Raw genomic sequence first — 72,089 nt, 5'->3', positions numbered from 1 at the left:
GGATGAAAATGGAGACCACTACGCTGGAAAGATGCAAAAGAAAGAGGGTTATGATTTATTTTATTTTATTTCCCAAAACTGAACATATTTATGATATAATGTTATCACTTCGATTTATTCCCTGTAAAAAGAACAAACTCCATGATATAGTCAGATTATTCCTTTTATTTTTTTTTTTGTTGCAATAACGACGTAATCACAAATTCTTCTCTTCCAGCAACATCGTAATATACATGGATATGGACTGAAACATATTCATACATTTTGGAAGTGAAGGGTCATGTCTGACAGTGCACACTTCTCGACTTCAGCAGTAGGCCTATAGATATACCACGCAAGAAAGGTAGAGAACACAAGTCAGTGGTTTACTGTCAAAGTGTTTTTAAATGTCTTAAGAATTTAGTATCATAACGGTAAAGAAACGCACAAAATAAAAATTTGCAGGATTTTTTTTCATGGCAAAAGTGTTAGTTCGGCATATTAAATCTGGGCAATTCCGCGGTAACGGAATTACAAATCAGAGAATTTTGGCTCATATTCTTTCATGCTGTATACTGGATTGATTACTTTGCCTTCTCTTGATACATTTAAAAGATGCAGAGGCACTCACACTGTCACCCCAAATACAAATTTGTTAAATGTTCTCACTTGGTTGGTTACAAAGGAGGTCTATATGCGATGGTAACGGAATTACCAGAAAATTGAGTCACAACTTCAACTCTGACTTTGGGAGTTGTTTCTCTGAAATCTACAACACATACACTGTAGGTTGTTGTCTGATTTCATCTTTGATTGTGTCAACTTCAATGTAGTTGTATTGTTTTTCAAATATTTCATCACATTTTCCCAGCAGCAGGCTTTTTCCCTGTAAAATCAGTGGTAACGGAATTACACAAATAGTAACGGAATTACGCCTTCTGAAATACACTGGAAAAAAATACACATTCTTGGTACTCATGTATTAGTACAGTCTGCTATGTCGAAATATTGGGTCCCGTGAGATTTTCGTGCCAAAATTGATTTTTTTAGCTAACTTGGTCAATTTGGGGGTGCTGATTCCAAAAAACTTTGGTTCCATTTTTTCTGACCATGCCTTCAGCTGCCATTTTGAATTTCAAAATGGCCACCATAGCAAACTGTATTTTGACCCAATTCTCATAATGTGAGCATCATAGAGGGTTCAAATTTGATGCAAAAAGTATGTTTATGATGTCAGACATTCTGATGCACCATTTTCTGATATCGTAGATAGGTTTGATACAGTTTTTAGGCAGCCATCTTCAAATTCAAAATGGCCGCCATTGCTAAATATATTTTACCCATATCTAAGGTTGTAAACATTATGGAAAGTATAAATTTGGGGCAAAAAGCATGCTTGTGACGTCAGACATGCTAATATATACATTTCTTTTTAAATGATGGATCATTTTCATTGGCGGCCATCTTGAAATTCAGAATGGCCACAATAACAAATGTAATTGGGCCTGTATCTCATATCGTATACATTGTGTAAGGTTGTAATTTGGGGCAAAGAGCATGCGTATGCTATCAGACATTCTGAAATATCTTTTTCTGAAACGATGGTTCATTTTGATATTGAAGGTGGCCATCTTGAAATTCAAAATGGCCGCCATACCAGAACGTATTTTTTGACCCATATCTCATGATGTAAGCAATAAAGAAAGTTCACATTTCGGGCATAAACCGGGCTCATGATGTTGAACATTCAGATGCACTTTTCCCCTCCCTTAAATTGCAGATCACTTTCGAGGCGGCCATCTTAACATTCAAAATGGCTGCTTTTCAGCTAATATCTCTGGTTACAAGCAACTTTTAGGCATATGAATGTTTATGGTGGCGTACAGTATACATTCTTTTAAAAAACACATATAGGGCCGATACATTCTGTAATTATAATGGATTATTCGCATTGGCTGCCACTCTTGAAATTCAAGATCTTTAAACTGCAAACCCAAGCATGCTGGAACACTCATGTGTAAGTCAATCACTTCAGTGAATTGCGTAGGCGGGACTGCTTCCTGTCCTGTAGGTACACTGCCATGTTGAAATGCAAAATGGCTGCCATGGGAAACATTCCTTTAAAAGCATTGCGTTTGGGTAAAAATTGTGAATGGGAAATCATGTGATTCTGACGTTAAAACAAATGAATTTCAAAAGAACCTCTTAGTAACTGTGTCTGAGTGACTAAATGCCCCATTTAGACGATTTGGGTGTAGAGTTTACAACATTAGCCCTACATTCTAAAAATTCATGGGATAGTCACTTTAATAGATAATGTCTTCCAGGCTCATTCCCTGCATATGTTTCTGAAGTCACAGCACTTTTAAGGCTGTACACAAGGGAGAATTGGTTCTATAAAGTTCTTCCAGAAACAGTGACTTTTGCATTTCTTGCTATATGAGCATGATAGTGAATTCTGCGGCCACCGTTGGTGTAGGAAGCTCAAAGCATTTAATTGAACATTTTATGCATAACCTCTGGAAATAACTACAATGTAATATATCATATTTCCCTGTAGTAGAGGCACATATCAAGTTGTGAGAGTTTACGAGCTTTGCTCTCTGGATTTGTTGTATCAAGACTCTTCGAGGGTAAAGCGGGAGATTGTCCTGGTTGAAGTCATCCACGCCAAACTTCTGGGAGGCATGGACTGTGTCATTGCACATTCTGCATGATTCCAGGTTTAGATACTTCTTGGTCCATCTGCTCTTTGAGACATCCTCAAATTTTCAACTTCAGCTAGCACCATAAAAGGCATGAAAAAACAGCAACGAACTGCAGAAGATAAACTCTCAATAATGTCTATTGTACTTTTATCATTTCCTTTTCCAGTGATGGAGCAAATATCATGCAATGCAGTAAGTAAAGCAAACTTACAAGATCCATCAGGAGAATTGAGATGTCAGTGTCTACGTAATAATCATCAATATCTCTGATTTTCCCGTTGCTCTTGAAGTAGCATCTATTAAATACAATGGAATGAGGCTATCTGTTTCCTTGTTGTGAGTGACGGGTGACAGCTCCCATGGCATCTTTGATGAACCCTTTGTTTCTTTTCTTTCCGTGATGTGGTCTCTGTGTCAGATGGAAATGACAGCCCAGTATTTCAACTTTCAGGCTGATTATATGGCTCAATTTTTGTGGGTTTCCAAGGCATGGGTATGAAAAATGAACCTTTGATAGTGAGAATGAGGAGAAGGCCATGAAATTATGAGACGAAGAGTGATTGTGGAATTACTTTAGAACTTATACCTTCCGATAATTGTATCATTCAGCAATGACTGGATAATGACAGGTCTATCAGATTGTAGAGCCAGTAGAAATGTTATGAGAAGTTGGTGATCCTCTAAAAGCTTAATGACTTTGATCCAATCTTACATGGTGTATTTTAATCTCACGAGTTGAATGTCTGCCCTTTTTCATACCATCCCAGAGATTAACATATTTTACTTCTCCTATACAAATTCTTAGTACAGAACATGAAAACTTCCCTTTTCATCTCTTTCGAGAAATATCCCCCTTGAATGTTTCCGATAGCTGATTGCCAAACACCACATTCATCAGCTTCAAGGCAGTGACAATTTTTGAGATTACCCTCATGTGATGGTCTTCTAAATTGTGGAGGAATTCTGACGCATGCAAAGCGCCACAGAACTGAGCTATTATTGCTCCTTTGTTGTTTTAGAATCATTGGCTGTACAGTAGTAAGCATTTTGGAAGTCTTTATAACTGAAGATGACCCACGCAAGGGCAATCAGGAAAAAGCCTACTCATTTCTTATAAATTCATTCTGTATTATTCCAGAAATACAGCAAATCTTGTTTCAGTTTGTGGCCAACAAACAAGCTTGTGAATGGGATGCCTGGTATAGGGTGACCATGGCCTTTCTTGCCATTGGCCATTGCGAGACTTTTCCTTGTTTGTCTTCATTCTCTCGAGGCAGCATCAAGTTTTTGAAGATCACCTTCAGTTGTATCAGTGCTGGCTTTTGTACAAATGTTTTACTGACTGGGCTTACATATAATCATTAACGAGGTTCCACGATGCAAAATAATGTGTTCCCTGAGAGGCAAAAACAAACCGCTTTAGCGTTCAGTTCGCGAACCGCATATACCCGCCTGGCTATAACTGGATGTAACGCTTATACGCTTGCCCACATGTATGGGACAGTGGTATGCCCCCTCCCCCCATACGCAGTTTTTGCCCCTCAGCATGGCTTTGATGACGTCATTGAAACCTCGTCCTTACATTTTGAATTTACGGCGACCATTTTGAATTGAGAGATGGCTGTCATTCTGCTTGATTGGAAATGAATTCAGTCTATGTAGAACAATTTTGGCAAATTCATCTAAGGCGCTTTCAACAGTATAATGTTTTCTATGGCAGCCATCTTGAATTTCAATATGGTGGCCTGTCTAATGATCCACAATTAGGAAACAGCTGTACTGGAATGTTGGACACCACAAGCATGTGCATTCTTGAAAATTTGATGCTTCTACAATAATTGCAACCTGAGATATGGGTAAAAACGTTGTGGCGGCCATTTTGAATTTCAAGATGGCAGCCTACAAACTGTACAAAACAATCCACAATATCAGAAAAAGATATATCAGAGTGTCTGATATCACAACGATGCATTTTGCACCAAATTTGAAGCTTCTACAATGCTCACTTTATGAGATATGGGTCAAATTACAGTTTGCTATGGCGGCCATTTTGAAATTCAAGATGGCAGACTACAAATTGTATCAAAACAATCCACAATATCAGAAAAAGATATATCAGAGTGTCTGACATCACACTCATACATTTTGCACCAAATTTGAAGCTTCTACAATGCTCACTTTATGAGATATGGGTCAAAATACAGTTTGCTCTGGCGGCCATTTTGAAATTCAAAATGGCGGCTGAAGACGTGGTTGGAAAAAATGGAACCAAAGTTTTTTGGATTCAGCACCCCCAAATTGACAAAGTTAGCTAATAAAATCAATTTTGGCACAAAAATCTCACGGGATTACATAGTAGCCTCTACTATATTCTGAAATGTCTTGATAAAGATCATTTATGCCTTTAGCTATTATATAACCACTAAATAAGTACTCTCTAGCCTTTGACCTTGAACTGCTACAAGTGTATAGGTGCCAAATGAGTTTTTGTTGTCAAAAAACATAAAATTTTCATGCTAACGACTGTGATTTGAAGTTGTAACTATGTCAGTCAAGATCTCGTAACTTGCAAGTACCACATCCATCAAAATTTGTCTACTTTCAAGTTGAGAATTTCACACTCTGCAGGTAAATGACATGTAAGGCACACGGTAACGGAATTACGCTAGAATAGCCCTACACAAGTACAATTCTATAAATCCAGTCAACAATACTCAAATTTTCTTGTATTTCTTTTGTTGATATCATGCAAGACAGATTTCTCTGTTTTCTCCTTCCTAAATATGCCAATAATTGATAATATGTGTGAATTACTTACAAGTATTGTACATAAATATTATGTGCACATGCACAAGAAAATAATAAAAAACTGTCCAGATTGACACTGAATTTAAATCTGAATCATAAAGTGCCAATTTACAGTGCAAGAGCACAGTGTGCAGCCCCATAATTGAACACAATGTTTAATATCAAGGATGAACACAAAGGATGCTTGAAACTTTTAATTTGTTAAGTGAAAAGATGCAGTTGTGGTTCAATGACAAATATAACAAATTATAATTCAATCATAAATTGAAAAGAAAATTTTCTTATGATTATGGTACTGCACCAGTGCTCAATCGCTATTATTTATATGTTGTGGCTTATATTAATCACTAAAAAATTTTGTGACATTTTACTAAAACTGAAGTTGCCCCCTAGTATATAATGTAGTGCATAATTTGATAATTCCCTTAGTGTAAGTCCTACCTAAGCCCACCAAAATAAAATGAACTAAACTAAAATGAAATAGGATACAGCAAAATAACTTTAACAAACTACAACTTTTTGAACCATTAGAGTGAGTCCAACAAAATTCTCTTAATTCATAGAAAGGTAAGAGGGCCTCTTTTATCCATCTGCAGCTCACTGTATTAGAGTCAGATTAATCAACCTGTGAATAATGTTAGTATTTACTTCTGACCACACATAATTTCCAAATGACGTCTTCAGAAACACGACAGTGATTTGATCATTGACGGTAATCACGACTTGGCCTATAAATTTCCTACAAGTTTCCTGTCTCTGTCTTTCTTCTTTGACTGTGTCTATTTTCTCATTCTGAGTGTTGCCACACGAAGTGTGCATCTTCTCTTTTGCAGTAAGTTGTATTTTGACTGCCTGAAAGCAAATAATAAAATACACTGTAATCGCACTTGTATGAAAGGAAACTGGCTTGTACAGCAAATGGTAACATGAAGAGTAAAGGTAGAAGCAGAAGCTCACTGACTTTAATATTTAAAACCTTCTTAGAACGGGAAAGTATAGGCCTAAATGTTATATTCTAGAGCTGTATCACAATTACTGACTGGGTAAATGTTCATCACAAATGGTGTTTTTGTCTTTATTCCTTTTAAAAAGAAAGGATTAAAGAACAAATTTCAAAGGATAGCAGATGCTCTGTATCAAATGGGCATGAAAATCAAAATACATGTCTCTGTGGAGGAAAGATCTAAGAAACAGATGAAAGAAGTTCATAGTCATACACTTACCATTAAAGATAAAGGACTTGAGGATGAAAGGTCAGACTACTGAGTTGGTGATAATAAAGCCTTTAGCATGTACAGACAGATCAAAGGTGTCACATTCAGTGGGCATCCCGTGTCAAATAATGACTTCTATCACGTTGTGTATGATCCTTCTCTTAAATTCTTGATCTTTCCTCACAAAAATTATCATGTTCATTTCTCTTAGTGGGGTGGCTTAGTGACAAATATACTGATAATCGTGACACGCCGGACAAAAGTGTCATTTTTTCCTCAGACATTTGTATATATGTGAGGATCAAAATTAGGGGGTGCTCCAAGAAATCCGCTAACAGAAAAAATGAGAAAATGCCCTTAATTTGTACATAATAATAATGTCTGAATTCAAAGACTATACACAGGGCATTCGCCAGGTTTCTGTACAATGCAATGCAATGTACATGGTTGCTAGTCTTAAAATTCAGACCCATAACACGACATATTATGTGCATGTTTACAGTAATACACCATTTTTACTGGTTTTCCTATAGTAACAGGTGGTTAGTCTGTGTTGCAGACCTGAGGGAGGTGTGTTAGAATAGTCCAGTTTTCTTAAGCACCTTTTCATTAAATAATTTGATATAATTTCTGGTAAAGGATTTTTTTAGGACTGTCTACCTCCTGTAGAGAAATGGCAAAGAGTGACATGTGACTCTGGCTCAGATACTTTAAATCTTGGGCAATGACTGAGCCAGGTGTAGGACTCTGTCACAGCTCATTTTTTTTCTCCCAGAACTACTAGTTTACCAGTAGAAGAGCTGCATATTCCATTGAGAACTTAAGGTTTTGGGTATTGCCCTACATATTTCCTAACAAATTTAACCCGTTTCCTCCAAGATTGTGTGAATTCCATAGGTTTAGCGCAGGGATTACCTGGTTCCCGTAAGCAATTTTTATAGTCCGCACTTCCCCTCTCTATATGTTTCTTATTTCTTATGGGGGTTATTCAAATGTTTAAAAAGGTTAAAAGTTTGTTTTCATAGATGAAGTTGAATTTAGACAATTTGAATATTTCTAAAAATATATCGATATTTGTCATTTCACTCATAAAGACTTAAAGTGGTTTGAATATTTTTGGCCTGATAGCTATGTATAGACATGTTATTAAAAAGTAAAAGCAATGTTTGATTGGTTCACATTATCCAAAGAGGGTGGAATGTAGTTGGCTGGTGAACAAAGTCTATGGGGAAGTTTAAAAAGTTGATAGAAATAAAACAAAATCAGCATAGAGCAGAATCTAAATCACAATATAATATGACAAAATTCCCGACCCCAAAGGCGGTTGATTCTATGATGCTTGATGTAAAATTACATTCCACCCAAAATACATGTGATTGATAGGAGGAAAAAGTATAGTACATTAAAAACAATATAGTTCAACTAACCCCATTAGTCCAGCACCATAATGAAATGATTGTTAAGTTTTATCGCCTTGTCAATTGAAGATGATGTTACATAATGACAATTATCAAAGTCAGCTAGATCTACTAGTATATCAAGAAACCAAAAAGAAGGGGTGGGTGGGGTGGGGAGAGAAGAATGAAGTAAGTTATTTGTATCCATAGGCGTACCCAGGATTTTTTGGAGGGGGGTGTTCAGTGGCGTACCGTGGGTCAAGACATTGGGGGGGGGGGGGGGGCGCACCTTATGGAAGCAACATCAGAATTGCATAACTGTACAATTAAACGCGAGCGAGCTTGAAAATTTTGACATTTTACAGTCCCCAAACTGCCGTTTGTAGCCATATATGATAATATATGTATATATATTTGCTTTGGAAATTAAGGGGGTTGCACCGGGTGCAACTGCTGGCAGTTGCTGGCAGTAACATCAATCCTGAGAATGGCATAACGATTAAATGCGAGCGAGCTTGAAAATTTTGACATTTTAAGTCCCCAAACTGCCGTTATGGCTGCTATATTTTTTCGCTTTAGAAATTAAGGGGAGGGGGCGCACCGGGCGCAACTGCTGGTAATTACTGACAGCAACATCAGGAGAATTGCATAACGATTGAATGCGAGCGAGCGAAGCGAGCGAGCTTGAAAATTTTGACATTTTACAATCCCAAAACTGCCATTTGTAGCTATATTTTTTCGCCTTAGAAATTAAGGGGAGGGGGTGCACCTGGCGCAACTGCTGGCAATTACTGACAGCAACATAAGGAGAATTGCAGAACGAAATGCGAGCGAGCGAAGCGAGCGAGCTTGAAAATTTTGACATTTTACAGTCCTCAAACTGCCGTTTGTAGCTATATTTTTTCGCTTTAGAAATTAATGGGAGGGGGCGCACCGGGCGCAACTGCTGGCAATTACTGACAGCAACATCAGGAGAATTGCATAACGATTAAATGGGAACGAGCGAAGCAAGCGAGCCTGAAAATTTTGACATTTTACAGTCCCCCAACTGCCGTTTGTAGCTATATTTTTTCGCTTTGGAAATTAAGGGGAGGGGGCGCACCGGGCGCAACTGCTGGCAATTACTGACAGCAACATCAGGAGAATTGCATAACGATTAAATGCGAGCGAGCGAAGCAAGCGAGCTTGAAAATTTTGACATTTTACAGTCCCCCAACTGCCGTTTGTAGCTATATTTTTTCGCTTTGGAAATTAAGGGGAGGGGGCGCACCGGGCGCCACTGCTGGCAATTACTGACAGCAACATCAGGAGAATTGCATAACGATTAAATGCGAGCGAGCGAAGCGAGCGAGCTTGAAAATTGTGACATTTTACAGTCCCCAAACTGCCGTTTGTAGCTATATTTTTTCGCTTTGGAAATTCGGGGGGGGGGGGGGGCGCACCGGGCGCAACTGCTGGCAATTACTGGCAGTAACATCAGGAGAATGGCATATAACGGTTAAATGCGAGCGAGCGAAGCGAGCGAGCTTGAAAATTTTGACATTTTACCGTCCAAAAACTGTCGTTTGTAGCTACATGTATATTTTTTTCGCATTGGAGGGAGGGGGCGCCCGGTGCGCCCCCTGGATCCGCCACTGGTAGTCCAGGGTGTCGGTTTATGTTCATGATTGGGGGAGGTATGACCAGCGAGGGGGCGTCGAAGTGACCAAGCGGGAGAAGGATGTCCAAAATCTGCACTTTATATAGAGCATCCCCTAATTTGTTTGTGTTTGTGAGTGTGTGTGTTTCATATAGATGGAAAAGTTAGGAAATAGCCAAGGTCAAGTCATATTATTGGCAATGCAAGGCATTTTAATATAGACTAGTATGTAAAGCAACACTGCAAAATCAATGATCAAGCTTTGATAGCAAATGTGTACAACCTATCAAACATTGCGCAACATTGCAGCGACTCTTTTTGCCATTCCGATATTCTGAGTACATGCGCACATCCTGCTTGTAGTCAAAATGCCAACCAGGAATCACGCAGAATCACAATCTTTTGTCGTCTCCGGGCTTTTTGAACAATGTTATACCTCTTTAATAATATGGTTAAAAGAAATCTTAGAAAAATATTTTTTTTCTTGATCATCCTTTCATGTCGATTTCAAAAGCAGTTTACTAACCCTTGAATTACCATTTTCGTAGGTTTTTTTCTTTCTTTTTTCTTCTTTTTTTTTTAATCAGCGGATGGGGGGGGGGGGGGGGGGCACGTGCCCCCCCCCCCATGCCCCCGTAGTTACGCCACTGTTCCTAGACCTAGATATCTAATGAATTTTAGGCGCAATAAAGTCATCCAACCACAATTTGTAGACTCACACTCAGTTATCTTTCAGTTTTAACATTCAGACATTGAAAAAATTCATATCTACTATTACTAAAGATTACCAAGTCCATGTGCTATTACTAATTACATTGAGTAACAAGTAACTTGCTACTCCCAGAGCTTCCAGAGCTTGCTGCTTCCAGTAGGCTACTATACTGACTGTACTTGGTAGTCAGTGGCGTATCTAGGGAAAACGGCGCCCGTGGCAAGCGCGAAAATTGCGCCCCTAATTTCTGAAAAAGTGTTCAACCCCAACCCAATCCCGGTAGGGACTTTAAAAAAGTCCTCATGATATGCTTTTTGAAGCACTTAGAGGGGTCTTTTGAGGGTGATTTAAATGTATAAATAGGCAACCCTAAATTTTGATATATTTTGGCGAGCGAGCGCAGCAAGCGAGCCGAAAATTTTTATATTTCAGCTTTATACATAACATGGAATTCTTGCCATTTTTGGTTATTAAATCTTCGAATTACAATTCTAATCATAGTGGCGGCCTTATAGATAACGATTTATACCAACAGTGTCCAACCCCATCCCGGTAGGGACTTTAAAAAGTCCACATGATGTGCTTTTTCAAGCACTTATAGAAGGGATCTTTTGAAGGTGTTTTAAATGTAATATAGATATTGAAGAATTTTGGCGAGCGAGTGCAGCGAGCGAGCCGAAATTTTTTGTATTTCAGCTTACAAAACATGGAATTCTTGTCATTTTTGGTTATTAAATCTTCGAATGACAATTCTAATCAAGATATAGTGACGGTCTTATAGATAACAATTATATACCAACAGTGTTCAACCCCAATCCCATCCCGGTAGGGACTTAAAAAAGGTCCACTTGATATGCTTTTTCGAGCACTTAAAAGGTTTTTTTTTTTAGGGTGATATAAAATCTGATAAATTTTGATAAATTTTGGCGAGCGAGCGCAGCGAGCGAGCCGACAATTTTTGTATTTCACCTTACAAAACATGGAATTCTTGTCATTTTTTGGTTATTAAATCTTACAATTCTAATCAAGATATAGTGACGGCTTCATAGATAACGATTTATGCCAACAAACTAAGGACTTGGAAAAATACTCTGAATTACTATCCGAGTGAGTGAGCCGAAATTTTTATATTTCCACGTCATCATTACGTTTTGTTCTTCTTATTCTTTTTTTTTGATAAATTTTGGCGAGCGGGCGCAGCGAGCGAGCCGAAAATTTTTATATTTCAGCGTTACAAAACATGAAATTCATGTTTTGTTTCTATCTTGTTTGATTTGGTTTTCTGTTTGCGCGTCAGCTTCGCGCGCGGTGCAGTAACGTAGTATTAACACGTACTGTACACGAGTTCTTTAGTGCGTATGATATTATGTAACTCCATAATGTATCATCATCCACAAAAACATTAAAACAAGGAAGAGAGAGAGAGAGAGAGAAAATGAACGCAAAAGAAAGGAAAGGCGGAATTCAAAACGGAAATAAAAGCGGTAAAGACAGCTTTTGTTTCATTTGTCAACATCTAAGCATTGCTGAAGAGGGGTGTTGAGTAGCTCAAACACCTCCTTTTTGCCCAAGGGGGGTGTTTGAACACCTTAAACACCCCCCTTTTGGCAAAGGGGGGTGTTTGAACACCCAAAACACCTCCCCTCGGTACGCCCTTGTTTGTATCTGTAGTTTTGGTTTTCAGTATATTCATTTTAATTTCCTTAATTTCCGTTAGGTCATCATGGATTGGAGCATTTGTGTACTAGTAATCTGCCAGGAACAAACACAAGAAAAACTTAAAGGTCCTATATATACACTTTTGGGAGAGTGACTTGAAAAAAATGTTCAGGATATCACATTTTATGCATAATATGTGTAGGTCTGGGGGCATTTCATGAAGCATTTTGTCCGACAAATTGTCGGACCAATTTGCTCTCTGCCAATCGGATGCAAGGATTTCTGTAGTTTGTAACAGTTTGTCAGAAAAATATCTGACCAAACTGCTTCATGAAATGCCCCCCTGTTGTATCACAAGACATCCTACCATATACAGTTTTTGCAATCAAAGCAAACATATAAAGAGATATCAGTATTTTTCTCATTAAAGCATAATTGCGGACGGTTTAGTCTGGAAACATGTTATCATAGAAATATTGTTCACATTTTGTGTTATTAACAATACTTAACATTGATTATACAGATTCATTTTTTTTACAGAGGTTCTTTCTATCCGTAACTCACACTTAAGAATAATTTTCAAGCACTAATTTTGGGTTTTTGCCTTTGATTATCCACAAAAAGGAGGAATGTTGAGGAGATCAGGAAAATATATATTGATGTAGATTTTGGACCTGAAGGAGCAGTTGAAGCATTGTTAAGAAACAATGCCTTATGGCATCGTTCTTATCATCAAAAATTAATAATGACAAACTCAAATGAAAATTGGAGGGGGGAAGAAAAGATGAACATAATGACATGAGACAGCTTGGTAAAGATTAAACGCTAAAATAGACAATGCAGCCTCTTTTCTCAGTTCATACTTATCCAGAGTGTGTGCTTTCTTTCCAGTACCGGTATTATTATTTAGATAGGTTAGGGGAATCCCTTTGAATTGTGTGATACATCATTTCAAAGTTTACAGTCTGCTCTTTCAGAATCTGTCCTTAAAGGACAAGTCCACCTTCATGCACATGTGGATTCAGTGAATACAACAATATTAGTAGGAAACATCACAGAAAGCTTGGAAAAAATCGTACAATCCGTTCAAAAGTTATGATTTTTTAAGGTATCTGCACAGTCGCGGCTGGATGAAAAGACTACCACAGTGTATGATGTCACATGCGCACATTCTAAGGAAAATAAAATGAGAATTTCACAAAACCATACTTTTTGAATAAAGTTCACATAGTTTCTTTGACTTGCTACTGACGTATAGGGTAATATTATTCCCCCTGCCTTCTGAAAGAGAAGTCGAGTATCCTTCTGTAAGCGAAAATAATTTAAGTTGAATTTTCTTTATTCATTCTTTATATCGTTGTACACATGTGACATTACAAGGTATAGTAGTCTTCTCATCCAGCCTCGACTGCATGAGCAGAAACTTCAAAAATTCATAACTTTAGAACGGATTGTCCAATTTTCCTCAAACTCTCACTGATGTGTTCTACTATTGTTGCTGCATTCACTCAACCCACATGCTATAAAGGTGACAAATCTTTGTCTGGCGACTTTTTTGTTGATCAATTATACCAACCCTGATGGAAATCTCTTCAAATTCATAAGTTCTGAAGTTTCCTTTAAGTTTAACCAAAATCTATATATGTAGTTGCCATGGCAACATACCACTTAACACTAATGAAAAGTATTTCAAACCTCTATACATCCCGTCGATCAGTTGTACCTATTCAAATGGAATCTCTTCCAAACTGGAAAATAGACTCCTGTAACTAACTTCAATTAAAAAACCCTAGTTTTGGGTTACCATGGCAACGCACAAATCAACAATTATATTTGACCCCTGGTTTATACTCTTGGTACCTTCTATACAACGTTCATATCAAATTTTGTGAAAATTGAATCTTCCTACCTGGAGAAATAAACAAAAACATGATTTTTAGGAAAAGTTCATTGACCTTTGACCTTTGACCTTTGGAAAATTCACTCCAAATTCAATCAAAATATTTTACTTGTTCTCAATATTCTTCCTGCCAAGTTTTATCCAGATTGGATATTCCTGACCTGAGAAATAGCCAAAAAACCTATTTCACAAATAAAGGTCATTGACCTTTGACCTCTGACCTCCTTCCCAGCATCAATTTTCTTGGAGCACCCTATTTTTTGAGAAGGTACATCATGAAGTACCTTTGGTGAAAAAATCATGCTTTTGTCCGCCGTGTCACGATAATTTCACTAAGCCACCCCACTATCTCTGTCAGTAGCAGTGCTCTCTTTTCCTTTTAAAGAAATTTTATGTCCTTCCTCTTCTTTCTAGCCTTTGTTCAATTTATGCTGCATCACACCCATTCAATAGTCCCTCATCACTATACTTAGATTTTGTATGAAACCACGAGACTTTTTAGTAAGAAAATATACATTGATATCTCAGAATTCAGTATGATTTGTAACATATAAGAATGAGTATCTGTAGCAAACCTTATAAAGTTATCAGTTAGCACAGTCTCCATGTAGTTCTTGTACAATGAGAAAAGGTGAAAGAAGGGAGGAGACTTTCAGCACAAGAAGTCTTGTCAAGCATGTACCCTGATGTCAGGACTCACTGTCAGAGGCATCCAGCTACTGTATCCTGAGTCATGTCAGTGTATCATACCATACATATATTTCAATTTTCACTCCTTTACTGCCAATCACTAACACTGTTAAGCTCAATGATAATGCCCTAAAGCTACTTCATGAACAGTTCACGTACATATTGGCACAAAAGTAGGTTATGTCATTCTCTTCCATATTAGATGTGTGTGTAATTCCGTTACCATGTAATTCCGTTACCGCAATTACAGAGGAACTGAAGGAGATATTTCACAAAATGTTTTGTGAGTTTTCAGGGAGTCACATGTAGAGAAAAAATTTATAAGGGGAGAAAAAATCAGTGATTAGTTTGTTCAGGAGAAAACTTTTTTCAATTTTATGGTAACGGAATTACGTCAATTTGTCAGTAGATTTTGAAAATTTCTCAAAAAAATATCATAATGAGAGTGACTGACTGCTTCATAAAATGTGATTGTTGAAACATCGGAAGAAAGATGTGGAAGTATGGATAAAGCAGAGAGATATTTAAGTTGTTTCATTTAAAATTTTCATTTAATATTGTAAACTTTTAGATAAATACAATAAATAGTCTTCCAACTTTAAAACTGTGTACAACAAAAAGGAGGAAAGTTATTGGAAAAGGGTTTTTTGTTTCCGTAAATACAACAATCTGTCTCTACGGGAAACTTAAATATCTGAGCTTTTACTTAACTTTGAATTTTGCTGTTTTTGCCCTTCCCATACGGAATTGCCCATCTCAGCATAAAAATGGTTACTGAGATTTGAAAAAAATTGTGAACACATCAGAGAATAAATGGACTGTGAAAAAGCGTTACGTGTTAAGATGCGTACATTCTGTCTGAAACTGGCTGTGGTGAAGAAGAATGCACTCGTACCGCAATGCACCGTATTCAAATTCCGGTACGCGCATCGGAAATTCCACTACGTCGCATGTCCCAGAGTTCCAATGTGTTCCAGACGCTCTGTAGCATCCGGAACGATAGAAATTAAAACTACAACGTAAATAGGTCACTTCAAACAGAAAAAAAAAATCATCAACCCCAAAGGAATGAAAGAAACATCAACATGAAGAACAAACATGCCATAAAAATGAAACTCAAGCTAAAGAAATTCAGCACCGACAGGCAAAAATGAACAAGTCAGCGCCCCGTGTTTATTTATTACGTTTTTGTGATTTAACGCGGTTGTATGCATTCTGAAAATATAACGTATTCCCTCTACCAGCAAAAGACTGCAATTATTTGATTCGCAGTTGATGAAATTGTTGTGTGAAAGTCGGACCAATGTCAAATTTTAGACATTGTCTCCTTCAAATACAGGACCTATCACAGGAAGAGTTTACCAACTTCACTCTTCTTTAGATAATATTCGTCATTATTTTGTCAATATTTAATTGCATAACAATCCATTAACACAACAACTTGCTTCTCTCACGCGCGATAGTCGCTTATTGAATTTCTAGTCGTATGATTATTTTGTGAGCAAATGATGCTAAATTTAGAGACTAGATCTACATAAATTCATTCACGGAATGGAAAAAAACACAGAAACATTAGAAACTAGTTGAATGTGAGACTCCCAGATCTCCGGCACAGCTGGTGCTAGACCAATCTATCCAAATTCAGTTGGATATTTGTTCCAGTGAATGTGAACCGGAGCCACTGGGTTCTTCTGGCAGCCAACACAACAGAGAAAGAACTTCACCTCTTGGATTCCTTTCCAGGTTCAGATGCCTCTTCATATCTGGAGAAGTTCCATATTTAATAGCTACAAGTGCTCTACATTGCCTACAGTATGGGTTGTCCAAAACAGGGGAAGAATCCAGGCAAATTCCTCACTCCACAGCGTGCTCGCATTCCTGTCACATATCAACGTGGCCAAGGAGAATGTTATTGCCCACGGGGGAATAGACACTGCAGTCAAAAAAATGAGGGGCATGGAGGATAAAGCAGGGCCCAAACCAGAGGGGAATGGGGTGTTCATTCTACTTGGACGGTATACTAGACCAGCTGGAAGGTGTCAGCCAGATGGGGGCAAGAGCTGGCCAGGGTGACATGTCCACAATTGTTGCTACTGCTGTCCAAGCAGCGGTTAAAGCTGCAGTACCTGCTATTGTGCAGGCTGTAAAAGATGCCTGCATGGCGAGTGTGACGGAGATCGTATAAACCCATACCTCCTTCGTACGCAATTCAAACAAGACGAGATCCAGCAGGAGATGAGGAGGGAAAACCTGCGTGTGAACGGCCTCCCTGAGAATGAGGAGGAGACAGGTGAGGCTCTCATCCAAAAAGTATGCAACATAGCCAAAGAAGTTGGTGTCGACATCAAACCCGATGACATCTCCATGTGCAATCGGGTTGGAAAACAGAGAACCGACGGCAAACCTCGACAGGCCATCGTCAGGTTTGTGGCTAGGAGGAGAAGGGATGAGCTGTATGATGCACGGTTCAAGTTAAAGGGGAGAGACCAGTACAAAGGTCTGTTCATCAACGAGGACCTCACCCCAATGCGGTTAGCTGTGCTTGCCAAGGCCAAGGATTCACAGAGTGTGATGAAAACGAAAACCAAATCAGGGAACATCATCTGCAAACTGCATAATGGTGAACAAAAGATCTTACGCAATCCTGATGACTTGTTTGACATTGGAATCAACGATGTTGATTACGGTGATTTCAAACTTCATGTTCTTGCCTAAGAAAGCACATTAACACTGTATTATACTAAGAATACACATAATATGTTAACATGGTTGATAACCCTCCCATTGACCACGAAAGTAATCTGAATGTTAAATCACACCGTCTAACTCCTAATAATATTGATAATGTTTTACAGGGACATATGGCAAAATCTTTTTCAGTAACACATGTTAATATTCGTTCTTTAAATAAAAATGTTGATGAGGTAAAAAACTTGTATGAATGTAGTTTAAGTTCAAATTTTGATATTATTGGTTTATCGGAAGTGTGGAATGTGAGTATGTAACACATCTTTACTGGGAATAAAGGGCTATAATCTTGAGACTGAATGCCGCCACGGATATGTTAGGGGTGGAGGTGTAGGGGCTTACATTCACTCATCATTAAAATATGAACGGCTTGGTTTCACTGCGATAGCACATGCAGAATCCCTGTGGCTTGAGCTTTTATGTGATAAAAAGAAGGTCATTGTTGGTGTTGTTTATCGTAAACCCAATACCAACATTACAGAATTCCAAGAATCTTTCTTGAATGTATTGCATTGTTTAAAATTGGATTATTAAGGATAGACATAATTGTTTGATTATGGGCGATTTTAACATCAATCTTATTGATATTGGAAAAGATTCAAAAAACTTTCTAACTGTCATGCATTGTATTGGATTGTCTCAAGTGATCTCTTTTCCAACTAGATTAACCCGAAATTCTGCTTCCTTGATTGATCATTTGTATACAAATATGGACATGTTTAATATACATGCAGGTGTTATCGAGGCTGATGTTTCAGACCATCTTCCAATCTTTACTGTCTTTGAAAGTATGTTTTATTTTAAAAGTATCATCCCAACTTTTGGAAAAGTTGTACGATCGTATAAACATTATGACGTCGATTTATATTGTTTAGACTTAGCCAATGCAAAGTGGGATTATGTGTATAAGTGTAAAGATGTGAATGATGCATATTCTGTATTTTACGGTATATTTCGGGAAATATGTGATAAACATGCTCCATTAAGAAAGAACAATAGTACTAGTCATTCAAAATGTTACCCTAAAAATCCATGGGTAACAAAGGCGATTTTAAAATCAATTAAAAAGAAATATGAATTGTATAAAAAGTATAGGTCATCAAATTTTGATCTAAAATATGAAAGGGAGTACAAGGTATATCGAAATATTTTAACTACTGTTTTGAAAAATGCCAAACGGGTTTATTATAGTAGTATGTTAAATGATAATAAGCAAGATTCGGGTAAAACATGGAAAATAGTCAACGAGTTATTAAATCCTAGTGAAGAACATACTGCAAGTTTAGAAATTGAAGAGTTGTGGTTAATAAAGTTGATGAAGTTAAATCTGTTTTTTCTGCAAAAGAAATAGCAGAAGAGCTTAATGACTATTTTGTTACTGTAGGACCAAAGTTGGCCACTAAGATTCCTGAAACACAAATTAATCTAAAAGAATTCTTGGGGGAAAAGAATAATAAATCATTATTTTGGAGGCCAGTTACAGAGAAAGAAGTGTTCAATATTTTATTCGCATTAGACCCTAAGAAATCACATGGATACGATAATTTACTAGTAAGATTATTAAAGGATGCAGCAAGTTTTGTTTGTAAGCCATTGTTTTACATTTTTAATTTGTCCTTAGAAACTGGAATTTATCCTCAAGCCTTAAAGATGGCCAAAGGAACACCAATATATAAAAAAGGACCAAAATCGGACCCTGGAAATTCCCGACCTATCTCCGTTCTGCCAATAATTGGAAAGGTTTTAGAGAAAATTGTAAATGATAGACTGGTTGATTTTTTTGAGTCCAATGATATTTTTTATAAGCACCAGTATGGCTTTCGTAAAAGATGCAGTACGAAATTGTCTTTAACTGATCTTGTAAATACACTAATGACATCACTTGATAAAGGAAAAGTAACACTTGGTATCTTTATAGATTTTAACTAGAAATGTCGCTATGGCGACTGATGCCTCCGCCATAATGCAGGATTCTCCCAATAGGCGTATAGTAGAATGTCTTCACAATGTGTGATCTATGACAGTTTCACATAACTGGCAAAATATTGAAATGACAGGTTTGTCAGAAATGTCTTGAACTGGGTTTGCTATAATTTTCTAAGAGTGTAGGTACACATATTTGGGGAATTTGGGGGAAGTTTATGCATTGAGTAATTTCCAAGGTATGAAGAAAGAGTGTGATGATGGTACAAAATAGATTTTTTTTTTTTTTTGGAGGGGGGGGGGGCACTGAAACCTGGCCTTTGACCCTTAACCTTTGACCTTCTGGCTGGAAATTTCCCGGAGAATCTCCATTAGGTAATGCATGTATTAAGTTTTGAAAGCAGTAATGCAAGCATTGCATATACTAGTATATGAGGGAAATAGTAAAATTTTGAGGAGTTGACCTTGACCTTTGACCCCTGACTATTGACCCATGACCCCTAAATTCCCTAGATAATCCCTGCCAGACAGTACATGCGTATGTACCAAGTTCCATGAAGACACATTGAACCATTTGCGAGAAAAGTGATATTGCAACATTTTCACCTAACCTTTGACCTTTTGACCTTTGACCTTATGACATGAAACTCTCTCTGGAGAATCTTTACGCAGTAGTACATGTCCACACCAAGTTTCAAGAAAATACCTTTGGGCATTGCATAGATATGCGGGAAATTGCAACATTTGTAGCATTTGACCTTGACCTTTTGACCTTTGACCTCTTGCCAAAGTCACTAAAATCTACTCAACTAATTGTCCCATCATACATCATCCTTGGACCAAGTTTGGTGAAAGCTGCTTCATCCAGTTTTGAGTTATCATGTAAACCAATAAATTTTAGGATTTGACCTTGATCTTTGACCTTTGACCTCTGTCCGATTTCACTGAAAAACTAATCAAGTAATTGTCCCATCATACATCATCCTCCAACAAAGTTTGGTGAAATTTGCTCCATCCAGTCTTGAGTTATCGCATAAACAGATACAATTTCATGATTTGACTTTGACCTTTGACCTTTAGCCAATTTCATCCAAAATCTAATCAAATAATTGCCCCATCATACTTCATACTTGGACCAAGTTTGGTAAAATTCCAGTAAATATTAGTCAAGTTATCGCGTAAACGAAAGCGGACGGACGGACGGACGGACGGACAACCCGAAAACAATTTAAATGCCTCCGGCACCACTTCGTGGCGGAGGCATAAAAAGGCTTTTGATACGATAAATCATGATATTCTTCTATGTAAACTGGCTCATTATGGTATTCGTGGAATTCCACTTCAATGGTTTGTCGATTATCTGTCCAACAGACCTCAGCTGCTATCTTATAGAGGAATGGTCTCGACACCGAAGACTATAACTTGTGGACAGTTTTGGGGCCTCTACACTCTTTTTGATATTTATAAATGATTTGCCACGCTCTTGCTCTTTCTTTAAATTCAGATTGTTTGCTGACGATTCAAATATTTTTCATACTTACAGTTGTATGCTGCTTGCCAAAAAGAAATAGATGTGAATGAAGTAAATGAAAACCTGCACAAAGTCCAAACATGGTGTAATGCCAATAAAATTACAATCAATTTAAAGAAAACAAATTATATGGTAATCAGAAGAAAACGCCAGTTAGTTGTGATGAGGGGTGCAATAAAATTATCTGACACAGACATTGATGAAGTGAGTGTTGCATCCTTCATCGAACTCAGATTGATTGTCATCTTACTTGGAAACTTCACATTCAATTGGTAAATAAATGCATTCAAAGGAAAGTAGGTGTATTGTATAAATGAAGACAGTATGTTCCGCAGCGCATTTTTGTGCTTTTGTATAAATCCTTTATACAACCACACATATTATATGGTATTGAGGTATGGGGCAGTATAAATCTCACTTAAATTGCATACGTATCTCTCAAAAAATGGCTCTGAGAGCTATAAAATTTTCGACTTTACGAACACATTCAGAACCATTGTTCCAACGATTCAAACTTCTAGATGTTGTTAGTTTACATAAGATCTCAGTTTTACTATTTATGTACGATCTCTGCAATGGAACTATTCCGCACCCTCTGTATGACTATTGCCATATTGCACATCATACTTACAGGACAAGAACAAATGAAAAAAGAATGTTGTACTTACCAAAATTTAGAACCACACAGGGACAATTATCGATTTCTTACTTAGGACCAAAACCTTGGAACACATTGCCACGAGAAATGCGTGAACAAAGCAAAAGATCTACATTTCGTAAATGCCTTGCAGATTTCCTTCTCTAATAGATATTATATACTGTATCAAGTATAATTAGTTTTCTATGTTAGAAAATGAATGATGTACATTGTATAAATATTAACAGCCATTTCAACTAACCATGTCATAATTTTTCTTTTGTGTTCAGCTTTTAGTATGAAGATCAAGGTGACCAATCTTGACTGGCACTTGTGCTAACTTTTGGTTTCCTCGTTAACAACAACAACTTTGTAGAATTACGCTACATGTCTCATATTTAAATCTCAAATGTCATCATTTAATCATGTTATTATAAAGGAGTAATAGATAGCTTTTTTTCATATATGTATGTAAATACAATTGTATTACGATTGAAAATGTATATGTTCAAATGTTGTTGCTAATAAAACTTCAAACTTCAGAAAGGTAGAGATAACTTGGTTGTTATATATGACTTTTCATAGAGAAGACTTGAAAATATCTCGCCATATCTGTGGAGTCAACTTGCCACCCCGAGAATGACCAAGAATCAACTACGTTTCCGAAAAACGTTCACTCTAAGAAAAATACATCATTTCACCTATTCACCTGAGCATATTCTCTTTTCATTATTCAATTGCCAACAACACACCGAACACATCACAAATAACACTTGTTTTCTTCTTTTTGGCCACATCACATGCTCTTTCAGTCCACATTACACGAAGATGGACAAAATTTCATTGCAGTGTGAGCACGGGCGAGAACACAAGAAGAGATAATGAAACGTTGCCCACGAGATGGCGCTATTTCACAATACTGAAAGGGATTGGAGAGGAATATTTCGCTGTATTACGAGTACGCGTTCCGAATGCGTACGAGGAAACGCAACGCATAAGTACACATACCGACGCGATTCATGGGTAACGCGTAAGTAAGTTTAACGTGATCAGTACTGTAAATACACCAAACTTTTTTGTTTAGATTGAATCTTATCATTAATAATGAGAGAGCAGTTTAATATAATTTAGAGGGCCATGAAACATCCTTTCAGTTTGCTATTGTTTGCTCCCACACTATATTGATTTACAGGGCATGACATTAGGCACCAGTGGCAGGATGAATGAGTGCTTTTTCAAATGTGGTGTATCTGGTAAGAATTTGACTTCAGCTGGCAAAGATCGTATACAGAAAATAATTGACTGCAGTAAATTGAGAGATGATGGACTTGGTGATGTGCTATAGGAACAAATCAAGAATAATCTGAATTTGACTATTACATGACATCGCAACTGTGTGTCATCCTACATGTCAAAGTTTCATATCAATCTTCATTTTGAAACGGAAATCATCTGATTTACAATGTATGTCAATAATGTGAAGCTTCATCTCCCAAGAGCTGAAGACCTCACCACAATAAATTCAGTTTCTTGGAAAATTGTGTCTTTTGTGGTAATGTATGTCACATGCTGTCAGATCCTCGTAACACATCCGGATGGTGCCGGGTTAGATTGTGTAGAACAGCAGATCGTGGAAACGGTAAAACATTCAAAGAAGCTATACTTCAGGTGTGTCAGGAAAGATCTGACAAGTGAGCAGAAGTTCAAATTCGTTTACAAGGTGCTGTCAGTAATCTACATGCAGCTGATGCCAGATATCATGACTGGAGGGAAAAAAATTGATGAATCCATGTTCAGTACAAACGGCCGCAGCAACGAAGAACACAGAAGAATGTGATCCTGCTTTCGAAACCTTGTACAAGATATGACAGCAGATCGCTACCACATTTGGACATCGATTGATCTTCACCATGCATATACGGAGAAAAAAGGAGTATGCCTTTCACACTGCAAGTTGGTGGAAATGGTACAAGAACATTTTGAAAAGGAACTCTTAGTTCTTACTTCACTAGGGGTATTAATGTATCATAATCATTTCTAAATGCTGTGCCTTTTATGGTCAATGAAGATTTGATGCTGCTTTATGCAATGTGTATTTTTATCATCCAAAACATGATATGACTAAGGTGTCATGACAGTTCTTTCAAAGTATTCCATTGAATGAGGTGCTGGGTGATATATTCACAATACCAGCTATTCAGGCAAGGCTTAAGGATAAGAGGTCAAAGCTCACCTATCTGATGAAAACAGGCCTGGTCTCCAACGCCATGACATATGAGACGTGTGACATTGAATGCAGTTTGAATGCCTGTATTCAAAGAAGCGAGGGATATGTGTGGAGATGTCTTCAGAGTAGGAATTGATTTTCTGTCAGACAATGAAGTTTCTTCGCCGGGAGTCACATGCCCCTCGAAAACATGATCTTCCAAATCTACCTCTGACTAAGGCCTCATGACAATTCTCCCAGTGTGTTTCATTGAATGAGGTGCCGGATGATATTCTCAAGATACCAGCCATTCAGGCAAGGCTTCAAGATAAGAGGTCAACACTCAACTATCTGGCGAAAACAGGCCTGGTCTCCAACGCCATGACGTGTGAGGCGTTTGACATTGAATGCAGTTTGAATGCCTGTATTCAAAGAAGCGAGGGATATGTGTGGAGATGTCTTCAGAGTAGGAATTGATTTTCTGTCAGACAATGAAGTTTCTTCGCCGGGAGTCACATGCCCCTCGAAAACATGATCTTCCAAATCTACCTCTGACTAAGGCCTCATGACAATTCTCCCAGTGTGTTTCATTGAATGAGGTGCCGGATGATATTCTCAAGATACCAGCCATTCAGGCAAGGCTTCAAGATAAGAGGTCAACACTCAACTATCTGGCGAAAACAGGCCTGGTCTCCAACGCCATGACGTGTGAGGCGTTTGACATTCAATGCAGTTTGAATGCCTGTATTCAAAGAAGCGAGGGATATGTGTGGAGATGTCTTCAGTGTAGGAATTGATTTTCTGTCTAACGAAGAAGTTTCTTCTCCAGGAGTCATATGCCCCTTGAAAACTTGATCTTCCAAATCCACCTCTGGGGTGAAAATGTTCATACAGAAGCACATCAACGTGGGGCATCACACTGCGTGTGCTTGGACCAATTTCCTTTGGGAAGTTTGCAGCCAGCACGAGATCGAAAACTTCAGACAGCTGAGGGATTTTGACGAGGAAGGCAATCCCATTGCGGTCGAAATTGAAGAGTCCAAATACTTCCACAGGAAGGACCATTGGGGCCAGTGGAGGGAGGGTCACCAAGTTCTGGGTGCCATCAAAAGAGGATCAAGGAGATGTGTTCTACGAGAAGCGAGGGATACGTGTGGAGATGCGTGCAATGTAGGAATCGGATCTGCGTCCACCAGGAAAGTTTCTTCTCCCAGAGTCACCTGCCAGTCGAAGACTTGGTATTTCTCATCTACCTCAGGTGTGAAAATGTACCACTGGAGTTCATAGGGAAGCACACGAACGTGAGTCGTCACACCGTGTGTGCATGGACAAATTTTCTGAGGGAAGTGTGCAGCCAGCATGAAATTGAGCATTTTCGACAGCTTGGGGGGTTCGACGAGGTGGGAAATCCAATTGTGGTAGAAATAGATGAATCTAAGTATTTTCACAGGAAGTCCCACAGGGCGAGTGGAGGGAGGGTCACCGAGTTCTGGGTGCCAACGAAAGAGGATCAAGGAGATGTGTTCTACAAGAAGCGAGGGATACGTGTGGAGATGCGTGCAATGTAGGAATCGGATCTCCGTCCGCCGGGAAAGTTACTTCTCCCAGAGTCACGTGCCACTCAAAGACTTGGTCTTTCTCATCTACCTGTGGTGTGAAAATGTACCACTGGAGTTCATACAGAAGCACATGAATGTGAGTCCTCACACCGTGTGTGCATGGACAAATTTTCTGAGGGAAGTATGCAGCCAGCATGAAATTGAGCATTTTCGACAGCTTGGGGGGTTCAACGAGGTGGGAAATCCAATTGTGGTAGAAATAGATGAATCTAAGTATTTCCACAGGAAGTCCCACAGGGCGAGTGGAGGGAGGGTCACCGAGTTCTGGGTGCCAACGAAAGAGGATCAAGGAGATGTGTTCTACAAGAAGCGAGGGATACGTGTGGAGATGCGTGCAATGTAGGAATCGGATCTCCGTCCGCCGGGAAAGTTACTTCTCCCAGAGTCACGTGCCACTCAAAGACTTGGTCTTTCTCATCTACCTGTGGTGTGAAAATGTACCACTGGAGTTCATACAGAAGCACACGAACGTGAGTCGTCACACCGCGTGTGCATGGACAAATTTTCTGAGGGAAGTGTGCAGCCAGCATGAAATTGAGCATTTTCGACAGCTTGGGGGGTTTGACGAGGTGGGAAATCCAATTGTGGTAGAAATAGATGAATCTAAGTATTTCCACAGGAAGTCCCACAGGGCAAGTGGAGGGAGGGTCACCAAGTTCTGGGTGCCAACGAAAGAGGATCAAGGAGATCTGTTCTACGAGAAGCGATGGATACGTGTGGAGATGTCTTCCCAACCTACCTCTGGTGTGAAAATGTACCACTGGAGTTCATACAGAAGCACACGAACGTGAGTTGTCACACCGCGTGTGCATGGACAAATTTTCTGAGGGAAGTGTGCAGCCAGCATGAAATTGAGCATTTTCGACAGCTTGGAGGGTTCAACGAGGTGGGAAATCCAATTGTGGTAGAAATAGATGAATCTAAGTATTTCCACAGGAAGTCCCACAGGGCAAGTGGAGGGAGGGTCACCGAGTTCTGGGTGCCAACGAAAGAGGATCAAGGAGATGTGTTCTACGAGAAGCGAGGGATACGTGTGGAGATGCGTGCAATGTAGGAATCGGATCTCCGTCCGCTGGGAAAGTTACTTCTCCCAGAGTCACGTGCCACTCAAAGACTTGGTCTTTCTCATCTACCTGTGGTGTGAAAATGTACCACTGGAGTTCATACAGAAGCACACGAACGTGAGTCGTCACACCGCGTGTGCATGGACAAATTTTCTGAGGGAAGTGTGCAGCCAGCATGAAATTGAGCATTTTCGACAGCTTGGGGGGTTTGACGAGGTGGGAAATCCAATTGTGGTAGAAATAGATGAATCGAAGTATTTCCACAGGAAGTCCCACAGGGCGAGTGGAGGGAGGGTCACCGAGTTCTGGGTGCCAACGAAAGAGGATCAAGGAGATGTGTTCTACGAGAAGCGAGGGATATGTGTGGAGATGCGTGCAATGAAGGAATCGGATTTCCGTCCGCTGGGAAAGTTACTTCTCCCAGAGTCACGTGCCACTCAAAGACTTGGTCTTTCTCATCTACCTGTGGTGTGAAAATGTACCACTGGAGTTCATACAGAAGCACACGAACGTGAGTCGTCACACCGCGTGTGCATGGACAAATTTTCTGAGGGAAGTGTGCAGTCAACATGAAATTGAGCATTTTCGACAGCTTGGGGGGTTTGACGAGGTGGGAAATCCAATTGTGGTAGAAATAGATGAATCGAAGTATTTCCACAGGAAGTCCCACAGGGCAAGTGGAGGGAGGGTCACCGAGTTCTGGGTGCCAACGAAAGAGGATCAAGGAGATGTGTTCTACGAGAAGCGAGGGATACGTGTGGAGATGTCTTCCCAACCTACCTCTGGTGTGAAAATGTACCACTGGAGTTCATACAGAAGCACACGAACGTGAGTCGTCACACTGCGTGTGCATGGACAAATTTTCTGAGGGAGGTGTGCAGCCAGCATGAAATTGAGCATTTTCGACAGCTTGGGGGGTTCGACGAGGTGGGAAATCCAATTGTGGGAGAAATAGATGAATCGAAGTATTTCCACAGGAAGTCCCACAGGGCAAGTGGAGGGAGGGTCACCGAGTTCTGGGTGCCAACGAAAGAAGATCAAGGAGATGTGTCCTACGAGAAGCGAGGGATACGTGTGGAGATGCGTGCAATGTAGGAATCGGATCTCCGTCCGCTGGGAAAGTTACTTCTCCCAGAGTCACGTGCCACTCAAAGACTTGGTCTTTCTCATCTACCTGTGGTGTGAAAATGTACCACTGGAGTTCATACAGAAGCACCCCATGTGAGTCGTCACACCGCGTGTGCATGGACAAATTTTCTGAGGGAAGTGTGCAGTCAGCATGAAATTGAGCATTTTCGACAGCTTGGGGGGTTTGACGAGGTGGGAAATCCAATTGTGGTAGAAATAGATGAATCGAAGTATTTCCACAGGAAGTCCCACAGGGCAAGTGGAGGGAGGGTCACCGAGTTCTGGGTGCCAACGAAAGAGGATCAAGGAGATGTGTTCTACGAGAAGCGAGGGATACGTGTGGAGATGTCTTCCCAACCTACCTCTGGTGTGAAAATGTACCACTGGAGTTCATACAGAAGCACACGAACGTGAGTCGTCACACTGCGTGTGCATGGACAAATTTTCTGAGGGAGGTGTGCAGCCAGCATGAAATTGAGCATTTTTGACAGCTTGGGGGGTTTGACGAGGTGGGAAATCCAATTGTGGTAGAAATAGATGAATCTAAGTATTTTCACAGGAAGTCCCACAGGGCGAGTGGAGGGAGGGTCACCGAGTTCTGGGTGCCAACGAAAGAAGATCAAGGAGATGTGTTCTACGAGAAGCGAGGGATACGTGTGGAGATGCGTGCAATGTAGGAATCGGATCTCCGTCCGCTGGGAAAGTTACTTCTCCCAGAGTCACGTGCCACTCAAAGACTTGGTCTTTCTCATCTACCTGTGGTGTGAAAATGTACCACTGGAGTTCATACAGAAGCACACGAACGTGAGTCGTCACACCGCGTGTGCATGGACAAATTTTCTGAGGGAAGTGTGCAGCCAGCATGAAATTGAGCATTTTCGACAGCTTGGGGGGTTTGACGAGGTGGGAAATCCAATTGTGGTAGAAATAGATGAATCGAAGTATTTCCACAGGAAGTCCCACAGGGCGAGTGGAGGGAGGGTCACCGAGTTCTGGGTGCCAACGAAAGAGGATCAAGGAGATGTGTTCTACGAGAAGCGAGGGATACGTGTGGAGATGTCTTCCCAACCTACCTCTGGTGTGAAAATGTACCACTGGAGTTCATACAGAAGCACACGAACGTGAGTCGTCACACTGCGTGTGCATGGACAAATTTTCTGAGGGAAGTGTGCAGCCAGCATGAAATTGAGCATTTTCGACAGCTTGGGGGGTTTGACGAGGTGGGAAATCCAATTGTGGGAGAAATAGATGAATCGAAGTATTTCCACAGGAAGTCCCACAGGGCAAGTGGAGGGAGGGTCACCGAGTTCTGGGTGCCAACGAAAGAGGATCAAGGAGATGTGTTCTACGAGAAGCGAGGGATATGTGTGGAGCTGCGTGCAATGTAGGAATCGGATCTCCGTCCGCTGGGAAAGTTACTTCTCCCAGAGTCACGTGCCACTCAAAGACTTGGTCTTTCTCATCTACCTGTGGTGTGAAAATGTACCGCTGGAGTTCATACAGAAGCACACGAACGTGAGTCGTCACACCGCGTGTGCATGGACAAATTTTCTGAGGGAAGTGTGCAGCCAGCATGAAATTGAGCATTTTCGACAGCTTGGAGGGTTCAACGAGGTGGGAAATCCAATTGTGGTGGAAATAGATGAATCTAAGTATTTCCACAGGAAGTCCCACAGGGCGAGTGGAGGGAGGGTCACCGAGTTCTGGGTGCCAACGAAAGAGGATCAAGGAGATGTGTTCTACGAGAAGCGAGGGATATGTGTGGAGATGCGTGCAATGTAGGAATCGGATTTCCGTCCGCTGGGAAAGTTACTTCTCCCAGAGTCACGTGCCACTCAAAGACTTGGTCTTTCTCATCTACCTGTGGTGTGAAAATGTACCACTGGAGTTCATACAGAAGCACACGAACGTGAGTCGTCACACCGCGTGTGCATGGACAAATTTTCTGAGGGAAGTGTGCAGCCAGCATGAAATTGAGCATTTTCGACAGCTTGGGGGGTTTGACGAGGTGGGAAATCCAATTGTGGTAGAAATAGATGAATCGAAGTATTTCCACAGGAAGTCCCACAGGGCGAGTGGAGGGAGGGTCACCGAGTTCTGGGTGCCAACGAAAGAGGATCAAGGAGATGTGTTCTACGAGAAGCGAGGGATACGTGTGGAGATGTCTTCCCAACCTACCTCTGGTGTGAAAATGTACCACTGGAGTTCATACAGAAGCACACGAACGTGAGTCGTCACACTGCGTGTGCATGGACAAATTTTCTGAGGGAGGTGTGCAGCCAGCATGAAATTGAGCATTTTCGACAGCTTGGGGGGGTTTGACGAGGTGGGAAATCCAATTGTGGGAGAAATAGATGAATCGAAGTATTTCCACAGGAAGTCCCACAGGGCAAGTGGAGGGAGGGTCACCGAGTTCTGGGTGCCAACGAAAGAAGATCAAGGAGATGTGTTCTACGAGAAGCGAGGGATACGTGTGGAGATGCGCGCAATGTAGGAATCGGATCTCCGTCCGCTGGGAAAGTTACTTCTCCCAGAGTCACGTGCCACTCAAAGACTTGGTCTTTCTCATCTACCTGTGGTGTGAAAATGTACCACTGGAGTTCATACAGAAGCACACGAACGTGAGTCGTCACACCGTGTGTGCATGGACAAATTTTCTGAGGGAAGTATGCAGCCAGCATGAAATTGAGCATTTTCGACAGCTTGGAGGGTTCAACGAGGTGGGAAATCCAATTGTGGTAGAAATAGATGAATCTAAGTATTTCCACAGGAAGTCCCACAGGGCGAGTGGAGGGAGGGTCACCGAGTTCTGGGTGCCAACGAAAGAGGATCAAGGAGATGTGTTCTACGAGAAGCGAGGGATATGTGTGGAGCTGCGTGCAATGTAGGAATCGGATCTCCGTCCGCTGGGAAAGTTACTTCTCCCAGAGTCACGTGCCACTCAAAGACTTGGTCTTTCTCATCTACCTGTGGTGTGAATATGTACCACTGGAGTTCATACAGAAGCACACGAACGTGAGTCGTCACACCGCGTGTGCATGGACAAATTTTCTGAGGGAAGTGTGCAGCCAGCATGAAATTGAGCATTTTCGACAGCTTGGGGGGTTTGATGAGGTGGGAAATCCAATTGTGGTAGAAATAGATGAATCTAAGTATTTCCACAGGAAGTCCCACAGGACAAGTGGAGGGAGGGTCACCGAGTTCTGGGTGCCAACGAAAGAGGATGAAGGAGATCTGTTCTACGAGAAGCGAGGGATACGTGTGGAGATGTCTTCCCAAGCTACCTCTGGTGTGAAAATGTGGAATTTATTTTCGCTAGCGAGCGCATACCTCTTCCTTCTGTTGCGCATTTTTTTGTTGCGTAATTGTTCGCATTCTCCTCCTCGCCTGCTTATATATTCTCCTAGTTAGCCTTTCAGGCTTCATTCTCGGTCGAGCATTCCACCATCACTCATCAGTCTGCGCTCTCCTCATCGTTTCGAGTCAGCTTACGTACCATGGACGGCGACACCGCCCCATCCAACCTCAACATTCTACAAGCCATCAACGCCATACAGAAGAGAGTCGACCTCGCCGGCAAACACCAGACATCGGACCTTCCCGTCTTTGAGAGCGAAGGCAACAAGCAGCAATTTGAGCACACCGCCAAAGTTGCTAATCTCATTGAATCCGCTCTTTCTTCTCTCAAGGAGGTCGACCCAAGCTCCGCCGTCCAGCACCTCAAGCAGGCGCTCACAGAGCTACATCAGCGCCAGAAGCTCATCAAAATAGCCGACCGTTCCCCCCTCGGTTGGTTGACAGTTAAGGAGTATGTCGCAGACGAGCTCGCAGATGATTCGGGGGACGAGAAGCGTTTACGGAAGGCAGAGAAGGCAGCCGCCACCAAGAAATAAGAGTCCACCAAGAAAGCAGCCAGGGCACAGGCCCGGCCACGCCCATATCCACGTTCTCGGGCTCTTCCGTACTCTTCTGCTCCTTGCGGCTACGCTTCCTTTCGTCGCTACACACCAAGGCCCTTCACCCCCGCATTCCGAGCAGAGAACTGCATTTGTTTCCAATGCGGTATCACAGGCCACGTTCGCACCAACTGCCCCTCTCTCAGAGCCAGCAGACAGGCCGTCCGCCAGCTTCCCAGAGCCGGATCCCTCGTCGGTCCACCAGGAACCTCCAGCTAGACACTGGGAGCATGCTGAGCCAGATCTCCAGACACCACTTCCCCCAGGAGTGAAAGGTAGATTGAAACAATGTTTTTCATTTTGGGAGCAAGAACTTAAAGCCAGCAAATTCATTCTTGATTTGGTAAAGGACGGGTATAAAATTTCTTTTGAGACGATTCCTCCCCCTTTTTGTGCCAAGAACAATCGTTCTAGTTTAAAGCACCCCGACTTTGTGGAGTCGGCAATTTCTGATTTGTTAAGAAAGAAGTGCATTGTCGAAGTTGACACCCCCCCAACGTGTTGTAATCCTTTAACTGTTTCCGAAGGCAAGAAGTTACGCTTGGTTTTAGATTTGCGACATCCAAACAAATTTGTCAAGAAAATCAAATTCAAATACGAAGATTTACCTCACATCACTCAAGCTTTAGATAAAGATCAGTTTTATTTTTCATTTGATTTTGAATCCGGTTATAATCACTTAGACATATTCCCTCAACACCAGCAATACTTCGGCTTTCATGGAAACACGCAGATTCCACCTTGAGATATTATAAATTCACCGTACTTCCATTCGGCCTTTCTTCCGCATCCTATATTTTCACTAAATTGACCAGACCTCTAGTCTATCAATGGCGCTCGCGAGGTATTTCGTCCTTCATATACATTGATGATGGGCTTATTATTTCTCCCTCTCTCAGCGTGGCCAGTCTCAACGTGGCCATAGTCCGCGATACAGTTGTTCGCAGCGGCTTTGTTTTCAGCGAGAAAAAATGCATTTGGCAACCTTCTCAAAGCATTTGCTATCTTGGTTTCATCATTGATTCTAAAACGGAACAGTTTTACGTGCCGAAAGCTAAAATCGACAAACTCTTATCCTTGATAGATCAAATTCTGATTTTGAGTCGATCAAAAAACAAAGTGCCGGTCAAAACGTTGGCATCTTGTGCCGGTCATTTAATTTCCATGTCTCTTGCCCTTGGCCCCGCTTCTAGCCTCATGACCGGTGCATTGTATCGGGCCATCGAATCGCGTTCTTTTTGGACTGATTCAATCTTTCTTCCTGAGCCAGCTTCAGACGAGCTGCATTTTTGGTTCGCTAACATTTCATCGTTCAACGGCAACCCATTCAGGTTTCGTTTAGCTCCTACTATCTAAGTGTATTCGGACGCGAGCGACATTGGTTTCGGGGGGTTCATCGCCCCCCCCCCCCCCCAATACGGTCTTTCACGGCGTTTGGAGCGAATCAGATGCAAATAATGCCTCCGGCACCACTTCGTGGCGGAGGCATTAAAACAGCTCTACATGGCGCGAGCTGGCCACCGTTCATAATATTTTGTCGCAAGGCTTGACTATTTTTTCCACTCAGAAGATTAAATGGTTCACAGATAATTCAAACGTTCCTCGAATTATTAGGAAGGGCAGTGTGAAGCCAGATTTGCATTCTTTAGCCCTTAGCATATTCAATCTATGTAGAGCACACGATATTGCTTTAACTCCCGAATGGTTGCCTAGAATCGAAAATAAACTTGCCGACAGGATAAGCAGATATCGCGATTTCGACGATTGGTCTATCGATCAACAGTCTTTTCTGTTTATCGATTCTATTTGGGGCCCTCATTCGGTTGACAGATTTGCTTCGCCTCAAAACACCAAGATTCCTGTGTTTAACTCCAGATTTTGGTGTAAGGGATCCGCCGGCATAGACGCCTTTTGCCAAGATTGGCGCAGATAACAATTATTTTTGTCCCCCCGTTTCTTTAATACCCCAAGTCATCAAGCGCATGGCTTCGTTCAAAGCCATCAGCACCTTGCTAGTTCCTAAATGGCCATCGTCTTCTTTTTGGCCTTTCATATGCCCGGACAGTTTACATTTTGGTGGGCATGTGCACGATTGGAGGCTATTGAGTGTATCATTCACTCCTCCTTCCTTGGGGGACTCAACCGTATTTTGCGAAAAGCCTTCTTTCCTCTCCTTGGCACTGAGGTTCAACTTTAGGATTCCGCCTAGAAGAACCAGGCGCGGTTTTTGTTCCTCCGAATTAGGTTACTGCGCAGCATGCACCTAAAATTTCAGAAGTGTTGATAGACTTGAATAACTTCCGATCCTTTGATTTCGATTTTATTGCTTCCTTTTGAGAGCCGAATAGCAACAATTATTTTGATTGTTTAATGGAACACATTACGCTTCCTTATTTACACGGCCGATTTGAGTGCCGAACGGCAGAACTTTTTGTTCTGTTTTATGGAATAATTTGGTCCACTTTCGCACTTAGCGAAATGTTGAGAGCCAGATTAATATTGGCCGATGCCAATTTGAGAGCATCAACTGTTCATAAAGCACACCCTTTTCTTGTGCCACAGTTCTCAGAGTTCTACTATCTTGAAGTTACGTCCTTCGGAATTTGCATGTCTTCTCCTTCCGTACTTTCTTTGGCATTTCTCGAGAGTGCGTGGTATGCTCAACCCAATTGCAGGGTGTTCACAAAATTCAACGTTTTCACGTGTCATGATTTCATTATGTCTGTGCGTGTGTCATCCGTATCCGTGTATGAGCGAGATATAGAAAATAAATGAACTTTCTTTCGGAGTGAGAGCGTAGCGGTAACGGAGATAGAAAGTGGAATTTATTTTCGCTAGCGAGCGCATACCTCTTCCTTCTGTTGCGCATTTTTTTTTGTTGCGTAATTGTTCCCATTCTCCTCCTCACCTGCTTTGATATTCTCCTAGTTAGCCTTTCAGGCTTCATTCTCGGTCGAGCATTCCACCATCACTCCCACCCAGCATACCCCTCCCTTGCAGTTAATGTTTGTCTTCTATATACTTCAGTATACTGATATTTTTACAAGTTTGCTTTGATCATCACATTTATGCTATTTTTATATTCCGCAAGATTGTTCCCAAGCAAGGTTGCTGGTCTGTCGTTCTTTTTTCCTTCTTGATTTCACAGGCGAATGGGCTAAGTACACCGCTTCCTTACACGATCCAGCCCTGCAACGTCTGGCAGCCGTAGATCTTCCAGCACTCCTCGCATCCTCCAAAGCCGATTCCACCACAAGGCTTTATCTCACGTACTGGAGAAAATGGAAGGCTTGGACAATCTCGCATCCAAGCATTCCAGCTTTCCCGGTCGCCCCTTTTCACCTTTCCCTCTATCTGGCGCACCTGGCAGCTACCGGTCCCAAGTCCGTCGCAAACCCAACAATAGCCGCCATCAAGTGGATTCACAGTTTAGCAGGTTTTCCGTCGCCCACCGACGATCTCATGGTCAAGATTGCTCTTCAGGGTTTCAAGCGCCTACATTCTTCTCCAACCTCACGCAAGTTACCGTTAACTCCCCATATTTTGCGAGAAATCTGGGAAGTGCACGGCCAAGCCAACGCGTCTTTGGCGGATCTCCGGATCCTGTTCATTTCTTTTATCTCCTACGCCGGTTTTTTGCGTTTTGACAATCTCAAAAAGGTATCTCGAAAAAGCTGCACCTTCTCGCAGGATTGTCTTAGTATCCACCAACCAAGTTCGAAATCGGATCAATTCAGACAAGGTAGCGACATAGTCATCGCCAGGACAGGCAAGGACACGTGTCCAGTTCGCGTAGCGGAGCGTATTTTGCCGCTCTCGGTGATCCTCTAGATTGTTCCCTTCCAGTTCTTCGTAGGTTGCAGGTCTCCAAGCGCGGCCCGATTCCCACCTCTCATCCTTTAAGTTACTCTCGCACTCGCGAGATCATATTGGATGCCATTAAGCCTTTTGTGCCCGACATCTCAAGGTACGGGCTTCACAGTATGAGGTCCGGCGGCGCTAGAGCCGCATTCAATGCTCACGTTCCTACTTTTTTGATTTCTAGGCAGGGTAGATGGAGCTCCGATAAGGCTCGCAATAAATACGTGCAAACTGATTTAGAGTCCAAGCTATTAGCTTCCACCTCTCCCGGCATTTAATCACTTTGATTTAGCCTTTCTATATAGCAAGGATTTCATCTTCCTTTTGCACAGTTTCTTTTTTGTGAACGTCCCAGTATCTAAACTTCCTTGGTCAGATACCCTGTATAGTTTTGTACTGTCACTCCATAGGTCTCATATATCCCATTACGAAGTTTATTCTCAATTGATGAATGTTCGTAAACGGCCGCATCTAGCAGTTCCTACATTTCAGCATTTTTTGGAATTTCGTTACTTTTCGTATGTCATCTCGTCTAGTTTGACGTTTTGTACCCCACTTGTTTCTCGACGCCTTTTTTCCAAACAGGCAAATCTTGTACCAACCTCACGCCTTATCTTTGTTAGCAGGTGTTAAAAGGCTTCATTTATCCCGCTTGCTCATTGTTTTACGCTTTTAATTTTCTCCATACGTTCATTTTATCCTTCATGTCCGAGCAAGGAGCCAGGGAGTGCGCCCTCGTTTAGTATCCTTGGTCGCAACCACGTTTCCTCCACGGGGGGTTTTTCATGGCCTCCATAATATCAGGTTAATAGGGACTAAAGACGCCACTTTTTTGTTTCTGCTGTGTCATTTTGTCCTCTGGTCTAAGAAAAGTTTATGCTAGTCGTTAAAGTGACTCTGCACTTGATAGTCCAATAGTTAAGAAAGGTGACCATTACACACACTACAAATATTCCATGAGTATCTAAAAGTGGCAGCAATGTGGCAGCCTCTTTTGAGAATATGATCAGAAGGTTAAAGCAGAATATAAATTGAGTTACTTCATCATCAGCTGTTAGTTTATTAACCAACTGCCATTGTCAGAGCTGTCTTTATTCCTTTTTGGTCAGCTAATTCATTATCTTCATCTGTGTGCAGAAGATTCAAGTTTTTTGTCTTTGTGAGAAAAGATCTAGCAATAGACACTGCCCGTAAATGTATTAATGTGCATTGACATTTCTATCTACAAAGCATCTTTAGTAAAGATTACCACTGTGGAAATTATTTTGAATGTCATTTCAATCGATGTGAAAAAAAAAAAAAATGCTCACTTGAAATGTGAATGAAAATGTGAACAATTTGTTTCCATGTCACATTCTGTCCACCATATTTCAGATCAGAATTTGCTATGTCATAAGAAATATGGATATTCAATATGGTTTCCATCTTGAATATTTCAAAACCCTCAAGGGTGCAAGAGTTATCCAGATTCAGAGTAAGCAACCTTAAAATAGATTAAAGCCCTTTTTTTAATGTTTCACCTTTCATAAGGAAACACATAGGAATTACAGATTTTCGCTGCCATTTTTGGGGCTTTTCTAGCGTTTTTTTGGCGGCCATCTTGAATATCTCACAGCCCTCAAGGACACAAGAGTTGGGCCATCGCGATTCGGATTCAGCAACCTCGAAATCAGAACTATCACTTCTTATTTTTCAATTTCACCAGTGATAACATAATGTATAGGAACTTTAGATTTGGGCGGCCATTTTGGGGCTTTTTTGGTGGCCATATTGAATATCTGAAAATCATCAAGGTTGCAAGAGTTGCATCATCTAGATTCAGATTCAGCAACCTTGAAAGAGGGTAAAATCATATTTTACTTTTTGCTCAATTTTCACCATTCCTGAGGAAATATAAATAGTATAGTGATAGTAAAACAAGATGAACCAACACCATGGGTGAATAACGTGGTCATCGTAGCAAAGAAAAATTCTGACAAAGTGCGCTTATATTTAGACCCAAAACATCTCAATGATGCCATTCGTCGTGCACACTATCCGATAAAAACAGTGGAGGAAGTAGCAGCCAAAATGACGAGTGCTAAATATTTTAGCACACTAGACACCAACTGTGGTCCATTGTTTGAATGGCCATCTACAAGCACTGTTCAATGGCCACCTATTTGTGTACTTGCATACTTTTTGGGAGCAATGAAGTTGGAAAGGCTACCAAGTACATGAAAGTCACATGAGTGAGTCCATACACTTTCTTGACGATGTGTTCATCCATCTTTGGAATGATGTACATTGCATAGGTGATCAAAAAGGAGTTATCATATGCTAATACCAAATGGTCCAAGTGGTGTCCCACATTGAGTACTTCAGGCTATGACATGCGAACTCACAATGACCTCCAACCTGTTAAGTCCTTGATGATACATGTACATGTACGCTTAAGAGGTAAACATGGTAACAACCATCAATCTGTCCAATCCTTAATGCTACCTCAGCTTAGCTCCTCCTTGCTGCATTTTCAACAATTTTTGTCCACTGTACCTCAAGGTCTTGGTGACTCCTAAACACGAGGCCAAAGTAAAATAAATGCACCATAAAAATAAACAGTGTGGTTACAAGTGATAGTAATACTACATGATAACATGATAGGTGAAGGGTATGACAACTCAATATGACTTCTATTTACAAGTACAAGCGTAGTTAATTCATTACAATATCACATCAATGACAGACACCTTAAGGTTAAGAAATCAGAAATAATTGTCTTTGTAGTCCAGGGAATAATTTTCCAATTCATATTTGATTAGCAATTTCAGCTGATGAACAATATTTTAAGTGGCATCCTGTACACTTCTATGGAAGAAAATTGCTACACAAAAGTTAGTTTGTATAGCAGTGGTGTTAAAATGCATAGCAAATTGCAATGAGATACCAGGAAAATTATTCCCTGTAGTCTTTTGACTGCATGTGAATCTGTTGCAAACAGTTGCACTTTCCGATTCCTTACATCATTTAAAACTACATGTAAAGATACAAGATAAGACATTGTCAAAAGAAAACTGTATAAATAAAAGTGTCATGGTTTTCTCAAAAAAAAAAAAAAAAAAATAGAGCAATAAGTCATTTTCAGGCATGGTCATCTTTATTTCTCCCAAACTGGTAGGTGTCTGACCTGAACTTCATGTGTCACTTTACCAGAAAGCTTTGTTAATCACTACTTCTTCACCTTAACATCACTCTTTCAAAAGGCACTGGTCATACACGTTGTAAATGTTACCCCACACCATTAAGGCCTGTTTACACTGAGTACGATGGGGGCAATGGGCCAGGTTTTTTGCTATGGTGCGCCCAAAGGAAATGTGTCTGGTTCTGTTTAATACAATATCACTTCCCCGCTAATAATTTTGTTACAAAATTAATCTCCTACTATTGATTTTGTTGCTCTTAATTTTGACATAAGAATAAACATTTTGGGTGATTTTGCACCAAATTACTGATCTTTTTTTTTTCTTTTTTTTTTAAAGTGCCATTATACTTACCAGCAGTGAAAATGCCCTTTATACTCTGAGACAGACTGGATGTGGCAACAATCCTCTTCACACCTGTGAAAGTAAAAGACAAATCCTGCTGTTATTACAATACAGTATGTGTGTGCTGTTTATGGGGAAAAAAGAAATAGAAATAAATGGGGCCATATTGAAATATAGCTGTGGGCAAATTACTTCACTGGACTGAGATCAAATCAAGACATAAGAAACAGATCAAATGCTGTTATGAGTTAAACTTCTGTTAATAAAATGTCTTCACCAGGGAGCTCACAATAATAAATGCCTCCATACGGGAGGTCATAGGAAAAGGGAAGAAGGAAAGAAACCAAAAAGACAGAAAAATGTCTCCATGTGGGAGTTTGTATTACAAAACATATATGACAATGAAACATTCTCCGTGTGGGAACTCTTGAAATACTTACTAGTATTTTGCATCTCCCAAACATGTACAGTGTATATACAGTACCTGCTGTTATAACAAACCAGCATATTGTAACCACCACCACAATATCTTACCATTACCTACATTCTCACAAGAACATCCAAAACATTAAATTAAGAATTTCAAGTGAGCATTCTACTCTATATATTATGATGTACGGTCGCAATAACAAGAAAGTAGATAATGATGCTATTCATTTTGGACTATTGATTAGATATACGATTTGAGCATTTCCAAATACTGGATATTCAGGAAGTTTGAAATGGTAACATTTTGCACCAGCCATGAAAATGTTATTAGATATTCAACAAACCTCTGTCTAATACAACGTTTTACCTTGCACAAAAGAGCAAGAAGTTTCTCTCAACCCACTGCGGACGGACTGGTTGCTTTTACACGCATTTCCCATAGACACCTGCCCCGGTATTCTTAGGACTTGTCTTCAATGGGTTAAAGAGACCCGACTCTGAGGACATTACCTCTTTGGATGTACTGGGAACCCTCCTTGTCCCTGGCCACCCTTCTCAGGACATCCAGGTGGTCCTCACTACGGGACCCTGCCAGGCGACACACTTGAAGCTGGAGGTTCCTTGGCAGGGAGCTCATGTGGGAGAAGAGACAAGCTGGACTGCGGTCTTGCTGTGAGCGAGAGAGAAAGATCGTGGGACACGCAATCTTTATACAGAGACTGAGCTATCACTGAGACGTCAGCCACAGCACTCGAAGTGCTTCCAAGACCACTGGATATGTCTTATCTTTGTTCTCCTAGAATGGCACCATATGCCTGATTGATACCATTATTTTATTGACCACTGCCAGTCACCTGGAGCAAAACTATTGCAGATTATACAGTGTGTTCTGATGTATAAGTACAATAGGGCAGACTACCCTAAAATATCTGGTATACACTTTGAGAATCTTTCACATGCATTATTTGTTGTTGTTTTTTCTCACGAATGTGCTCTCTATTTCAGGTCTCATTCAAGGGACAGAGTGTTGTGCCTCTTCCTAGAAAGGATACTATGACTACACACAACATGGCTTTCCTAGACTCGCTGAAACTACAAACTTGTAGAACCCAAGCCATTTGACTGCCAAGTATTTGCCACTTTGCCGGCCTTCCCAGCTCCACTTACAAGTCCAGTATCACATACAAATTGCGTACAATCACCACAAAAGTTAATAAAGTCTCTTAAATTGAATAAACAATCAAATATGAGAACCAACACAAAAAAGCAGACAGAGATATGAGGTTAGTATGTAAATGGTAAATTTTATAGAAATCTGTGTGAAATAGAGCATGTTTCTTGTTTGGTAAATACTTCAAACATAAACATTACTACCATCACAATATCTACCGCAGAGAGTACAAGAGATAATAGCGGCATTCAATATTTCTTGCTGTTGTTTTGGTTTATAAATGTAAATTATTTCATATCATATGTCTACCAGTACACACAGGTAGCATTATGGTGTACATGTACTGTACAATTGTAATCATATGGAATGTTGAAAATACTTAAATTAATATTGGCCTCTACACTGAACCTGTCTGCAACCACCCCGACTACAACAACCATAGTTCATCCTTTCAGCGGTCCTTGTGGACAGGTTTGACAGTATTTTACACAATCAGAATCAATCAGAGATGGCCCAACTTACCTCGATTGTTCTACTCTTTTTGTGCCAGTGGATGTGTTCTGTGGTATCCAGCATGCTGTAGTAAAACTTCCTAAACTCATTTAGATTTGGCTTCACGATGTTTGAGACCTTGTTCTTGTTCTCACCTATGATCATCCTGAAATCCCCTAGATGAATATTAGTAAACATACAAAATTAAAATGAATCAACATTAAAACACACACATGCTTTGATTGACTGTTTTGATTGCCGAACACTTCAACCCAGTGCCTATGGTGGGTTTGCATATAGTAGTCTGTTGGGTTTACGAACTCTTATAGAGTATTCAAACATTGGTTATGTGCACTTGAGTATTTTTTTGGGTGCTCGTATCCACCGAAATGTCATTTAACAGAACAGAACAGATGACAGAAAACTCACACAAAGTGTACCTATATTCACTACATCATAGGTATTCATCTAATACAAGTAATGAAAGAAAAAGATTAACAAACAAACAAAAAACATATATATATGGAATCATTCCGACTCAGATAGGAAAAGAAAGAAATCACTCAAGTTTTATGAAGAGATCTGCAAAGAATGTTTTGTTGCCACCTTTCCATCATAGACTTAATATTTAGGGATTAATATTTGGGGTTCATACAGTCAATGGAATTGACATTTAATTAATACTGAAAAACATTACATTGTATACTGTACGAGCTTAAATTTTAGCGGTGGTTTCATTTTCACGAATTTCGCGAATCGCCTTTGAACCGCGAAAATAACAACACGCAAAAATAACAACGCGCAAATAATTAAGTTCGGTTAAACCCTTGCAACCGCGAAATTAACAACATGCGAACATGTCCTCCAGTAGCAATTCGCGAAAATATCTGTACGCGAAAATTTCAGCTCGTACAGTATTTGATTGTGTGATGATACAGAGGAGTATTACATCAAATCAAAGCATATTCACTGATACACTTGCACTCTTTCTCTTGGTTTTTACCCTTTAAAGGAAAAGAAATTGATGTCCAATGAAAGGCTGACTCCATCTTCACATACTATTAAAGAGCAATGAAAAGTTACAACATGGCAAGTCAATCAAAGGGAGCATGACATTTCTGTATGGACAGTGTGATTTCTACATGTATAGAATTAACATGCTGTTTCATCAACAAAAGCAACAAAGAATAAACCATTATGCCATCTTGAGCACATTTTGGCATCAGACCTAACCTGAGTAAGAGAGTCCTGTAATCGTTGTGAAGAGTTCTTCCTCTGAGAATCTCTCAGGCAGCAGCAGGAGACTGGTGTACAGTGCACTCTGCTGGTTTCGGCGCATGGCATTGTAGAGGGCGCTGTTCTGCACTCTCTTGATCACATGGACCTATGTAGCAAAAAAATAAAAAACCACCATCCGATTACTGTAAAACAAGAAATGTTTGGAGGCATGAAACTCTTACAGATTTTGCTAGCTGCTAAGATTTGTGAAAGTAAAATGCATGGGAAAGTTTTTTCTACACAATGCATTGAAAGCCACTGGCAAGTCACAAAAGTTTCATGCCGCGAAAAAAGTCCATTGGTTCCATGTCGCAAAGTTTCATGTCACAAATCTTTCTGGTTTTACAGTACACTCTATGCATTATATTTTTTGCACTGTTTACAAGACATGGGGATTCATTCACATATTTGATCGACTACCATGCAACACATTCTTTCAACATTTCATACAACTATATGTAGCACCCGCCAAGGGTCACGGGCGCCGAGGTAATATCACTGACACTGAATAAAGCAGGAGGAGAGAGACCATGTGGTGTTACTTCAGTCAGTGACACAGTGTGAATGACTTTATTATCATATCAGCTTCAATAAGCTCTTCAATGATACGACATAATTACAATTTAAACATTTATCAATGTATCCACTTCACAGTACACTTTCTTTCGCTTACTACAAATCTGTTAACACTGATGATTATATACAACACTTTCTTTCTCATATTCTGATCACCTTCTTGTATGAAAGGATTGATTATTTTAACTTAAACACAAAACACAAAACAATAATATATGATTCTCCTTATTCAGCAACCAACGGTCTCTGATAAATTCAAATGTTTCTCCATCCAATTTGCACGATCATCCATAGGCTGCTTCCAAACAATAACTGAAATAAATAATAGCTGTTACCCCAGAACATAACAAATTTATCATTTTAATTTACAGAATATTATTGTTTGCTTTAATTCAATTCTCAAGTTTGGTAATATGCTTCCTTTTCATCCCATTGCTAAACAATCTTTGAGGAAAACACAAACAGCTAAACATATAATTCTGGATTCATTCTGCGGTCTGCCAAACGTGTATACTCTCAATGTATCTATGTAATTCATTGAGTCAAGCATTATTAGGGCTCACACCTGTAAATAAAATGGAATGTCCCAGACCCATTCCCAAATTCGAAAGATACCAAAATAAACTAGACTTAGAATTTGTCAACACTGACAAATTAGGTGATCCGATTTATTCGGAAATAAATATTATGACCATTGACCCTAATTTACCGAGAAAAGACGTCTGATGAATCACTTACTTTATGAGGAATATATGTGCTTGACATGGACTAAACATGTGCAAAATGTGGGAGTGAAATTAAGGGCATGTTTTTCTTGAGCTATTTCAAAGAATGTCACCGAAAGAGAGATATATCTCCTGACATTAAAACTAAGTATCAATTTCATCCAGGTCTTTGGATGTAATCTCGTCTTCCAATAAGAATATGGATCACATGAACGAAAGCCCAAAGTCTCATCTACAGCACATCAAAATGTGGCAGAAATTTACCGAAGGATGAATTAGCTAGTGCTCGATAAAGACAATCATGTCATTTTTTATTTCCAGAAAAAAATGTACTCCCATAGAGATAATACCTCATTTGCACAGCCAAAATGGCGTCAGACCAAATCGTCATTATTTTATGAAATGATACATCTATCGAGGTCCACGTGTGTGTGGAAAATATGACGGTGATACCATAATAACTTATACACTGAGATTACCGAATGAAGTATATTTGACCTTTGATTCCACTTTACACAGCCAAGATGGCATCTGAGCAAAAAAGTTATTTTAAGAAATGATTCTTGCAACATGTTCCTTACGTGTGCAAAATGTGGGAAAGATAGGACGTGCATTTATCAAGATACACGATTTAACACTTTTGACCTTTGACCCTAATTTACTTACCCAAGATGATGTCCGATCAAGTAGTTGTTATTTTATGAAATAAATTACCTGACATGAACTAAACATGTGCAAAATATGGGGGTGATAGCTATTGTTGTTGGTGATCTATTGCACAGAAAGTAGAAGAAAGAAAGAAAAATAAAAAAGATTAAGTTATTTATAGAAATTTGAAGGAGAAGCATAAAAAATCAGAAAAAGACAAAGTTAGGAAGGTTGAATAAGATTAACTAAAGAAAAAGATGAAAAAAAGGTGTTTAAAAAATTCAAAAAAAAAAAATATTGGCAGGGATGAGCCTCGAACCGGGGACCTTAGGATTACGAGTCGGATGCGCTATGCACTGACCTATTTCATCCTCCATAGGCCCTGTGTATTAAGCAAAATGACGATGCATCGAAGCCAAGTGCCAATTTTAACCAAGTTTTTCGACGTGATGCCAGCGTCGTATGAAAAAAGGGAGGGCACACTTACGATAGCCCAAAGTCTCAGCTACAACATATTAAAATCTTGGAGAAATTCACTGAAGCATAAGTGAGCTAGTGCTCGATAAAGATAGTCATGCAGGCCTCGAATTAACCGACGGCCACCGACGGCCATGGCCGTCGGTGCCCCTCTCGTTGGCCGCAATGCCTTTTCTTTTTTCATCAAAGTTACGGCCAAAAAAAATGTGCCCTTTTTCTTGGGGCCGTGGTGCCCTTTTAGAATGAAAGTTATTATTTATGACGTATGATATGCCCTTTCTCAAAGTCTCTTTAATAAGCTTGAACAACTTTCCTGATCTCAAATATCATACCTTCAGTTCACTCGCGTCCCGATATATCTGATTCAAACTCAAAGTATTTTTCCGAGATACGAGACGACGTGTACGTACATGTACGCCCGACCGGCTTTTACCGTCCCGACTGCCTCCGCAGCGCAGCGGCCTCGAGTATGTACTAGCTAGGCAGCGCATATTCAGATAGAGTAGTAAAGAGTGAACTCCAAGTTCACCAAGAAAAAAAGAAAAATCCCTCGATGCCAAGGTGTGCCAGACTGGGGAATGGAGAGGGATGGAGAGAGAGAGACCAATCAACAGAAGAAACCACGCGTACTGGCGCATTCTTGGAGGTCATGAACTGTCTGTCACAGACTAATCATAGCAATCTACACGCGCGCAAATTCATTTGCCTTGTGGTTTTGCCAGCCAGCTGTCGGAATGTGCTTTGAAGTTTCATGGCAGCCTGGCCTGGCTGGCCTGAAAGGGTGTCGAGTTTCAATCAATACCTACTGTTGTTTTATTCCTGTTTTAAAAAATGTCGTTTCACCTGATAGAAACGCGGAGATCGGGAATGTGTTACAGCTGTAGGGAAGAGGTTTTTGTTGTGTGTTGCACTTTGTGTGTGTGTGTGTGTGTGTGTGTGTGTGTGTTTGTTTGTTTTTCTCGGTTTGTTTTTCTTCTTTCTTTTTTCATAAACACCAAACATGCCCTCTCCAATGTGGCCTTGGTGCCCCTCTGACTGACTTAAGTGCCCTGGCCTCTTGGAAAAAGTGCCCTTTTCTAAATGGCCTTGCCCCTCCAAAATCCTATTTCGAGGCCTGGTCATGTCAGTTTTCATTTCCAGAAAAACTGCACTCCCATAGAGATAACACGTAAACTGGTCAAATTTGACAATGTTACTTTCAATCCCCTTTTACGAGGTGATGCCGTCATCCAATCAAAATGTTGTTATTATTTGACTGAAAGACCATTTATTAGGCTACAACATATTGAAATTTAGACGAAAATCAACAAAAGAATAAGTGAGATACGCTTGAGTGAACTTGAAATTTGATGACGTCATTTTGAAATTTTACTTTTTTTACTTTATTAAGAAATTTGATATCTTGTAATCATTTTTTCAGCATCGCCAACCCATGAAATGACATGTACAACTCATCAACTTTCAGAATATGTAAAGAAAATGGGGGGTCACCGCCCATCCTGACGAGTAAAATCGGATTTAAAATTGGCAGTTTTTTGGCATTGTTGCACTGTATATCGCCATTGACGCGCGCGCGGAATTTCAATTTTGACGGGCCCGTATGACGTCATATTGAGTCGGATTGACTTGAAACTTGGTAGAAATATTCCTTGACATTTCAGACATCCGATCAAAGTGAAAAAACAGGAAATTTTCATTGCATATGAGCTGTGCGTGCGTATATGCGCGCGCGCCTACGCGTCCGTCCGATTTTTTCAATTTTTCAAAAAATGCTCCAAATGGTCTGAAACGTGTGCAAAAAAAATTTGAGCTCGATTGGAGCATACAAATATTTCAACGCGCGCATACGCGCACGTTTTAAGGATATAGATGAATTTTGAGAACATGAGTAGAATCAAGTTGACTTGAACTATATGTGACGTAAATTTCATTGAAAAATTCCATTCCATTAATGAGATATTATTGAGAATGTGTTTTCATATAATGACGTCATAGTGACGTCATGGTCGACTGATCACCTTGATTTTAGTTCGATTGTCGTCTTTGGGACACGATACATATATGGTATGATTTTGACATTGATAGGAAGAGGACTTTCTGAGCTAATCCATACACAACTTTTGCGGAGAAATAAAGAAGAAGAAGAAAAAGAAGAAAAACAAAGAATCAGTACAGATACAGAAGGTGATCCGAGAGGATTCTCGGATCACCTAATGAAGAAAAAAATTAAAGATCATTAATGCAGTTGTTGCACCAACATTAGGGTCCAACAATACAAACATGTATGTCAAACGCATGTTGAACGATTCTCTCCACGCAAAAAAGGATGTATAATACACTCGGACGCTCCAAATGCTATTGTAATATACTACTTATTTCACCGATGATCGTGGATTGCTATCCACCCAGTGCACCACTGGTCCAAGGTGTGTAAACGTAACAAGATGTAGTAAACGATGTGTTAAACCAATGTGTTTAACGAATGTGGGTCAATGTGTGTGTGGTTTAACTGCAAATCACAACAAAGTACATAGTTTAAATGTAAGTCTTACTGAATATGCAAATGTCACAAAACAATTACCAATTTATGACACAACATCCAGGCACTACATAATTATGTTAAGTAAAAAGCAATTCCATAAATTTGGATACACATTTTGGACACATTATTAAAATGTCATAAACACACAATTCAAAGCACGAAACTTTATCTATTCACACAAGTTCTTCATCAAACTTTAATGAATAACAAACTTCTTAGTCAAATATGCCTTGATTAAACATTCAACTACAGGTGTACTCTTTAGTAGCCGAATCATATATTGTTCTTAACAAAGATCCTGAAACACAGGATTTTAAAGCAACATGTGCTATACTCATGATTCTCATTTTTGGGTCTGAATAGGCCTATATCATTTTTTACAACTGAGAAAAAATGAACTTTTAAACAAAACAGTGTATTAACATAAAGGAGGAAAAATGTTGTAAACTCACCAACTATTTGAGACCCGTTTAACAAACAGCTATTTTGAAACAGGGGGGGAATCTCACTCATAAGAATTTTTTGAACTTGACATCCCTGCACTTCTGCTCCTGCCCAGTGCAGGGGTCGGAAAGGTTAATCCCTGGCCAAAACATTCTTCACCTGGCTGGTCATTGGAAGGTCATGCAACCCTGAGCACATTTGCTCTGTACTGTGCAGTGCAGTTGCACTCTGTGTGCAAACCAGCTGTATGGGACATTTTACTTGAAATTTATTCTATAATCAAACATACTGTTCTGCCGCAACAGCAGTTAAAAAACTGAATAGCTGCAGATATTGAATATGAATTCCTCTGCAAACTGCATTTTGGTTTGAAGATGAAAGCTTTTCTCACGGAATTTGAAGGGAATACATTTCATTGGGTACATGTACGGAAAATATGTGATTTTTTGAGTGAAAAGAACTTGTAGTTTGGCTTTGCGGACCCTCAGACAGAGTTTGAGCCAAAGAACCTGCCTTGGAAATTCGATGGATGACAGGGTATAGCTCACTTGTCCAGGATAGTAAGAAAAAAAAAACACCTCATTGCTCCCAGCTATTTTACAGAATTTTTTGAAATGTGACACATGTCTCGATGGGGAATTATTTACCCATGTGAGCCCATTACACTAGACTCTATTCCAGTACAATGACAAGAGAAATTTTCCTCATTTCCCACTAGGGAGAAAAAATATCTCGTTCCAGCCCAAGTGAGGAGAGGGGTTTCTCTCTTTTCCACTACTAAAACTATTTAAGACTTATTCTACTTCAACCCAAGTGAGGAGAGGAGTTTCTCACTCCTCCGCTGATAAATACCACATTACTCCTGCCCAAGTGAGGAGAGGAGTTTTCCCATCTTTCCACTGATAAAAACTACAAGGGAGATATAGGCTGCGTTCATGCGAAACTAGAATTGCGTTTCTAAACATGTTTAGTTGCGTTGCGTTCATGCGATTTTTCCATTTAAACGCGTTTCAAAACGCCGATCTGAAACGCAGAAAAAAGGGCGTTTTGAATCATGATTCTGCCAGAATCAAGATCGCCGACACCGCATGAATGCAACCGTGATTTCAATCATGATTCTATGACGTCATTGTGCGCTGTGCACATGCCTGTCTCATGGGGCATCCTACAGCTTCTTGTCCTGTTCGCGTGCTTGTGTACGTCTTATGAATCGTGTGTTTCGGTACCATACTTGCACTTGTTTGTTTACATCAACGCCATACACCGATTCTATAGTATCTATATAGGCCCTAGCTGTTTAATATAATAATACATGTAATTACTCTCCAATTGAGTTGATAATAGTAGTGGCTGAAGCGCTGTGTCTACCAAGGGAAAACAATTGAAGAGATGAAGAATTAAGATTATTCCTCGATCTGTAGGCAGAGCCTGAATGCCACAGCTTATAGGAAAGTATTCACCGAAATAAAATCGTAAAGGCCTATAATAAACTGACTGATCAGTTGGCATAAGGAGGTCTACTGGCTCGAGTTGCGGAGACATGGTCAAACAGCGCAGTGCGCTGCGCAATGGCAAAGGATGAGCAGAGCCAGAATCAGCGTTGCGAAAGCCCGCAGGAACGCTCTTCCGCTGAGACCGTGATTTGAAACGCTGTTTTGAATCATGACTCATGTTTGTGATTCTGGCTACGAAATTCGCATGAACGCGGCCATATTCTTCTCCAGCCCAAGTGAGGAGAGGAGTTCCTACTTGCGCTAAGACATTGTTTATGCATGGACCCTAGTGTTAGGGTCCATGGTTTATGCAGGGAGGTGGGCCCTGGTTTATGTGTCCCTCTACCAATGCAGGGAGGTGGGAGGAAACTTTTTGTCTCTCTGAACTAGCAGCCAAGAAACCACACTGCCTCCCTGATGGAGCTGTTAGTCTTCATTCAGCCCCTATTGTATCACAAGCTATTTCTACTGTGCCATAAATATTCTTCTTTATTCTTCACAATTCCATAACTTCTTTACATCTTGCAGTCTTAATTCTCCATAATACACATGTCTCTTACTTCAGCCCATTTAGCAGAGGCTCGATCCCTGTGACTAAAATGAACCATAACCCTATATTCAGGTCTGAATCTTCCAAACTAGTCTTATCTTCCAGCTATGCTGCCTAGACTGTTCCTCAAACCACAACTGTCCATGGCTCCAGCCCTCATTGGTAGAGGAGAAGAGTCCCAGTTCACATCTAACTTTCCACTATGTTAGACATAGTGCTCTACACTGCTTCTTAGACTGCATAGCAACCACTCCAACTCTGTTCACACAGGGAGTACTAGGACAGAGCGTGTTCACAAGTGACAATGAATAATATAAGGGGTCCGGTTAGCAACCTAAAAGTAATCCCCTACTGTCGCATACTCGGACATACTTGCTCTACACATATAATCTACTTTCACCCTACATATCCCGCATGATTTAGGGATCCCGTTATACATTCATCTGTATATAATCTTAATCATACTAATAATCACACCATCTCCATTATAATTATCATGATGCCGTTTAGGCCACTGTCCGAGTTATCATAACTTCCATCTTGCTTACATGTGACAGCAAATATCCAAATCGAACACATTTCTCCACAGGCGTTACTGAATGTGTGCAGCACCAACAACACTCAATCATACATAATATCTCACAAATATCTTATCAAACACAGTTGACTGTAACAATTAATAGCATATAATGAATTGTTTGTTCTTACCCGAATAAAGCAGGAGGAAAGACCATGTGATGTTACTTCAGTCAGTGACACGATGTGAATGACCTCATAGCCACTAACCACTATCTCTTATCTCTACCCTGTTCCAGCAAGGAGGTGGGAAGGTTCCAGGGTTAAACCATCTTTATTCTAGGGGGTTCTTTCTGGAAAAAGTCCCTCCTCTGTATACTTTTGTTTGCACTTTTCTACTGTCATGTTGGCTTGCCCACATAACACTTAATGTATTCATATAGAATTTTGTATCATTTCACAAGAAGGAGTTTAAAATTTACCAACATGCAACAGTAAAAAAAAAAGTAGGCCCTACTAGACTTCAGTATAAGCTATTATTTTTGCTAATTATGAGGTAACACACATTTTCACCAGATGTTGTTTTCACAAATGGACACTGAAGCTATCATAATTGCATTGCTACCATCGCATATGGCAACATTTTCGCGTATTGTAAAATTCGCGATCCCATAGTGATTCGCGAAATTCAATTAAACCCTTGCAAAAATAACAGCTTACACGGTAGTAGAAAATTTAGAGATGAAACTTACTGGTTTATGTAATCTGCCACTGAGGTACAAATTGTTCCAGTGAATGAGTTCTTGGACTAACGTGCTGGTCTTCACCACTCCATACTTGATGAGCTAAAAATATTGGAAAGGGGGAAAGAAAAGAAGACTAACATGAGCCAATAAATCACATTTATATCTGAATTCTTCTTTTTCTTCTTCTTCTGCTTAAGTCTGTCTCCTTCAATTAGCAGAAGATTCTTGCAGACAGTGTGTGTTCACCATAATTTGCATTCCAGTGTTATAAACATTTACAGTTTATTTACATGTACACTTGTATTTACAAGCACATATAAATAGTAAATATGAAGAACAAAGACTAGCCACTGTTGTCAACCATCAGTCTATTATGGAATGCTGGAATTGCCTGAAGTATGGGCCTTTAGACATCTTAAATGCAGTCAGCAATAATGCAATTCAAGTGGAGGGGTGACTCTTTAACTTTTTTCAAACCTTGCAAGAAGCACCATTTGAGCCTAGGCATATTACTACATGTTGTCACTTGTATATTCCTTGTTTCTACAGAGTACTTATTACATCCTGAAAGATTTGACTGCAGTTTTTCTAGTTTTTTGTTTTGTTTTGTTTTGTTTTTTTCCTTACCTTTTGCCGTTTGTTCGTGCGGCAAGCACCACATGGAGAGAAAATCTTTAGGCCCTCTCATTACAAAGCCCAGTGCAATTGCCACCACAGAGTCAGTTGCTAACACTTCATCACTCAGGAAGCTACAACATAACTCTTTTCTTTTCTTTTTTTTTGTAACACTTGCCCTGATCAGGCAAGCATAATTTCTAACTGTTTCAAAACACTTGTCCAACATAAATTTTACTTGCCTGAAAAGAAATTCCAAAAATGCAAGAAAATTATATGGAAAATCACTTGTAAGTCAAGTAAGGGCTTGACAAAACACAATCATTTGAAATTCACAAGACATGCTTATTCACACACTTAAACAAAATGGGGATTCTCTAACAGAAGATGATTATGATTCAAGATAATTCACAGTTCATACTTTACACTTTATACTAATGGTTTGATCGAGTGATGGTGCTGCAGTGAATTGGGGCTTCTTCTCTTTTCACACAATTGTGAAAGTAAAGTGAAGCTATAAAATGATTTTTAATATTGAGATTTATGGCTGTGATATGGTCCCTCACTCTCTGTTCACATTTCACCAACGTGTTGAAGTAGACCCCAGCTCCTAAGCGGTCCTGGACATTAGCCACCGTCCGGGGTCCTAAGATTCCGAGGGCAGAATAGTGGTGACGATTGGACTGGAGGTTTTTCCTGTGCCACTCCTTGGGATCATCCACCACAAAGATGAAATCCAGCATGTTATTCTAGGCAGGATAAACAAACAAATACACCATCAACACAAAATCATACAATCATGTATGAATATACACGTGTATGTGACCTGCTACAACAAAAGGATCCTAAAGTCGCTGACGGCTGAGCCGAGAAAATTGAGTTTGAAGTCGCAGCATTGAAAATTCGTCAAAACAAACAGATTTCTGTTTTTGGCATGATTTTGTAGTCTAATGTTTTATCTATCATCTGCCGAAATTTCAAAGCTAAATGATCAAAGAAAAGGCAAAAAATCAGAGTTTTTCTGGGCCATGATTTTCCGACTTTCAACGTAAGAAAAACATGTCCGAAGATTTGGATTTAGCGCCGCAGCTAAACTCTGCCCCTAGCAACGAGGGAGTGATCTTATTGGTCAGTGCGTGGCATCCTGATTACTGATTGGTCGTGCGTAGACCGCTGGCGCTAACCTTGAATGAACATCGTGGAGGTCGCTAGGAACATGCGTTCTATAGTCAAGCAGTGAAAACTAATAGCGTCGGAAGGAAAACTTTGAAGGCTTTTTTCTCGAAACTCTGTTGCCTCAACCACTTGACATGCTGCGCTAATAAAATCATCGATATCTCTGCAACCGAGTTTTTTTATTAGTTGTGCTATATATGAAATTAAAGTAGAAGATTAAGAGAATAATGTCCTGCCATTTTCAGAAAATTGTCCTCCCCCGACTTTCAGATCCTTTTGTTGTAGCGGGTCACATATTAAGAAAGGTTGATTCTTAACACACAAAAAAAGATGATTATGATTCAAGATAATTCACAGCTTATACTTTGCCATAAGGCATTCAACTCTCACAAATATAAAGATATGAATTTATGTTGTTATCTACATGCAAAGCTAAACATGCTTTCATAGATGCACTGATCATTGCATTATTTCACAACTGCTTCAGCCCAGTCCAGCTTATTGGATGAGCTGCTACGAAAGTGCTGGTGGCACAGTCATGGGATTACTTCTTCAAATCCGTTCAAGGTTCTCTAAATTATCTTCTCTACATTATTCTTTCCTCTCATAATCATTATATTTGACAATCATTCCAGGGATAAATGACACCTCCTTATGGCACAAAAGCCCAAGTTCTTCATTCCAGTATATACAGTAGCTTCACACAGTTAACCCCACTGCACTGTAACCTGTACGTATGTGTTGGGGTCGCCAGCACGGTTTCTACTCGTCAATGAGCTGCAACAAGGTCATTGCATCAAGCATCAATGAACTTTGTATGCCAGTTTAATAGCAGTACAAATGTACTATACTACACCAGTAAACTGTGTTGACGCATGATAACAAAAACATTGATAGGATCAGTGTATTCCTGCAAAGGTAATTGAACAATCATTTTGTTACTCACACAATTACACTACAATAAATTGAAAAGATAAATTTACTAACTTCAGCTCCGCTAATTCAGCTTCATTTGTATCACTATCACTCAGTATCACCTGAAATTGTCCTCGATTTTACAAGCTTACAGTCTTGAATTACTGGTATCTGTTTTGTCACTTAAACAATTCACAAAAATCTAAATGTAACTTGGTGTCAATGTTTTGTTGTAATTTTTATTTTTATTAGTAGAGCAGATAAGCCCTCAAAATCATGTGAATTGTGCAAAATTTGACTAAAGCATGAAACTTTCACCAGTGTTAGTACATACCATAAGATTTATTTTAAGATCGGGAGGTAAGTCTGATTTGACCTCTGATGACCTCCAGAGGTCAATGTACTTTAGATATCAGAAAATCGATGTTTTTAGACATTTGCGAATGATACATGTGGTTATGTTGCACTAAACACGCATTTATACCACAGAGAAATCATTTCCAGATTCAACAGAGCACTGACAGGTTTTTACCTTTGACCTCTGATGACCTCCAGAGGTCAATGAACTTTAAATATCAAAATATCGATGTTTTTAGACATTTGTGAATGATATATGTGGTTATGATTCACTAAACATGTATCTATACTTCAGGGAAACCATTTTCTGATTTCACAGAGCATTGACAGATTTTAACCTTTGACCTCTGATGACCTTTGGAGGTCAATGACCTCAAATTATATTGATCTATGATGTCATTGGTTAATGGTAACCATTGTTAAGATGTACAAAACAAGCATATCTGTCTTACAATGAAATTGTCTTCATATTCTAAAGAGCAGACAGGTTTCTACCTTTGACCTCTGATGACCTTGAGAGGTCAACGACCTCAGAATATCAGAATATTGAAGTATGACATCATTGATGAAAGGTCAAACGTGGTAAAGATGTACAAAACAAGCATATCTGTGTACAATGACATCGTCTTCATATTCCAAGGCACACAGACGAGTTTCTGCCTTTGACTTCTGATGATCTCGAGAGGTCAATGACCTCAAAGTATCAGAATAGTTTGGCATCACCAATGGTAAACATGATGATGTTCTAGAGAGCACTCGTAGGCCCTGCTTATTAACGAGCCATTACCGTTCACCTATGAAAATCACACAAGGTCAAATACCTCGAATGAAATGTGTGGATGTTAATATTGATATTGCGATAGTTAATAGTTAATAATTGTTTATAATGTAGGGCTTACAAACCATGCATTTCTGTTACCAAAAAAAGTGGCTACATATTCCGCAGAACTTTTCAGGGAATTATCTCAGTCGGGTATGTGCACAGAGCAAGGGGTGTCGATCTGTTTTCACGTGGGGGGGGGGGGGACTTGGAAAATATGTAAAAGCATAAGTTCATGGTGCAAAGGAATGAAGCGGAGGGGGAGGGGGAGGATGTGGGTGGGGGATTGGATTTTTGAAGGTTTAGACCTGAAATCAGTGTTTCGGTGTAGCTCTTGTTTAATGTGTGCGTCATCACTTATACGGAAGTTGATGGGGTGTGGGTGCATCTCACCTACCCTCCTCCCAAAGACGATTTTTTTTTAAGAATCTGATGCATACGTTTTGGGGAATATTTGGAAAATTATGGATCACCAAGGTGTACCAAGTCTATATGGATGGGAACCCAGCAAGCGCAGCGTTGGCGAGGGTAGGGTATTCCACTCCCATTCGAGAGAGCTCTTGTATTTTGAGAAATGAGATTCAACGACCTGGCACACAGGCACTTTTGAAGGAATACCTCGAAATTTGTATCAAAAAGCCAGTGTAGTAAGTCAGCCATCTATGGAGGGAGACCAATCGACAGAAGGATGTGGGTGGAGGTATCCCCCTCCCACATTATGGAGCTTTTGCATTCTTTTGTTTGCAATTCAATGATCTCGTGCCACTCTTGGTTGAACTACCATTTTGAAAAAAAAAGTCCATACCCAAATGTGTAGCCATAATCAATGCATGGAGGAGAGGTTGATACAGCGAGAGGAGGGTATTAAAAACGGGCTGTCCCCCAATCCTTCCCATGCGAGGGAGCCTTTGCAGTACGAATAAAAATGTTTAAAAAAAACTAGTATACATATTTATGACATTTATGAATATTTGGGAAATTATCAGTAAAAGGAGTGTTACAAATCTAAGGGTAGAAACAGAGGAGGGATTGTTAATTGAAAGATACACTACCCCCTCCAACAAGAGGGATTTTCTTTAATATGTCGGAACTGAAATTAAAGATCTAGTACATACTTTGTGATGATAAAGAACAAAAATGGGACAAAAGCACTGAGCGTATATGGAAGGGGACATAACGAAAGGTAGTGTGGGGGAGGGGGTATGCAAAGGAGATTCTGCCTTTTAATCTGGTGCATACTATAGCTGAAATGTTCAGTGACAATTCATTTTCTGTCAAAAAAGTGAAGAAAAAAAAATCTCCATCTCAGGAAATACTTGGAGGCAAAGTTCTATGTCCCCACCATTCCCCCTCCCATATTTTCTCGGGAGGCGGGGCAAATGCCTCTTGCCCTCCAAAATGAACAATCGTGCATATATAGGAAAGCCTTTTCATCTTTGGAATTCAAATAAAAATATCTCTTAAAAACATTTTTCATAGAATAAGGGAAATTATCATTCCCCATAGTATGTTATATCTGTGTAAGGAACCAAGCAGGGGGAGGGAGTCTATTGAAAGGAGATATCCCCTCTCACAGAAGGGAGATTTTGCATTTCAGAATTAAATTTTAACAATCCGATGCACACTTAAAGTGAAAAACTTGGGCAGTTTTCTGTCTAAAAAGCAAAAAGCAAAAAACAACAACAAAAACTAACAACAACAAAACATAGTCCACATCTCAGAATTTAATGGGGTGGGGGTCAACTATCCCTGCCACCACCCCACCCCTCCTCCAAACTGATGCCCCGGTATGTGCATGTGTTTTATTCCACTTGTTGAAAAGAAGAGAGAGTTTTAAGAAACAATATTGTTCACTGGTCGCTATCCCAGTCAAGTAAATTGTTTATCGATAAGGTGATTTCCTTCACCTGTATACCTTAAGATGACGTAGGCCTGGTATTTGCCTTGCACGTTATTACATCTATTTCTTTTTTAGTATTCTCGTTTATATTTTGATGTGAAAGTTGTTTACTTTGCCACGATTTTATTTGTACATAGAAAAAATAATCCAAGACTGAAAATGAAACTGATACAATATTTAATGATTGACATGATGCACATATTGTGTATTTCTATAGCAATAAAAGATTGAAAGTGAGCAATTCAAAAGGCGTGTACTCATTTCACATGAACATTAGCGATGATCCTCTGACCTCTGGAGGATATTGAAAGATATGCATCAAAATGTAAGAATATTGATGTCTGGTCTCATTTGTTTGTAAGGCCAGCTGCTTATGAAATAATAATTATATAAAAAGTATGCATTGTGTGTGTGTGTGTGTGTGTGTGTGTGTGTGTGTGTGTGTATGTGTGTGTGTCCAAAATTGTATGCAGAGTATTCCACACACAGTTCAATTTTGACTTCCATCTAGGACAATGAGCGGTTACTTTTTTCTCAACTACACTGTAATATCAAAATCTATTGAAAAAACACGGTGGCGGCTGGGTCTAACACATTATCATTCCATTTCGTTGGAGATCCATGCGGGATGGTCAAAACAAACATAAAAAACAGATATCTCAGACCTAATTGTTATAACAAAGCATCATATCCTCATATACCCAACCCAACCCTCTATGCCCAGACAATGTAAACCACCCCATGGACTTACTTGGAGCTTTAGAATATCCTTTGTCAACAGAGAGAGACATCCAAACCTTTGCAGTGCCGACTAAGATCTGCCATGGAACTGATTGGTATTGGCTCTGCATCATTGACAGCAGATCTCGTTTCCTATTCTCTTTCTTCTCCTTCTTCTTCTTCTTCTTCTTCTTCTTCTTCATTATACTGTGTAATCTTGTAATCTGCCATGGAGCCTTTTCTTAATTGGTTAAAGAAGGTATCCAAAGAGCTATATGAAGCAAAAAACAACAAACAAATGCAAAAACAAAAAGAGAGACATATGTATCTTTAATAACAGAGCTGAATATTGACTATCTCTCTCCTGAAGTGTTTCAAAGAGATACAAGAGACAGTGGCCTAGGGTAGTGGCCACCTTTTTGGGAGTAGGCCTACTTTGTGTTCTTGCAAGTGATGCCTGACATTTTTGGTCATTGGCCCTTTTTGAAGAATGCAGCAATAGAGCCACAACTTCCTGCGGAGTGGATATTGTGGGGTTCTTGATGCAGAACATCATCGCTGAATTTGCCTGTGCTGTACTTTCTTACAGGGATTGCCATTGTAGTTTTGTTTTGTTTTGCTTTGTTTTATTTTTCAAGTGTGGCTGTAACACTGCTTGTTTTGCATATGATGGTCATTGCAGCTAAAGAGTGCATATCTTCTCTGGATCATTCCAAACTTCATGTTGTTTCACCTGGGTGAATGGATCCCAGATGATGCATGCATATTCCAGGACAGTCCTGAGCGGCATGGAGTAGCAAAACACCTGAACTTTATGATACTCGTATCTTCGTCTGGAGAGAGTCTTTGGTTGAAGTATAACCTTTTAAAGTTTTCTGTGGCGATTTGATTCCAGCTGAGCCTCCTATTGGAACTCCAAAATATTTTGCACAATCCGCTTTCTCCATGGTTTGCCATGAATGCTTATCTATTCCCTGGGTAGGTCTCGGATGGCAATAGCTAGTTGCAATACACAGGATTGCTTCACGTGGAATGCATGTTGGGCCTCACAGTATGTCAAAGTTTTCAAGATGGTTCATGACGTCGCAGCTGTGGACTGTATACTCCAGGACTACGAGTCATTCATCGCAGTCATACTGTAACAACCCACCAGCTTTACACTGGCCAATACAAGCCCACCAGCTGGAAACTATGCAAATATTGCCCATGAGCTTGACACTTAGGCAAACCAGTCCCATAATGAGTCCGACAAATGGGGGAAAAGATCTATGAGACTTACACTGAATAGATTAAACACTCTGTATAAGTATCGTGGGCCTTGTTTTCCTCGAGTGTCGAGATAATGGCCATATTTGCCTATATTTGCTAGTCTACATAACTAACCCAAACATAACAGTTATATTTGAGGTCACTGCCATCACTCAAGATACTTAAGCTTTATTTCTGAAGTAATGTGGTTCGATAGTTCGTTTCTAATACTGATTTTGCACTGGTACAATTTAAGTTGGTCGAGATAAACATGTCCGTTCTCCGTATAATTTCACGCCTATAAATTCGGGAACCTACAGTTTTTACAAGCATCATTGCTTTTATGTAGGCCCCATCATATTTCTGACATTTATTTGTGATATCCTCAGATGAAAACGACCATTTATATTTGTGTGTAATGTTTGTTTGTCTTTTTTTTTCTTCAAACATATGGTTGTATATGTTTTGTACTTTTGTTTTATTGTCAATCATTTTGTAATCCCATCACTGAGAAAGTGGAAATATGAAATAAAACTTGAAACTTGAAACTTGAAACTTGAAAGTAATTGACCTCTCACATTTCAGAGACCTGTTACTATAAACCAATGCTCTATATGCATACATACTTTGATCAAAACGTCAATGCGTGATTTGTACATGATTAAGCATTTACGATTACACCAATGAAGCCAAACATCAATACAGGTAAGCCTACACATGTGACCTCAGTGACCTCTCATTGTCCTGAGAGGTCAAAGTTGGATATAATGCACAGGCTAATGACCAATGTTCCATGGAATGACAAGATTCTTCTATTATAGCATAAATGATTGTACATCGGGTATTACAAAGTTGACCATTGACTATACATAGAATGTCAATATTCTGATATTTTGAGGTCATTGACCTGTCACCTTCCTCAGAGGTCAAAGGTAGAGACACGTGAGTAATTTCTCTTGCTCTGTGGAATAGGAAAACAATTCAATTGTACCTGTAATACAAATGAATATAACATCTAAATCATGTTTGTCATCAACCAATTGCACCAAATATCAATGTTCTGACATTTTGAGGTCATTGGCCTCACCATAGGTCATCTGAGGTCATCAGAGGTCAAAGGTAGAAATCTGACTCGAAAGGCTCAGTGGAACATTGAGGCAATTCCTCTTACAAAAATTAATTTTTAGTACATAATTATCGTGTTTCAGTTGTTAGTGACGCATTAAAATATCAATTTTCTGACATTTTGAGGTCATTGACCTCTGGAGGTCATCAGAGGTCAAAGACAGAAACCTGTCAGGGCTCTGTGGAATATAAAGACAATTTCACTGTGACAAAAATTAAGTTTTAGTACATCATTACTGTGTTTTATCATTAACCAATGATGCAAAATATCAATTTTCTGACATTTTGAGGTCATTGACCTCTGGAGGTCATCAGAGGTCAAAGGTAGAAACCTGTCAGGGCTCTGTGGAACATAAAGACAATTTCACTGTGACAAAAATTAAGTTTTAGTACATCATTACTGTGTTTATCATTAACCAATAACGCAAAATATCAATTTTCTTAGATTTTGAGGTCATTGACCTCTAGAGGTCATCAGAGGTCAATTCAGACTTACCTCCCAATCTTAAAATTAATCTTATAGCATGTACTAACAATGGTGAAAGTTTCATGCTTTAGTCAAATTTTGCACAATTCTTCGGCTTATCTGCTCTAGGATTGCCCTTTTTGTGGGGAGAGGCTACATAATGTAAATTTACTAATATCGACTTACATTTTACAAAGCATTCTAGGAATACTTAGTAGGCTACTAGGATTTCTACATAAATTTACAACTACAAACTAGCTTCTTAGACTGGTTACGGATGGAGTAATGTCATCAGAAACTAGACTACTCAAAGTCAAACTTGTTTGTGTTTGTTGTTGTTTTCTGTTTGTTTGTTTGTTGTTGTTGTTTTTTGCAACAAGTCAAGTGCAGTGATGTCGATGCCATGCTGTGATATCATGAAAACATGGGCGACGATACAGAAGATTTTATGGTGATCTTTACTCAAGTAACGCTTTCATCATCCTATTAAATGATTCCTACCTCGCTAGCATTTCCGAGTTGTTTGAAAGCCCCTGATCCGTAGGCGAAAGCTAACGAAATTTCACCGGGAAAGTTCCCCAGGATGCGATTGTACAGAAACCGATTGATGCGAGCGGCCGCAGCAGCAGAAGACATGGTATCAAAATTCGTTCCTTTCTGAGCTGGAATAGGACTACAGGTAAGGCGAAGTAATTCTCGTCACCTCCACACTTTTTCACGCGAACTTGCACATTAACAAGAAGAACCGTCAGTCATATAATTCTCAAACTCCCGTTTTATTGGTATTTTTGTTCCTGATGCCAGTCTCTGACTCTTCTCTGCCATGTGCCAGCCATCTCGTCGATCTTGCGCGATACCGATCTCGAGCTCTTCCAATAGCTCAGTAGCGCTCAATTACTCAAGCTAGCTAGCTTCTCGTACTTACTTGCTCACACGCTCGCGCTCCGCCCGCGGCCGCTCCGCACTCACCGTTTTCCACAACGTGTGTGTAAACACATGATGTTTGCATGCGCATACAAATAGATTTCGTCTGCTACACACGAGAGCAAAGTACAAATACATGCTGCCGCCGGCTGGTACCCACGCATTACCATTTGCGTTAGTGTGGACATGGACTGTGATGTGGAACCGTTCTAAATAAAAGAAGTGCAAAACCTTCAAAAGAACCTAGGCTGAGGTAAGTTATACTTAGAATACGACAAAGAATACCCCAACCCAACCCCTAACTAATGAACGTAGCTACCCTAGGACTCGGGATAAACCGTGGCTTTTACTTAGCCAATTATGCAACGCAACTCAGTCTCAGCTGAGACTCGAGAGCTGATCCTTGTAATGGCATGGCTTAAATTCATCTTATGAAATTTCATAGATTCTAGTCCATGAGACCGTACTCTTGTCTATAACGTTTGACGTTAACATGCTAGATCTAAATTTACATCATCATAACGTCATCTCAGTGTCACACTACAGTCTACACAATAGCTTTGAAAGGGGGGGGGGGGGATACATTCATGTGATTAAGACAGAATTCTAAAGGGAAGATGTAAGACCCAACTTAAAGATGACCACATTTTTATTAGAGCTTATGATATAGCAGTATGATACAGCACAGGCCATTGACTCCTGTTTTAATACATGAATTTACATAACACTATTATTAACAGCTATAGTCCTTGGGACTGGCAGTTTTCTTCCCTTTTTTGTAACCTTTAATAGACCTAATTTAAGATATTCATGATGATGCCCGGTATTGAAGGAATTAAATTTCATTGTCGCCTCCATCCCCAACCCCCAACCCTCAACTCCCTCCCCAACCCCCTACCCTCCCCCCCAAAAAAAAGAATACAAAAATAAATAGAATAAAGTGTAGACCCTACATCACATGTAAATTATAAAAGATAAAAAAAGGTACATGTACGGTACCCATATTTAGTTTGATCTGAATTTTACTATGTTGTATCTGAAATGTTGTTATAAATTTAACCATGTTTGTTTTAATGGGAGTGCAATGTTATGTATATGTAGTGACGTCACAACAGAGACAAAATTGATTCTTAATGGTTTTTTATTTGCGAGTATGTTTTAAAATGTATACTAGTATATTGTCTCAGACCTACCAGTGCGGCATTCACCCGCCTAAGCCTGTGTTGCGATCATGGCACGAGTTCTTGCCCTGTGACCCATCTTGCACTAACCCACCATTGGCACCAAGCAATCATATTATCATGCCTCCCAGGGGAAAAAAAAAATAAAAGAATGTAAACCCAAAAAAGCAATGTGGATTGAATGAAAGCAGCAACATTAGTAGAACACATCAGTGAAAGTTTGAGGAAAATCAGACGATGGATGCAATAGTTATGAATTTATAAAATTTTTGATGTTGGAACCCTGGATGAGGAGACTACTAGAGGTTTTGACGTATGAATAGACAAAAAAAAATATAAAGAAAATTCAACAAAAATCTACTTTTCTAGCATTATGAAAGAGCACTTGACTAACCGCTTTCAGAAAGCAGAGGGAATAATTGCTACCCTTAACATATGTCAGTATCAAGTTGATGGAATTTGTATTTGTATCCTCCGAACAGAGTTTGGAGGATACTATGGATTTGGCCTCATCGCGCCGCATCCGCCGCCGCCGCAGAGGTTTCCTTGTGAGCGCTCTACCAGCTGCATTTCTTTTCCGATCATCTTCAAATTTAGCATGAAGCTGTATTATGGTTAGACGAAGACGCCCATTGTTTTTGGAGATGGCGCCCTTGCTTGTTCTGAAAAGGTAAATTCAATAGGGTCTGCTTGTGAGCGCTCTACTGGCTGCAGTTCTTCTTCGATCATCTTCAAATTTGGCATGAAGGTGTATTATGGTAAGATAAAGAGGCCTTTTTTTTGGTGATGGCGCCCTCGCTTGTTCCGTCTTTATACATGAAAAGGTAAATTCAATAGGGTCTGCTTGTGAGCGCTCTACTGGCTGCAGTTCTTCTTCGATCATCTTCACATTTGGCATGAAGGTGTATTATGATAAGGTAAAGATGCCTAGATGGTTTTTGGTGATGGCGGCCTCGCTTGTTCCGTCTTTATACATGAAAAGGTAAATCCAATAGGGTCTGCTTGTGAGCGCTCTACTGGCTGCAGTTCTTTTTCGATCATCTTCAAATTTGGCATGAAGGTGTATTATGGTAAGACGAAGACGCCTATTGTTTTTGGTAATGGCGCCCTCGCTTGTTCCGTCTCTAAACATGAAAAGGTAAATTCAATAGGGTCTGCTTGTGAGCGCTCTGCTGGCTTCAGTTCTTCAATCATCTTCAAATTTGGTATGAAGGTGTATTTTATGGTAAGACGAAGATGCCTATTAGATTGTTTTTGGTGATGGTGCCCTCGCTTGTTCCGTCTTTACACATGAAAAGGTAACTTTTAAAGGGTCTGCTTGTGTGTGTGACGCTGGCCTTGTTTCTCGACCAATTTTATTCAAATATTGTATGTAAATTTTGTATCATAGTCAAATCTATACATCTATACCTATTGATAATGCTGCCCTCACTGTTCCACCTTTTACAGGGTCAAAGGTCATCTTGATCATGTCAAAATTTGCAAAAGTGCTTATTTATGCAATAACTTGATTGTTACCCAACAGATTTCATTCAGACTTGGTAGGGAAGAGTACATGAAGGACACAACAGTTTGTGGTGATGGTGCCCTCAGTGTCCCGACTTCAAATGGATGCCAATGCTCATTTCTTGTGTGTGCTCTATCAGCCACATTTCTTATCAGATTTTCTTTAGATTTGGCAAAAAGGTGCATTATAGTCAAATAAAGATGCCCATATTGTTTTTGGTGGTGGCGCCCTCGCTTGTTCCATCTTTATACATGAAAAGGTAAATTTTACAGGGTCTGCTTGATTTGTGTGTGCGACCCTGCCTTGTTTCTTGACCGATTTTTTTTTTCAAATTTGGTATGTTAATGAATCATAGTCAAATTTATACACCTACACCTATTTGGATTTTATTGTATCCTGTAACAGTTGCCATATAATACAAAATTCTGGCCTAAAAAGTAATCCAGATGGAGTATGGGAGACAGGTTCAGGGGGATACATGTGCTCGATTGCGAGTGCTTCTAGTTTTCATGAAAAATGAATTTTTGTGGAATTTTCTCTAAATTTTCTTTCAATTGTTCTCCACTCATACGTCATAACCTCTAGTAGTCTCCTCATCCAGCGTTTCCAACACCAAAACTTTAAAAATTCATAACTTTTGCATCGATTGTCCGATTTTCCTCAAACTTTCACTGATATGTTCTACTAATGTTGCTGCTTTTACTCAATTCACATTGTTCTTTGGGTTTGCATTCTCTTTAAGTAAGGTGAAACTCTAAACTTTTTCCTTATTCTCTTTGCTGGAGATAGGATACCGTATCATGGGTGTACCTTGCAAATTACAAATACCGGTCTTTATTGTTAATGAATAATCCTAAAAGGTCTTTAGAAATTGTGTCATAGGTAAGTATAAAGTCATGTCAGTCATAGACTCACCACACTCTTTACCCAAATATTAGCAAAAAATGTTCAAAATGATGCCTTTTAGGACCATCTATATAGCAAACAGAGGAAAACTACAATTGTTTGTATGCTGGCCAGTAAAATTGTATTGGTATGCACCAAACTATAGTGCACAATTTCTAATCCTGGCCCTCAAAAAGCTCCCAATTCTAACTGTGGGAGAGGGTTGCCCAGTTCCCCTCCCAAATGACCCTCCCTCCCCCCTCAATTTGCTCCCTCACAGTTTATGCTCCTAGCCTGTTTAACCCATCGAGGACGGTTTCATTTTGCTATAACACGCATTTCCCATAGACAGCTGCCCGAGTATACTAAGTACTCGGGACTCGTCCTCAACGGGTTAAGAACCTTACAACTAGAGGTTTTGATGTTTTTGCTCTGTATGTCATTTTCAAAGCAAGCTCTGGTGGACTAGGTCTACTAGACCTATCATATCGTGATATCCAGTACGTATTACCATCACATGGTTTTAAATATCAAAAGCACACAAGTGTCAATGAGTATGGTGTGATTTTTTATGCTTACAATCTCTCTACAATGTCAGTTGGGTCCATGCAAGACAAATGACCATTCAAGTCAAAGATGGTTCGATCTTAATCATACTTACAGATCAAAGCTCAGTGTTTCCCTGTGCTTCATCTGCAGACTGATAACGATCATTTGTTTGCATTATCGGGACAATGCCCAGACTGTTGACAGAAACAGGTCATTTTATGGCATTTTCTTCATAATGGTGTAGCCGTATCTTGCCAATAAACATTAGACTTTAAAACCTGATTCTGTTGCCAAGAATTGGGCCAATAAAAGGCGACATCCAAGTTGGTGATGTTTCACTTGGTGCCTGGTAGTGTACACGCAAGGCAGCTAGCTCTTCACAGAGGGATCGGCAGCAGCTTGAGCATCCCACATTCAGAATGAAGTTTCTTGCTGTATTGGCAGCTTGCATTGCTGTCTGCACAGCTAACAGCTGCAAGAGTAAGTGCTCAAACTCTTTTTGTATGTTTTCTTTTTCATGTTTTGTATAGGTTTTCTGCATAATCCAGGAAAATGTCAAATGAGCTGGCAGCGTTTGAGGTAAGCATCAATACCAAGTTAAGGTGTTTGTTCTAAACAATGCATTGTGTGAAACTTGTATGTAGAAATGGTTTTCCCTTGAAGAGCACTTTTAATGTCCACATTTTGTGCAGGGTTACTCAAAGGATAACATGGTAAGAGCTAGGTAACTAAGTGAGCTTTTAATACATATGTGTCCAAGTCAGACAAAATGACGATGAGACACAAATTGCAGGGTGTAATCTTTGAAGATGAGATGTTACTCGTCACTATACTCAATATCTAACATGAGATGAAGATGAGAGTCATATACTTAATAGTGTTGCTTGGATTTTCGCTTGTTTATGTGCTCTATTTTTAAAGGATGCACGATTGGCAAAATGAATGATTTGTCTAACTTCAAATTTTCTAATCAATAAGATTGAGCCTTGATGGTTTATGACACAACTTCTATCAATTCATAATTGTTTCTGAAGAATACTTGCCACATTAAAGTTATTTCACTTTGATTTGTCAAATACATACTGTAATTGAGGTGTGTACAGTTTTTACAGCAAAATAGTTACACACACACACACACACACACACAAACAAACAATGAATAGGTTATGCAAGGCTTGTTCCAACTCTCTATCCTCCTTGAAGATGATACCATGAACAATTTACCCTGAAGTATGGCACTAGAGATAGAATGAAACCTTGAAGTGTGGTCGTGGTGAGGCCTTTGTTTTTGTGCTGAAGGTTTTTATTTTTTTAATTCAACTTATTTAAAAATTAGATAAAACATAATAACATAATAATATGCAAACATACATGTATATGAAAATGTACAAAACAGAGGCTATAAAGTAAAAAATAAATGAATAAATGAATAAAAAGTGGACGAATAAACATAGGCTATTAAAACAGGTCTTGGTTTCCTTGCCTGTTTATATTCCCTACCCCCCCCCCCCCCCCATCTTTCAACTTCATCTGGTATATATCACTGTTTTCTTTTTTTCCAATTATTTGCTTTGAATCTTTTCTTTTCTTTTTCAATTAGCAACGTTTGGGAGAAAAGTGATCCCAGGCAGTCCAGTAGAATCTAGTATTGCATCATCAACATCCTCCAAACTATCTTGAAACTGTTGTGGGCTCAAAATGTCAAAGTTTTTTCAGAAAAGACCATTGTCCAGGAACTGTCCTTGGGAATCTGTTGACTCATGCATCAGTTTGGTTATCGTTCTCCTTCTGTCTGTCAACATGCAGGAGGGAAAAAAAAGAGAGAGAGAGAGAAAGAGTTTGGTCTTATCAAACTGTGCAAATTGTAGCCTGGCATGAAATGTCCATAATTTAGTTTCTTAACCCCTGGAATTCAAACATTAAAGCAATTTGATATGCTAAAGTTCAGCAAAGCCCAGTGAAGCCTTTATATAGTTGCTTTGACTCAACACACAATTCTTTTGGAAATATGATGATTGGTTGAGGGCTCATTAGAAGTTTAACCCACCTCTATTAGACTGACTGCCAAGATTCTTTGTTTAATACCAGGTACCACAATAGGAAAATAGTAATACAACGGGTTACCTTCATCCTTTTAGTTTAGTGAACTTTACATTAGGTATGGTAGAATCAATTTTTGCCTCTCATACACAGGCAAAATTAACCTGATTGCTCATGTTTTTTTTTGTAATTTAAATTTGCATATTCTATCTATGTCATAGGGAATATGAAATAATCATAAGCATAGTTAAAGTCATGTGACTGTTCATTATTCAGCGCACCAAACCTCCTTTTTGTCGAGCCCACCGGAGGTGAGGGGTGACTAAGGAATCGCCTGCGGCGTCTGTCCGTCTGTCGTCCGTCCGTCCGTCCGTCGTCTGTCCGTAACGCTATAAAAACTTGAATAACTCTGTACTCTGGGCTTCCATTTTAATCAAACTTGGAGGGAAGAGTGGTCATACAAAGTTTTATCTTTTACCAAGTATGAAGGTCACCTCACAGTTAAAGGTCACAGGCAGGGGTCAATGAACTTTTAGGGCCCAATGTTAAGTTTTTAGGGCGCTTTTCGATTATGGCCATAACTTTTGCTCCGTAAGTGTATTTGTGACCAAACTTGGATGGCAGATGTACCTTGGAGAGTTGATGGTCACCACAAGGTCAAAGTTCACAGGCAGGGGTCAATCAACTTTTAGGGCCCAATGTAAGTTTTTAGGGCGCTTTTCGATTTGGGTCATAACTTTTGATCCATAAGTCCGTTTGTGACTAAACTTGGGTGGTAGATGTCCCTTGGGGAGTTGATGGTCACCACAAGGTCAAAGGTCACAGGCAGGGGTCAATAAACTTTTAGGGCCCAATGTTAAGTTTTTAGGGCGCTTTTCGATTATGGGTCATAACTTTTGATCCATAAGTCCGTTTGTGACTAAACTTGGGTGGTAGATGTCCCTTGGGGAGTTGATGGTCACCACAAGGTCAAAGGTCACAGGCAGGGGTCAATAAACTTTTAGAGCCCAATGTTAAATTTTTAGGGCGCGTTTCGATTATGGACCATAACTTTTGATCTGTGAGTCTATTTGTGACCAAACTTGGATGGTAGATGTACCTTGGGGAGTTAATGGTCACCACAAGGTCAAAGGTCACAGGCAGAGGTCAATCAACTTTTAGGGCCCAATGTTAAGGTTTTAGGGCGCGTTTCGATTATGGGTCATAACTTTTGATCCATAAGTCCGTTTGTGACTAAACTTATAGTAGATGTCCCTCGGGGAGTTGATGGTCACCACAAGGTCAAAGGTCACAGACAGGGGTCAATGAACTTGTAGGGCCCAATGTTCAGTTTTTAGGGCGCGTTACGATTATGGACCGTAACTTTTGATCCGTAAGTCTATTTGTGACTAAACTTGAATGGTAGATGTACCTTGGGGAGTTGATGGTCACCACAAGGTCAAAGGTCACAGACAGGGGTCAATGAACTTTTAGAGCCCAATGTACTGTGCATTTAATCATGACTCCTAACTTTTGATCCATAGGTCCATTTGTGAACAAAAAAAAAAAAAAAAAGGTGTTGTACGTTTGTGGACGAGACACATTACGGCACTTGCCTTGTCTTTTTATGCAAATTTCCCTTAATATTCGTTCTTTGTGGAAATGGTAAGACTTTTGTGTAGAATCTGTACCCCAAGATGAAAGGCTTGTAAATGTTGGTTTTTGAAGGATGTACACAACATCCTTCTCTCAGTTGTCTGTGATTTTGCCTTTTATTTATTAAAGAGCTTTTTCAAACAATGTGTATACCAGTATTTAATTTTACACTGTCCAAATTAAAGCAATTAGTCAAAAAAGAAGAAGTACAGTACCTGGTACATCATGTCAAGTATTGCTGGAGAAAACAGCATGAACAACCCAATGAAACCCTAGGTACAGTCAAACCTGCCTTAGCGGTCACCTGTCTATAGTGTCTATAGTAGCCACCTGCCATATGCAGCCCTAAAAAAGATTCCCTCTGAGAGAAAAGCCATGTAAAGACCCTGTCTATAGCAGCTGCCTGTTTATAATGGCTACTTTTTTTACCCCCTGCATGGCCATTATAGACAGGTTTTACTTACTGTGTTTCACCAATTGCCACGTCTGGTGGAGTGCTTTCTTTGCTAATACTGTAAAAGTGAATATTTTTGCATGACTAATTTTTCACACTTAAACTGGCCAGGTAAGAAGGGTTTCGCATGTTTGTAATTTCGGGGAATCAAGACATTAACTACTGGAACATATGGCAAACAAAAATATTTGCATGCTTTTATTTTCGCATTAGTTTCTGGCAGGGTGAAATTCAAAAAATTTCAACACCGCAAAAATTTCCAGTTTATATTACAGTATGCACAGATATTTATTCTTATTGTCAGTGATTACAGGTACCTAGCTATATAATCATCCAACCCATAATGTGTCGCCATGGCCTTCCTGTTAGATGGAGGCACATACTGCTACACCTAAGTAGGCTTCCTAACTTACCAAGTGCATACTTTACAACTAGGCCAGGTTAGGAGCAATTATGCTGAGTGCTGCTGAAAAAGCTTATCAGGTAAAGCTGAGTGCCTGGGCACTACAAGGTAAAGTGGAATGAACAACTCATGAGCATTGTGGGCAGCCATTAATATTCAGGGAGCACGTACTGTGTCATGTGTGCTCGTACATGTAGTAAAATTACTGTGTGTTTAGGTATCAGATTTATGAGGTAGTCGGTTTAACTACTTCAGGAGAGATGAGTCAGAGACTTTGAAATATGCCGTTATGATGACTCTTACAAATAATAACAAACTGATATCGGCAAGACTACAAGGGACTTTTAATCTCTGTGGCATCTTGGAGACAAAAAAAAAAAAAAGACAAAAGAGACTTGTAAAATGTCATAGATTATACTACTTCTTATCACTTTAATTTTTTTTCTCTCTTTCTCTTTACTGCAATATTATGTGTAGTCTTCTTCTGCATAATATGGTACAAGTATGTAAAAAACATTGTGTGCAAACTCCTGATTGAACAATGGGAGAACAAATTATATCGTTCGCAATGTATGGTAGTAGTTAACAAGGGTACCAGTATGTGTACTTTTCATGACATATGAAATCTTGCATAATTCTAAGCTTTCTTATATCATTCCTCTACTGTGACATCACAAATTGTTGTGACTCTAACAATTGTTGTACTCTAAATTGTTGTATGGAGTCAAAAGGGGCCTGAGCTTTTGATCCTTTTTGCCTCTGACGAAGATTCTGCTAGGATGGAAAGCTCAGGCCCATTTTGACTCCATTTTACTCCATTGGCTTGCCACTATTGGATAAGCAGGTTTTTTTTTTTTTTTTTTTTTTTTTTTTTTTTTTTGCTACACTAAATTTTTGTATATATACAAATGTCATATTGTACTCAAAACTTTTGTCAGAAATGAAATGGAGTGAAATGAAATGAAATGAAATTGTTGTGTCATTCTTATTCAGCAATGAAAGCATACAAATTTACTGAAAACTTTGAAAATTTGTAACATATGAGTAGTTTGTCTGATTGTCCTCAAATTTCACTGATGTATTTTTCTGCTATTTCTGTACATTCATGCATACACTGAATCCAAATTTGTATCTTTGAAGTAAATTGCCCTTATAGTGAGCCCTCATTAGGAGTGATACCAGTATATTATTCCATATTCAAGTTGTCTGTAAATTATAGATGGAATGCAATTCATACATATTTAGTGGGAAAGGCTTTATCAAAAATTGTACATAAATGAAGCAAGTTATGGAAATCGCAAGTGCTCTGCATGCTTTTGAGAAGTAATAGTTGTAGCAGTGTTGTAGTGGTTGAATCTACATGAAAATTAAGTAAGGTAATGATTTTTTCATCTCACAAGTTTCCTCATTGGTGAAGTTAGAGTTGTTGCAACCAATTTGTGATAGACATCTGATTCTATTACACATATCCAGGTGATGCATGAGAGAAAGTATTACTCTAAAATGAGTGAAGTCATACATCTCATATTCCTTCATTGATCACTGAAGACTGTCTAACTTCAGCATTAATGCAGTTTGATGTCACAGTCCTGTTGCAGAAAACAAAAAGAAACCTAAAGAGCTTATAATAAGTAGGTACTAGAGTGTGAAGCATGCATACAACCTGTTCGTACAATTTTTTTTTTTTTTTTTTTTTTTTTTTTTTTTTTTTTTTTTTTGTGAGTGCACGTCGGCACGGGGAGCACCGTACGTGAGACCACTCCTCATGCGTACACGCTTTGAGCAACCGAAGAGCAGCCAAATCAAGAAGTGCATACTATTGTAAATGTTCAAAAGTTTAGATACGTGCTGGAAAAATGTTACTTGAGCGCACGATGTCCTTCATTACCAAGTGGGTAATGACAGCATCCATGAAACCTCAGACACCATTACATAGTTCGCCCTCTAGTGGTGATGGGGAGAAAAATCTCTGAAGAAAACCCCAAACCTCTTTGATATAGAATATATACAATATGAGATATTGAACACAATGTAAGTTTAACTGCACTGATCAGGTATTTTTTTTTTTTGTGTGTGTTAGTTTGGTGTGTTTTTTTTTTTTGCCTTGGACGAAGTGGTTCAGGGAATGAAACATCTGGAAATGTACTACATTTTGAGACATTTTTAGAGTACTGCAATA

At 39.6% G+C, this 72,089-nt stretch overlaps 1 protein-coding gene across 1 annotated transcript; it reads right to left on the bottom strand.

Annotated features, from left to right (window-relative positions):
* Nucleotides 1-37,859: 37,859 nt before the first annotated feature.
* On the bottom strand, nt 37,860-61,126 carry LOC139743747 (phosphatidate cytidylyltransferase, mitochondrial-like). Its single transcript, XM_071654202.1, has 8 exons — nt 60,834-61,126; nt 52,172-52,354; nt 50,997-51,089; nt 42,229-42,379; nt 41,026-41,171; nt 39,843-40,002; nt 38,913-38,975; nt 37,860-37,933 (listed from the first exon to the last, which is right to left on the bottom strand). Exons 1-8 carry the CDS (start codon nt 60,966-60,968, stop codon nt 37,860-37,862), a joined length of 1,005 nt encoding a protein of 334 aa, XP_071510303.1. The 5' UTR covers nt 60,969-61,126.
* Between the last annotated feature and the right edge of the window lie 10,963 nt (nt 61,127-72,089).

Source organism: Diadema antillarum, unplaced genomic scaffold, assembly GCF_040938485.1.
Source record: "Diadema antillarum isolate AM-2024a unplaced genomic scaffold, OU_Dant_1.0 seq00001105_RagTag, whole genome shotgun sequence".
NCBI lineage: Eukaryota > Metazoa > Echinodermata > Echinoidea > Diadematoida > Diadematidae > Diadema > Diadema antillarum.
This window is presented reverse-complemented; position numbering and strand designations above follow the sequence as displayed.

Bases quoted from the DNA above. Each gene is read 5' to 3' on its own strand.
- LOC139743747 (XM_071654202.1), bottom strand. From the start codon at position 60,968: ATGTCTTCTGCTGCTGCGGCCGCTCGCATCAATCGGTTTCTGTACAAT. The intron at 41,172-42,228 runs GTTAGGTCTGAT...ATATTCATCTAG, and splicing joins TACAGGACTCTCTTACTCAG to GGGATTTCAGGATGATCATA. The intron at 38,976-39,842 runs GTAATGTCCTCA...TTACTTTCACAG, and splicing joins TTCCCAGTACATCCAAAGAG to GTGTGAAGAGGATTGTTGCC.